The sequence below is a fragment of the Martes martes genome (assembly GCF_963455335.1).
Source record: "Martes martes genome assembly, chromosome: 8".
NCBI lineage: Eukaryota > Metazoa > Chordata > Mammalia > Carnivora > Mustelidae > Martes > Martes martes.
This window is the reverse complement of record NC_137895.1, coordinates 12,377,882-12,433,336: the sequence shown is the minus strand read 5'-3', so window position 1 is coordinate 12,433,336 and position 55,455 is coordinate 12,377,882. Positions and strand designations below refer to the sequence as shown.

At 56.2% G+C, this 55,455-nt stretch overlaps 1 protein-coding gene across 2 annotated transcripts; it reads left to right on the top strand.

Annotated features, from left to right (window-relative positions):
• The first annotated feature begins 2,954 nt into the window (after positions 1-2,954).
• TOM1 (target of myb1 membrane trafficking protein) lies at positions 2,955-46,229 on the top strand. Of its 2 annotated transcripts, XM_080810187.1 has the most exons (16): positions 2,955-3,223; positions 23,675-23,759; positions 26,897-26,975; positions 27,866-28,015; positions 28,315-28,449; positions 28,546-28,692; positions 31,527-31,643; positions 33,683-33,816; positions 35,447-35,480; positions 35,801-35,894; positions 36,771-36,891; positions 40,083-40,158; positions 42,624-42,677; positions 44,097-44,156; positions 45,200-45,239; positions 45,335-46,224. In XM_080810187.1, exons 1-16 carry the CDS (start codon positions 3,172-3,174, stop codon positions 45,490-45,492), a joined length of 1,536 nt encoding a protein of 511 aa, XP_080666313.1. In that variant the 5' UTR covers positions 2,955-3,171; the 3' UTR covers positions 45,493-46,224. The 2 variants fall into 2 exon arrangements, with proteins under 2 accessions (XP_080666313.1, XP_080666314.1); XM_080810188.1 differs by lacking the exon at positions 42,624-42,677 and having other exon boundaries at positions 45,335-46,229.
• The last annotated feature ends 9,226 nt before the right edge of the window (positions 46,230-55,455 follow it).

Genomic DNA, 55,455 nt, shown 5'->3' with positions numbered 1-55,455 from the left:
CTATGGAGAGGCTACAAGAAAGAGACCAAGACTGCTGAGTGACTAGGAAAGAGTGATTTGCATGTCTTCTCTCCCTTAATCCTCCCATGAGCCTTATGAGTGTTACCCCCCTTTACAAATGAGAGAGATGCAGAAAAGTGCACTCCTCGGGTCACACAACTAGTAAATGGCAAAGCCAGAAGCAGCACACTGGCACTGCTGACCCAGAGCCTAGGCTCTCTTCTGCCCCAAACCACTTTCACAGTTGATTCATGTACAGAATCCATCAGAATCCTCTTTCATCCACAGTCCTGAGCAAATGCGATTGTAGGAAGACTACCCAAGACGTTTCCATTGTTCAAATGTCTGCTTGTCCTGGCTGGCTTTCACTAGACAGGCCTCACTTTCCTTATCATGCTATTGCCTGTCAACTTTGGAGGCAGAGGATCTTGACTTTTGGACTTGAAAGGGGGTGCCTGGGTCGCTCAGTGGGTTAAGCCTCTGCCTTCGGCTCAGGTCATGATCTCAGGGTCCTGGGATCGAGCCCCGCATCGGGCTCCCTGCTCAGCAGGAGTCTGCCCTCCCCAGCTCATGCTCTGTGTCAAATAAATAAAATATATTTTAAAAAAATAGGCTTTATGCCCAACATGGAACTTGAATTCAGGACCCTGAGAACAAGAGTCACATGCTCTACCAACTGAGCCAGCTAGGTGCCCCTTAGCAATCACTTTTTTTTTTAAAGATTTTATTTATTTATTTGACAGAGACACAGTGAGAGAGGGAACACAAGCAGGGGGAGAGGGAGAAGCAGGCTTCCCACCAAGCTGGGAGCCCGATTCGGGGCTCAATCCCAGGATCCTGGGATCAGGACCCAAGCCAAAGGCAGACGCTTAACGACTGAGCCACCCAGGCGCCCCAGCAATCACTTTTAAAACATAGTTTTAATCAGTTTTGTAATCCACTTAATGTTTGCCATTTACATTCCTATCTGTTCTGTTGACAAATCCCCATATTTCTAATTTAAGAGCTGTATAGTATTCTGTTTTCATGGAGGTGATAGGATTCCACTCCCTGTTTGGGAGTATGTGGATTGTTTCTGCTTTTTCACCATGAAGGATACAACTTGTGGCTGTTTTATGCTTGCCAATAAAGCCAAGATCACTTGAAACCAAAGTGGTGCAAGGAGGCAGGCACCTCATTCAGGTAAATCACCACCAACAGGGGCGCCTGGGTGGCTCAGTGGGTTAAGCCTCTGCCTTCGGCTCAGGTCATGATCTCACGGTCCTGGGATCGAGCCCCGCATCGGGCTCTCTGCTCAGCAGGGAGCCTGCTTCCCCCTCTCTCTCTCTCTCTGCCTGCCTCTCCGCCTACTTGTGATTTCTGTCTGTCAAATAAATAAAATCTTAAAAAAAAAAAAATCACCACCAACATGAGCATGTTAACGTTTGCTAATGGAAGAATCCAAAAGAAGTTTATACCAAAATAACCTCCTTACAACTGAGCAATATGCTTAATGAAGAAATACATGGAAGGTCCCTGACATGGAAGTCATCTTAATGTACATTCCCTCCTTTATAATCCAAATACCATGATTTGGTAGATTCATTTAAGCACCTGAGTGGCTCAGTCAGTTAAGCATCTGACTTCGGCTTAGGTCATGATGTCAGGGTCCTAGGATCTAGCCCTTCCCAGCAGGGAGTTCTGCTTGTCCCTCTCCCTCTGCTTCTCCCCCGACTCATGTTCTGTCTCTCAGATAAATAAAATCTTTAAAAATAAATAAATTTCCATGTATTAGTCACCATGCTAGGCAACAGTGGCAAGCAAAGTAGACGGTATCCCAGCCCTCACGGGGTAGCCACACTAGTGGGGAGAAGGGCATTTATGAATAGGTCTCATCAGCCTTATTCAAACACTTCCCAGCGCAGGAGTACATGACTTCCATAAAGTTCTTATATTGTACAGTAAAGCTACCAGCCCCTGTGGCTGCTCAAACAAGTTAACATAAGGAAGTGATTAAGTTGTAATTTAGGTTCTCCATCATCCTAAATTTGTACAATCTACTAGCCTTTCCAATTAAAAAGTCACAATTGCCTGATCAATTAAATACCCTGCAGGAGCCCAGACTACCAAAGCAGCAGTTATTGTATCTTTTGGACAACATATGATCAAAAGAAAAAAACATAATAGGTCAGATCTGATCTAATATGTGGGTGTAATATCTAAAACCTGGTACATAGGAAGGTTGAAGAAGATCTTAAAATCCTAAAACTAGGAAAGGCCTTTGAGATTCTTGAAATTTTTAACTTGGGGTCTACTGCTGTACTTTGGGGACCCCAGAAAGTCCCCGAAGTTTAATTGTATCTCTGCCCTTTTTTCTTCAGAAAGGTTGGTGGTTTTCTTCAAGTTCTCAAAGGAGCCTGTGACCTAAAAAATAAGAAAGGTTATACAGTCCTTGATCTAATTCCAGCATCTGGAGAAAATGGAAGCTCGCCGCCCGAATCACACAGTAAATGGTAGAGATGGGTCCCAGGCCCCACTTGTAGCTACATCTGGGTGCTTTCTGCCACTCTGGGCTCTAGCCCATTCCTCGCTGCAGATCACTGGGTTGGTTCTGTGTCAAGGGCTAGCAGTCCCCTGGTGCTGGCCTCCAATTTGAGATAAGCGAATGTGGGGGACAAGCAACTTGCACTTGCCGCAGGGAGGCCTGGACATCAGATGGGAAGAGCTCTATCAGGGCAGGGAGACAACAAGCCAGACGATGCTGTCAGCCCCATTGTAGTCTGGTGAGGTCACTAGAGTGAGAACTGGTCTGAGCTTGCTACGTAACCTTATCCGAGTCATTTCCCTGCTCTGACACCCTGCTTGACACAAGCGCTCGAGTGGTAGGTCACGCCCTTAAAAAAACACCGGGGCGTGGCATCTACAAGCCACGCCCCCCCGATCCGCCCCAAGCCTACGCAGTGCGTAGAGTCCGCAGACGCCGAATGAGTGGCAGTGAGGTCATCGCCCTCCGCCTCCCGGCGCCCTACCCTCCACGTTAGGGGCGGGGCCTGTGGCCAGGCTCGACTCCCTTACGCCCCGCCTCCACGGACGCCTCCTCGCGGACCGTCCGGCACGTCACGTGACAGATCGGCGGCGCTGGCGGTTGCTGTCAGCTGATTCCCCCGGTTGGTGGCTGTGGCAGCCGCGGCGATGGACTTTCTCCTGGGGAACCCGTTCAGCTCTCCGGTGGGACAGCGCATCGGTGAGTCCCCGGAGGCCCGTCTAGCCCCGCCGCAGGGCCCCGCACCCGGCCTCGGTCCCCCGGGGCGCCTCCAGGTCCCAAGCCACCCTCCCGAGGGAGGTTGGAGGGGAACGAGGCTAGCGCGTCTCTCCCCGACTTGGCCCCGCCCAGCCTCCCGCCTACCTTGATTGACAAAAGCCGTGGTCCATTAAGAAGCCTCGACTTGTGATGGATGCCCACTCCAGCCAATAGCTAAAGAGGGAGGGCGGGTCCGGGCGGCCGCGGCTCAGCCAATGAGTGGCTGCTGGGGTTGTGAATCCAGGGAGAAAGTTTTGGGGGTGGAAGGGGCTGCTTGGTTTTACCGTTTGGGGGCCCCTGGCCTGTGTCCCTCGTCGCCTTCCCAGCCCGGGTCGTGGCGCCTGGGCTCTTGCCCACTCCCTCCTGGCTCGCCGGGCTCTCGGGACACGGATACCGGAGAAGGGCTCTAAGTCCGTTCTCTCGGGACCAGGAGACCAGGGCTTGGCGTCTGGGCCGGCGACTTGCGGGGACCCGGCTAGGCCACCCTGCTGCGCCCGGGGCCCGGCCAGACGCTGGCGAACCTGCCAGACCAGCAGCAGGTCGGCCGCACGGTCGCAGACTCCCCGAGCTGGAAGCGACCTCAAGAACCACCTGATTCCGCCTCCCTCGTTTCTCGGTGGCCGGGTGGGCCAAGCACCCTGGCCCGAGGCACAGGCTCACTTAGAGCCCAGATCCTGACTCTCCTGCCCCCTGCGGACGGGAGACTTACTAGCTCTGTGACGTTGCTTCTTCTCTGCTTCCTCACCTGTAATTAGGGGTATACTAATGGTCCCTGCTTTTGTGGGGTTGTTGTGAAGGTTCAACTCGTTAATAATTGTGAGGTACTTAGAACCGTGCCTGGCACAAGGCCTTGCTCTATAAAATAAAGTGGTAATACTCATCCTCTGTTACTGAGGTACCAAGTGAGGGTCGGGAATCTCTGGAAATAGCTGAGCGGTGGATGTCACAGGTTCTCCTTGCTGTGCACCAACAGAGGGAAGAACCACAGGCCCTGGCCCTAACTGCTCACACTTCCCCAAGGGCAGTCTGGACCGGCCGCTCGAATTAGGAAACTGTGGCCAGTACTGTGAAATTCTTCCTTCATCCTCTTGATGGCCGTTAGTGTTCAGTCCAGACTAGGAAAATTGGGACTTTTAGACATTCTTTCCATTCTTACTGTCTTGGAAGCCAAACCCACTTCACTGTCAACCCAGCTCTGCCATGTAATTGGCACCACAGCTATCTGTGGCTCTTCTGAGGTTTTATAATCAAATTTATCCAAGAGAGGGGTGGAAGTCCAGGATTTCTTTCCAGGCCAGAAAGCTCCTGGCCCAGAGAGGGGAAGCTGCCCTCTGAGGAACACCCTGCCGCTCCCGGCCACACACACCCGGCAATGAGTCATTGTTTTGGAGCTGAAAAGAGAAAAGGGCTCTCCCCTCATCTTTATTTCTCCAAAAACAGATACCACTGCTTTCATCACATGCCAACTTTGAGACTTCTTACTTAAAAAAAAAAAAAAAAGAAAGAAAGAAATCTGATCTTCAAAGTCAGCCACATTGTCTGAACCTTTCTAGAAAAGCTCACCTGGACTCTGGGCCTTAGCTTGTCAAAGAAAAGAGTTTCTCTTCTTATCCTGAGGGTTGCCTGCCTGTCACAAGAAATAGTCTGCCCAGAGAAAATACTACTGTTATGATAGCTTAGAGCCCAAACCAAATTTTACTACTGGAAGGGTCCTTACCCTGGGGGTCTTCTAACTCAGGGTTCTCCTCAGAATACTCTGGAAGACTTGTTAAAGGCAGAGTTTCTGATTCTGTAGGTCTGGAGGGAGCCCTACAATATGCATCACTAACAAATTGCCAGGCGATGCTAATGCCTCTGGATTGGAAACCCCGTGTTGAAAAGCTCCATTTTACCCCATCCCCTTCATTTTCCACAGGAGGAGACTCTGACTCCCTGGGCCCCCAGTGAATTGGTAGTGAAGCTGTGATGAACCCCCCAGAACCCATGATATTTGAACCAAAGCTGAAGAAGCTCTAAAAGTAGAACTAAATGAAGAATAGCTGCCATTTGAGTAAATGCCTTCGGTATTCCATATGTTTCTTTGAGAGAAAGAGAGGGAAGGACTGCAGATTGCCGGTGATGATTGGTGACCTGGTAGTTCTGTAAACCGGAGGAGGAAAAGAACCTCCAGGCTGCCACCTCCATCCCCTTGTTGCGAGTAGGGCCGTGTAGAGTTGACATCCCCGAGCACAGCGAGTCCCGGTGGTGCTTATCAGGGCTGAGTGTCACTCAACTCACAAAGGCCTCATCCTCCCACGCACCCAAGCACCGTGTTTGGTGCTCCCTCTGCCCCGGGGGGCCTGCTCCAGTGTGCCGCCTCCAGCGCTCAGCCATGGTCACCTCCTCCCTTAGGTCTCCCTGACCCCTTTCCTGACCGCTTCAGATCCAGCCATTGCTTTCGTGCCCTTGCATTTCCCCCGCTCCTTGGGCTTCCTCACTCTCTGCCTTTGGGCTCTGAGGCTCCACAGCCGCCTCTCCGGGTGGTGCTGAGAATGAAGCAGGCCACTCTCCCTTCCCCCAAGAGCGCCTGGCACATTGTGAGTGCGCGGGAAACATTAGCTCCTGCTGTCCTCATCCTTGTGTTTATCATTTCCACCATCGCACGCTAACAGAGCAGTGGCCCATGGTGTAGTATTTGTGTGTCTGTGTCTCCCCAGCTAGACTAGATTTCCTGAGAGCAGGGACTGGACCTCCACTGGTCAGGACCTATGGCACCTGGCATGGCCCCTGGCCCCATAGTAGGAGGGAAGAAAGGAGAAAAAGAATAAGATCTTGGGAGCAAATACCATGTGCCAGGGACCATGTCTGGTTATTAACATTCACGGTGAGGAGCGCCTGGGTGGCTCAGTTGGTTAAGCAGCTGTCTTCGGCTCAGGTCATGATCCTGGGGTCCTCGGTTCAAGTCCCACATCTGGCTCCCCCTGCTCTGTGGGGAGCCTGCTTCTCCTTCTCCCTTTGCCGGCCACTCCCCCTGCTTGGGGTCGCTCGCTCTCTCTGTGTCAAATAAACAAAATCTTTAAAAAAAAACAAAACATTCACGGTGATGCTGTAAGGTTTTGCTATTTTTTGCATTTCACAAAAGTAAGTGTGAGGGAACATAGCATTTCGCAGTTGCTTGGGGTCGGGATCCAGAGCCCCCATCCTCTCCTACCCCTCACCAGGCTGTATCTGGCCGATCAGTGCATATTCGGAATTCATATTAGTCCAGCCCTCCAAGTGCCACAGTTACTGCTCTACCCACAGATTAGCTTTGCTGATTAGGACATACGTGAGTCCGTGCGCATTGCCGGGTCACTCAACCTTATCATTCGGTAGGAGACCTTCCGGAGCAGAAGCCTGTGGCTGAAAGGATTCCAGATCATTAGTATGAGGTGGTGTTGACACAACTCTCTCCTTGCAAGGATTTCAAAACCCTTTCCGGTATCCCCAAAGGACAGATCCTAGGGGTTGTTTTATAGACAGAAGTCAGAAGGCAACCCAAGAAGCCCATTGCCCGTTTCTGACCGTCAGCTCTTCCCTGGCACTTTGAGTCAGAGACCCAGCTGACCCAGAAAGCACGCCGCATGCAGCAGACGCTGTCAGCGCTGGTAGTCCCCGAGGACCAGCCCCCAGTGCTTGGGCTGGAGGTGGTGGTTGCTGGACATGCCAGGGAGCTCCGAGCCTAAGCCGAGCCCCGGGACGGACAGGAGAGGGGAAGAAGGCAGGCAGTGCTGCCCTTGGATCCACAAAGGCCAAGCCAGGGGAGCTACAGGAAGGAGTCGTAGAGGGGAGACCGCAGGTGTTAGTAGAGAGAACACCTCGGGCCTTCTGGAGGGCCATTTTGGGAGAGAGGACCTGGAAGCCAGACTCGCTGCTCAAGCGATGTCGAGGGAACAGCAAGCTGGGAGGCAGGAGACCTGGGCCCCGCTCCAGTTCCGCTCCTGACTGTGGCACGTCCCGTCACCATTGCCCACAGCCTGTCTGCAACATGCTACCGTTCTCCCTCTGCGTCAGAGCACCGAGGAGGAACAGCCCAGGGGACGGATGAGGACAGGGAAGGGCAGGCCTTGGAGGGAAGAAAGGAACTAATGGCCTGGAGAGGAGTGGCAGGACCTGGAGAGGAGTGGCAGGACGGCTCTGTAGACTGGAGGGCAGAGAACGATGTCAGCGGAGTGGAACTCGGGGTCTGCACCTGCAGCCCTCGCCCCCTGCATTGCTGCTGCTCGCTCCCCGCTGCCGGAGGGCGAAGGTAGAGGCCGGAGGGAGGGAGGCTGTCAGGAGGATTCCCGCAGTGGCTTCCAGGAACAACTAGCCCAGGATTCACAAACTTCCTGGAAGGGGCTGGAAGGTAAATGTCTACAGTTCTGTGGGCCTGTGGACTCTGTTGTGACCACTGAGCTTTGCCATTGTAACAGAAAAGCAGCATAGACCGTGTGCAGGCGAATAGGCATGGCTGTGTTCCAGTCAGATCGTGGGCATTAAAATGTGAATTTCATATCATTTTCACATGTCATGAAGTAATACTCTTTGGATTTGTTTTCAGCCATTTAAAAATGTGAAAACCGTTCTTAGCTTGTGGGCCATACAAAAGCAGACTTAACTGGCCCACGCGTTCCTGGTTCGCTGACCTGGATCAGACCAGCTGGCCAGATGTAGGATGATGGAAGGCACCGTTCCCCAGAGTGGGGTCCCAGAGAACCCCACGTCATGGATGCCTAAGGATGTTCCTGTCCTCGGCCTCCCGAGTCTGAATCCCTCCTACTTCCCACAGTGTGCCCAGCGTTGGTGGGGGCGGGGGGGGTGCGGAGTGGGCCTCAGGTCTTAAAGCTCTGAGTCCCTGATCTCTAAGTGCTGGAGCCAACTTAGTCCACGTCTCTGTCTAGACGACAACAGGGAACAATGCCTGGAAAGGGCTTTGGGTCAACCAGCTGTGTGGTGCACGTGGTAAGGCATCCAGGATGAGCCCTTGAATCCCACCGGATGGTCTGAGTCCTGGCTCAGCCTCCACCAGCTTTGTTACCTGGGGTGAGTTACAGAACCTCCATGTGCTTCAGTTTCACAACTGTAAAATAAGAATGTTTTACACAATATCCCTCGGGATTGCCGTTTGGCCGTGTTGGGCGGCACGCAGCTCCATGCCTGCCAGACAGTAAGGGTCCATAGCTGTTAGCTGCTGCTATTTCTTTACTGGCGTTACCATCGTTGCTGGGGCATAGTGTAAATTCGTGGCAGAGTCAAGGTATCAACCCAGGGCTGTGGCTCTAGTGCAGCTCCTTTGTTGGCCGTGTTGTCCCTGGGCAATGAGCAGTCACTGGCTGATGGCAGCCACCTTCCTAGGTCGGGTTTCAGGCTGTGAGGTGGATCCCATTCTTCCTTGGGAATTAAGGCCTCTGCCTGACCCCGGGGATAGAACTGGTGAATAGGTTTTATTCCCTCACTGAGCTCAAAGAAATAAGAGTAAAGTGCCGGATTTCCGCTCTTCTGGTTTTAGAAAAAAACCCAAACAAACAAAACCTTCAGTGTCTTCTAATTAGCATGGGGCCACCCCCCCTCCCCTCCCATGAGAAACGGGGATGCAGGACAAGTTAACTCTTTACCACCTTACCAAGGAGGTCTATGTCTAGGCCAGCACTCTGCAGGCTTCTGTCCCTCATACAACACCTTTAGTGATTTATGTCTGCCCTGTGCCACCTTTCATTTTATTTTCATAGCGTTTTCCTTTTATTGTCTCGCCACTTTTAAGATTTTTTTTTTTATTTGACAGAGAGAGGGAGAGATCACAAGTAGGCAGAGCAGCAGACAGAGGGGAGGGGGGAAGCAGGCTCCCCGCTGAGCAGAGAGAGCCCGATGTGGGGCTCAATCCCAGGACCCCAAGACCACGACCCAAACTGAAGGCAGAGGCTTCAACGCACTGAGCCACCCAGGCACCCCAGGCTCACCGCTTTTAATATGACCTCATCCTGTGTAATTCTATCCATGAAATCATGAAGGAATTCGTATTTATTTTTCTCTTCCACATTAAAGTAACTGTGCACCTCTAAAAATGTCCACGTTTGCCCCTGAGCCCACCTAATAATGTATGCTGTGTAGCACTATTGGTCACTCTGATGACAGCAGTCTGGACAAGGTCAGAACTGGGATCCTGCCTTAGAAGATCTGGTGTCAGCACCAGCTCTGCCCTTTTCTGGCCCTTTCTGTGTGTCCCCCAGGCAAATGACAAAAGCTTTGAGAGACTCCTGCCTCCGCAAACATGGGGAAGCTCACTGAAAAGCACTATGGAGAGCCAAACTGTCTTGTAAGATCCATGGAGAGGATCTGGGCTTTGCTCCTGATGAAGGAGGTGGAGGAGGTGGAGGAGGGAAGGGAAGAGCCAGGGATGAGGGTGAGAGGAGGAGAGAACAGAATCCTCCAGACTGCATGAGGCTCAGACCCACAGAATCTAAGAAGTGACAGAGGAGTCCCCTGTTCAATGGCAACTTGTTTGCATTGATGTGGTATAAACTCTGGGGTGGTTAACTTTATATGTCAACTTGGCTGGGCCATGGTAGCCACAGATATTTGGTCAAATATTATTCTAGATGTTTCCGTGAAGGTATTTTTCAAATGAGATCAGTAGACTTTGAGTAAAGCAGATTATTCTCCATAGTGTGGGTGGGCCTCGTCTAACAAAGTGACGGTTGTAATAGAAGAAAGGCTGGCCTCCCCAGATGAGAGAATTCCCCCAGCAGACAGCCTTTGGACTCGAGCTGCCTTTGTTCCCTGGGTGTCCAGCCTGCTGGCCTGCCCTGCAGACTTTGAACTTGCCAAGCCTCCACACTCACAGGAGCCAATCCAGTAAAATAAATTTCTCTCAGTAGGTAAAGAGAGATGATGAGAGAAGGGACTGAGGGAGGGGAGAGGGTGTCGTCAGTAATGTCTCTTACACTCACAGAAGAAGGGAAAAGAATGTCACAGGCCCCTTGGCCAGCCATGTCAAACTTCTGCTTTCACGGCCTTGCTCCCTCTTACCCGGACAGTTTTACCGAACCGTCTTCCTCATAACCGAAGCTGTTCTTCAGTTAGCTGCTATAGTTAGCTACGTGAACTTCAAAATTGTGGGTTGCAGAAGTAATGCCCTCGGTAAGGTATTTTAGAGTTCCTCTTGTGGCCTGTGGTTACAGAATGGCAGGAGAGAGGGAGCCAGCGTTTTGAGGAAGGATGGCTCAGCAGCTTAGGAAACCGGTAGAACTTTCCATGCTGGGTCTGGAGAGACTTGTTCATTTGGGGCGTAGGCCTCGAGACAGTTTGCTGGCCGAGAAGAAATGGCTTCTCTATGTATGTGATTTAAAAATCTAATTTGTTTGGGGCGCCTGGGTGGCTCAGTCGGTTAAGCATCTGTCTCTTGATCTCAGCACCGGTCTTGCTCTCAGGGTCATGAGTTCAAGCCCCATGTTGGGCTCCATGCTGGATGTGGACCCTACTTTAAAAAAAAAAAAAAAAAAACTATTTTGTGGAGTGCTTGAAATGTTCAAACTTTTTTTATTGGTATTTTGGTAGTCGATAACATTTGTTTTCATGATCAATGTGCGTGAGGCAGGATACTCAGCACTTGAAATGCATTCTCTTATTTCCTCCTCTCATGGCCCCTGGAAGGTGAATGTTTACTTTATCCCCATTCTGCAGGGGACAAACTGAGGTACAGAGAGTTTAAGGAATTCAGTCAGGATGGGGGCGCCTGTCTGGCTCAGTCGGTAGTGCAGGCAACACTTGATCTTGGCATCATGAGTTCGAGCCCGCGTCAGGGGTAGAGTTTACTCATAAGTAAATAAATGAATAAATACTCTTTTAAAGAAAGGGGAATTCATTCAGGGTCCCACAGCCAGTGAGTCACAACTTAAAGTGGGATTTGTCTTTGTCCAGATCCCACTCTTCTAACTTTTTCACCTCATTGCTTCCCCTTAGAATTGAAAGGAGGGTGCTGGGTTTCCTTTTGAGTGACAATGTCTGGATCCATCTAGAATGATTTTGTTTGTAATGGCTCTTTCTGTAGTTCTCCCCCACCCACCCCCATTAGCATATTGGTTTATCCTCATGCTTGTCACTTGTCCCTGTGTGGCAGGAGACTGAGGTGAACGGGCCAGCCGCCCTGCCCCTCTTACCAGGGGAGCAGAACCTTGCCCAGGAGCTGGCTAGACCTGCGTCACCTGGCCATTTCTAGCTGCAGGGGAGACTAGAAAAGCTGAGTGCTGTGGCCGGTGGAGAGTGAGTGCCTTTCACAAGGACAAATTCTGTAGGAGTCAGCTCCACAGGGTGGAATTAATAAATATCTAACAAAGTCATAGAACGTTAATACAAATACAGTATCCAGTGTGGGCAGCTGAGTGAGTTCGCTTGCTGCATTTCCAGAAGGATTGCTGAGCTGGCCTGCACCCCAGCGGGATCGGTCAGAATGGCAGGGCTCTAGAGATCACGTCTAGGATGGCACGGACACAGGAACTGAGGACGTTAGAGTAGAGGACAGATTAAGGGGGGACATGGTACTTTTTAAAAATATTCAAAGGAGGGGCGCCTGGGTGGCTCAGTCGGTTAAGCCTCTGGCTGTTGATTTTGGCTCAGGTCATGATCTCAGGGTTGTGAGATCGAGCCCCATGTTGGGCTTCTCAGAGTTTGCTGGAGAGTCTCCCTCTTCTTCCCTCTGCCCCTCCCCCTGCTCAGGCACTGAGCTCACGCTCTAAAACAAATAAATCTTTTATTTTTTTTTTTAAATTTTATTTATTTATTTGACAGAGAGAGAGCACAAGCAGGCAGAGAAGCGTGCAGAGGGAGAGGGAGAAGCAGGCAGCCTGACACGGAACCTGATCCCAGGATCCTGGGATCATGACTTGAGCCGAAGGCAGTCACCTAACCAACTGAGCCACCTAGGCCCCCACAAATAAATCTTTTCAAAAAGTAGTCAAAAGGGCGCCTGGGTGGCTCAGTGGGTTAAAGCTCTACCTTCGGCTGAGGTCATGATCTCAGGATCCTGGGATCAAGCCCCGCATCATCGGGCTCTCTGCTCAGCAGGGAGCCTGCTTCCTCCTCTCTCTCTGCGTGCCTCTCTGCCTACTTGTGAATAAATAAATAAAATCTTAAAAAAAAAAAAAGTAGTCAAAGGACTGCCAATTGGGAGAAAGATTAGATTCTACACAATAGCTTCTAAGGGATCAATGGAGGCGGAAGGGTGGGAGTATTACATTTAAATTAAAGTGTGACAAAGGCTTATTATCCCGGTGTGTGTGACCTCATCCTTCATTCAGTTAGTTATTCAGAAACATGAACCACAGGTTTATCAGGGGCCGGGTCTCGTCTGATGTACCGAATTCCTGAGCGGTGATAATCTCCACCCTTGAGCTCACAAGCCTAATGGGAGAGACAGAAACAAAAGAAATCAATTCTGCAGTTCTTTCAACAGCCCCACCAAGCAGAATTTAACAGTTGGGGCCTGTGAAAATGCTGTTGGCCCCAGGAGGGAAGGAGCAGGCCCTCTAGGGGGTCCAGGCAGGCTCCACGTGGTGAGCTGACCTTGAGCTGGGCTCAGGAGCACGATTTAAGGTGGGGAGGCAGGCAGGAAACATTCCTGGGAGGTGGGCCCGCTCACAGCACAGAGCCCCAAAGGAGCAGGACCTCCGGGCGTGGACGGAAGGTCTGGGTTGGGTCTCCACCCTGAGTCCTGCCCGCCAAGCCCTGGGGCGGCCCAGCTTAGCTCAGGTCCCACAGCCGAGTTTGGTTTGAAGTTGCAGGGTTGGGGTGTTCAACAGTGTCTTTAAACATCCAAGGTGTTTGTCCTGAGCTTGTCACTACCTGGGCTCAAGCTGCAGGCACCACGTTTCCTTGCTATCCTCCCAGAAGAGAGGAAAGAAGGAGAAGGGGAGAAAAGGCTTTCTCCTCCCTGAGTTGTGCCTCTGTGTTCCAGAAGGGATGTGTCTCCCCACCACAGCCTAGAAGACAGCCCTCTTCCCCCCAGGGACCAGAACAGGGTTGCTCGCCCGCTTCTAGAGCAGGTGCTGCAAAGGGGAACAGTACTGACATCCTGAGTGGGGAAGGGAGGACGGCCGCTGGGTCGACTGCACAGTGTCTGCCACTGTGGGTCTTGGCACCGGTCCGTGCCTGCTTTGGGGATGGGCCATCCTGGGCCGCTGGCTTACTTCCCTCTATCTCAGCAGCCTCGCCTTTCTCCTCCGACTGCCTCCCTCTCCCTGGGATTTTCTCCGTCCCTCGGGTCACTTGTCCCCAGGTGCCTGAGACTGGCCTGCAAGCCCCTCTTCTCCTCTTCTTCCCAACCTCCTCCATGACCCGTCATCAATTCATTCATTCAGCAAGTGCCTTTGCTCTCCTGAGAACCTCCTTTCCCCCCTGCCCAGCCCGGCACCTTGTGCTCTGTGCTCAGCTCAGACCTTCCCTATTCCCTCTGCGGGCGTTCAGCCCCATCTCCTGGCTCTCCAGCACCCATGGCCTTAGTCATGTCACTTAGCTCTGAAAATGTTCGTCCGGCTGTCATCCGTGACCGCTTTAGGACCAGGGTTCTGTTCATCTTTGCCTCTCTAGCACCTGCCACAGAGGGACAAATAATACGGCTCCAAGAATGTCGTGGGAGGGCAAAGAGGTGGATGTGAGGGAGATGGGCAGGAAGAAGGTGAAGAGAGAGAGGGCAAGTAGAAGGGTGGGGGAGTGGGCTAAGGGGCACCAGGCAGGGGATGGAGGCAGATGCGGATGGGTAGGGAGTAGGGAAGTGAACAGAGGGCGGGTATTACTGACGGCAAATTCCAAACGTCCTATCATTTCACTCATAAATATTTCAGTGTATCTCTAAAAGCTAAGGAATAGGATTCTTATTTAAAAACAAACAGGGGCACCTGGGTGGCTCAGTGGGTTAAGCCTCTGCCTTTGATGTCAGGGTCCTGGGATCGAGCCCCGCATCGGGCTCTGTACTCCGCGGGGAGCCTGCTTCCCCCCACCTCTGCCTGCTGTTCTGCCTGCTTGTGATCTCTCTCTGTCAAATAAATAAGCAAAATCTTAAAAAAAAACAAAAATAAAAAATAGAAACAAACAAACAAGCCATAGTCACAGTACCAGTATATAAAAGTATATAAATGTGTTTTTTAAAACCCTGAAACAGTAAAGCCTGGAAGGAAGTCTGCAGAGGGATCACTGGTTCCTTCGAGTGGCATGAGCGGGTGGTGTTTCCAATGGAAAGATGGTTAGCCACTGGAGCCGACCCGCCACGTCATTGTTTTTTCACAGGCAGCTGACTCCGACTGCGTCTCTCCCCACCAGGTCTGGAGCCTGCCCCAGGCTGGGTCGTAGCCTAGGGTGAGGACAGGTCTGTGGTTGTCGTTGGCCTTTAAGGCCATCCCCCACTGCTTACAAACCACATTTCATTGAACCTAAGACACCACGGAGAATGAAAAGAAAAAAACCGCCCCAACTGAGCTGTCAGGCCATCGTTTGTCAGAGCCACCCCAATATGAGAGGGGTTCAAAGTGGAAAGGGGGAAGGGGGCTTACAGTCGCAGAAAGACAGTGTGCAATATCCGGGCAGGTGGGGCAGGGAGGGAGGGGGCCGGTACTCAGAGCTGAACCAAGCAACAAGGCAGTCTGAGGGCCATTGGCCTTCCACAGACGCCAAAGGAGCCTCTAGTCTCTGGCCCAGCAGAGGTAAGGCCTTGAAGGGCCCGAGCAGAGTGAGAGGCACAGGGGATCAGAGCCGCACGCTCCTCCCCTTCTGGGCAGGGGACCTCAGCTGCCCCCTCCGTGGTAGGGACTGTGGGGAGGTGACCCGAGAGGACGCCTACAGAGCAGCTTGCACAAGCTGACGTTCAGTGAATGCCAGTCATTTTGTCACTATTACTCCTGCTGTTACTGTCACCCTATGGGATGACGGTCCAGGTCACAGCGACACAGTCCACCCCGTTGGCAGATACACTGAGGAGCTGGCACTGGGGTTTGGGCCTTAAAAGATGAACCGGCTCATTTCCTTCTTTCTGTCGCATGTGAGATCTCACACCCTGTCTTAGCTCAGCGCCCTGTCTTTTCTGTCACATCCCTTGCACCTTTGCGATGGCGATTGTGACCTCCCACTAGACCGTGAATGTGCTGAGGGCAGGAGCTGCTTGGTTTTGCTCACCAGAATCTCCTGGGTGCCTGGATGACAGCAAACACTGAGTATGTTCTAGAGGCACAGAAGATAGTGGTTAAGAGTATGGATTTGGTAACCAGACCTCGCTGAGTCTGAATCTCTGCTCTGCAGTGTATAAGCTGTGTGACCATGGGCAAGTCAGTGACCTCTCTGTGCTCCTTAGTTTACTCATCCTCTTAAGGGCATGGTGAGGGGTTTGTGCCAAGTGCTGAGTCCCATACATGGTGCTTACGGAGTGTCCAGTCACTGGTGGTGATGGTTGTCATCGTCACCCGTGACACAGGTGCCTGACCAAATGGAAGAAAGGCATGCCGGGCACAAGCCCAGAGGCACACAGGAACAAGGCCCCAAAGGGAGGAGAAGACAGCCAGCTGTGGCTGAGGGCAGTCCCACACGTCCCTCTCTGCCCTGAAGAGTTCAGGTTTTTGACGCCCAGGCAGTTGAGGGCGTGAGGGGCTCCTGGACAGTTTTTAGATGGAAGAAAGTACTAGCTGGGTTTATATTTGAAGAAACGAGTGTGGCGGTGACATCCCGGCCTGGGGGAGGTGACGGGGCCTGACTGAGAGCTGCCACAGTGATGACAGAACTGGGGACGACTCAGAGATGCCTTGAGCAGCTGGAATTCCCAGACTTGGTGACAGTGACTGTTGGAACATGCAGGGTGGTGGGAGAAGGCTCTCGGCCGCTCCCCTCAAGGCTGACGCGGGAGCAAACGATCAGTGGGCTTTGAGTGCATGGCACGGAGCCCCCCCAGACGCGGACTTCTCTGAAACAGCGGAAGAAGCCGCGGAGGCCACAGTCTTCAGCTGCTCGGAACCCTCCCGGGAGTGAGCAGGCTGGGACCAGGGACCCGGAGCTGGCATGTCTCTGGGGCCACACTTGCCTGCTCTCGGCCCAGGTCACAGCCACGGTGCTTAACAGCTACGAGGGCCTGCTCTTTGCCTGACATCGTGCATGCGTTGTGTGGCTGAAAAGTCGCAGCGCCTAAAGGCAGGCGGTGGGTCTCCGAGGGGAGAAAACAGAGACTACGCAGGCCTGCAGGCCCCGAGTTAGGACCAATGGCTAGACTCATCCCACTCCAGAGCCGCACCAGGCCGCCTCTCTGGAGTCTTCCCGGGAAGGTGGTGTCTGCACCCAGCCTGACATGGAGAGGACAGGCAGACGGGGCCCCGTGATCCATGGCCACAGGGCTGCCGGCCCCAGACGGCAGCCCCGAAGCCTGAAGGGGGTTTGCAGGGCCTGGCGTCCTCGGGAGCTGGGGACAGGAGCCCCACAGCTGCCCGGGACGTGGACGGTCACCACCCACCGCCCAGAGGGCGGGAAGCCGGTTATCATTCTCCTGGAACTGGTCACCACTGCCAGTGTTTTTCTTCCTCCTTTCCAAAATAGCAAGCTGGGTTACTTTTGTGGTTGAAAACAAAAACAAAACGGATATCCCCAGATTCCTGTGGGTTTAAATTTCTGCTTTTGATGGAGTATGCCGACCCCGTGGAAATGTTCATTAAGGAAGTCTGAAAACTCTGCCCACACCTGCAGGGAGTTGGCTGCTCTGGACACACTGTTCTTCTGCTGAGATGGCCGGGGTGGGTCTTGTGTCCCCTCTGCCACTTCCTCCTCTACCTCTCCCTGTTTAGGCTGACAGGACCCCCCTCCCCCGCCCCATGCCCTAGCAGACTGTTCTGGGCATGGCTCTGCCCCCTGCTGGCAGCCGGGCCTGGAGAACTGTCAGCCCTGTCAGGCCCGGGCTCAGACCTGGTGCTCCGGGTTCACCCACCCCTGCCCGACTCCCTGCCATGGCCTTCCTCTGCCTCGTACATAGCCCAGCTGCCCCTCACCAGCATGCCTGCCGTTCCAGAATGACCCGAATCCCTTCTAAAACCACTCTGATCCTGCCCCAGGAGAAGAGAGGTGCCCCTCATCTTCAGAGGTCGCCGGGAGGGTCTAGTTGAGGAACGAGACCTGCCGGTGGAGCCAGGGATCCGGGAGGAGGGGCCAGGAGGACGCTCCTGGGACGGCAGAGCTCCCTTCCCCCGCCGACCACTGCGGGACCTCACTGCATCTCCGTTCCCTCGTCAGCTAGATGAGGGCCGCGATGCACACCGCGTGGGGCTGGGAGGATTCAGCCGTGTTCGTGTATCAGCAGCCAGCTGGGCAGTTAAAGCACCGTTGCTGAGGAAGGGCGTGTGGGCCGGGCCTGGGGTTCGGGAGCCTTCGGAGGACTGGGGGCATGGGAGGAACAGGGTCACTTCCAGGTCTCAGGAAGGTCCGTCCTGGATAGCAGGGGCCATGGAGGGGAAGGAGCAAGGCAGGAGGGACGGAGGCAGTGGCCTCTGGGGAAGAGGCCAAGGAGGAGACCGGTGGCTGGCCAGGCAGACAGATGGCAAGGCGAGAAGGGATCAGGTAGGATAGAGTCAGGAGCCGGAGTGGGCAGAGCATGGTGGCCAGAGGCCAGGGATGACCGTCCTCTGGCCCACATGACTGGGGGTCGCGGAGGTGTGGTTTCTGAAGGAGCAGCACGTTCCACATACTTGATAAGCCACTATCCCCCGGACTCTCCAGAGGGGAGCCTGGCTCCCTCTGCCCAGAGAGGCACTTGTCCCGCTCTCTTCAGTTCTTCCCACATGGCTCAGTAAGTGTGTGAGTCCCCAAGGGTGGGGAGTGTGACTCAAAGAAGCCACACTCAGGACATCATTGTGGCATTACGGCGCCCACCTTTCAGCCCTTTTAAAGGAATCCTTCTTCATCCCCTCCCCCAGCCATAGTCTAGGGAGAAGAGCACCCCGTCCTGCCACGGGGTCCCTCCCTGGATGCCCCAGGGGCCTGGCTTGTGCCCTGAGCACCCCCACCAGCATCCGTCTGTCCGCAGGACCTAAGGTGGAACCGAGGTCAGGCCAGTTTCAAAACTGACATCACAGAAGCCACAGCTTTAGGGAGCTGACTGCCAGCCCAGCCCCGATGTTGTCCTGCAGGATGGGCCTGCCTGCCTGGTCACAGGGCCTGGGCTCAGAGGACGCCTCAGCCCCTCAGGGCAGCATAGGGAGGGGACCGCATGTGTCTGGTCCACCGTTGCCTCCGTCCCCGGTGCCTGGAGCAGGCTTGATGCAGGGGGAGCTGTACAGCAAGTAAGGGGTCCCTTCGCACCCCCCCCCCGAACCTCAGCTCTCAGTGTGAACAGAGCCAGAGGGCCTCCCGTGCAGGACGGCTGTACAGTCACGCGGGACAGCAAGCCTCACGTGCCTGCTCCCTCGGGTGCTGTTGGTAGATGGGTGACGGCACCGTGCTGGCGGGGCACTGCCTGCAGGGCCAGGTGTGGGAGGCAGCGGAGAGGGCTGTGACGGAGGGGGGACTTGGAGAGCGCCCAGCGTCAGGACACCAAGGGTTTTACTCCCTGAACCTTAAAACATTCACCCGGGATTCTGGGATCAAGTCCCACATCGGGCTCCCTGCCCCACGGGGAGCCGGCTTCTCCCTCTGCCTCTGCCTCCGCTCCCCCTGCTTGTACACACTCACTCTCTTTGTCTCTCTCTCTCTGTGTCAAATAAAAAATCTTAAAACACACACACACGTAAAACACAAACACACACCACACACACAACACACACACACACATACACACACATTGACCAGCCCTGTCTTGTCCCAGAGTCCTAACTAGGGTACAGTGTGTGCCAGCCAGGCGTGATTTGTGTGGTAGAATATTGGCCCCAAAAAGCAGGAGACCAGACTGTCTGTGCTGTGGTGGAGCTTATTTAATGGGGCGCCTGGGGGGCTCAGTCAGTCAAGCTTCTGACTCCTAATCTCAGCCCAGGTCTGATCTCAGGGTTGTGAGTTCAGGCCCCACATTGGGCTCCACACTGGGTGTGAAACCTACTTAAAAACAAACAGGGTTGCCTGAGGGTGGATTCTAGAAGAGCTCAGAGGGGAGTGACCCTGGTCTTGAGAGCTCAAGAATGTTGGAGCTGACTGGCCCGGACATCTTTTTTTTTTTTTTTAATATAAAAGAATTTTTTTAAAAATTTTTATTAACAATACAATGTATTATTTGCCCCAGGGATACAGGTCTGTGAATCGTCAGGCTTACACATTTCACAGCACTCCCCATAGCATATACCCTCCCCAATGTCCATGACCCCACCACCCTCTCCCTACCTACCCAGCCCCCAGCAACCCTCAGTTTGTTTCGTGAGATTAAGAGTCTCTTATGGTTTACGTCTCCCTCCCAATCCCACCTTGTTTCATTTTTTCCCTCCCTACCTCCTACGACCCCCCCAGCCCTGCCATAAAAGAATTTTAAATGCTCTTGTGTAACTCCTTTGTCACTTATCTCAGAAGCAGAAAAAGCTCCTGAGGTATAAAGAAAAGCTTAGAGAGTTTTCTGATTACCACCATAATTTAGAACAGAAGCTTCCAAAATGGGCTGATTTCATCATAGAAAAGACAAAAAGACCCATTAGGGGACAGAAAGGAAATGTTGAACCGAGAAAGAAAAAAAGAAAAATGAAGGTTTATAACTACACATAACATAATCGTTTTAGGTGTACCACATAGCGGTTAAATATTTGTGTCTATTGTGAAATGATCACCGCAGTAGGTCTACTTAACATCCATTGTCATATATAATTATGAAATTTTTTTTGCTATGATGAAAACTTTTAAGATTTATTCTCTTAGGAACTTTCAAATTTGCAATACAGTATTTTTTTTTATTAACATATAATGTATTATTAGCCGCAGGGGTACAGGTCTTTGAATCGCCAGATTTACACACTTCACGGCACTCACCATAGCACATACTTTCCCCAGTGTCCATAACCCAGCCACCCTATCCCTCCCCCCCCCCCACAACCCTCTGTTTGTTTTGTGAGATTAAGAGTCTCTTATGGTTTGTCTCCCTCCTGATCCCATCTTGTTTCCTTTATTCCTTTCCTACCCCCCAAACCCCCAATGTTGCCTCTCAACTTCCTCATATCAGGGAGATCATATGATAATTGCCTTTCTCTGATTGACTTATTTTGCTAAGCATAATACCCTCTAGTTCTATCCACGTTGTTGCAAATGGCAAGATTTCATTTCTTTTGATGGCTGCATAGTATTCCATTGTATATATATACCACTTCTTCTTTATCCATTCATCTGTTGATGGACATCTAGGTTCTTTCCATAGTTTGGCTATTGTGGACATTGCTGCTATAAACATTTGGGTGCACATGCCCCTTCGGATCACATTTGTATCTTTAGGGTAAATATCCAGTAGTGTTTGCTGGGTCGTAGGTAGCTCTATTTTCAACTTTTTGAGGAACCTCCATGCTGTTTTCCAGAGTGGCTACACCAGCTTGCATTCCCACCAACAGTGTAGGAGGGTTCCCCTTTCTCCGCATCCTCGCCAGCATCTGTCATTTCCTGACTTGTTAATTTTAGCCATTCTTTTTTTTTTTTAAGATTTTATTTATTTATTTGACAGAAAGAGAGATCACAAGTAGATAGAGAGGCAGGCAGAGAGAGGGAGGGAAGCACGCTCCCCGCTGAGCAGAGAGCCTAATGTGGGGCTCGATCCCAGGACCCTGGGATCATGACCTGAGCCAAAGGCAGAGGCTTTAACCCACTGAGCCACCCAGGTGCCCCTAATTTTAGCCATTCTGGCTGGTGTCAGGTGGTATCTCATTGTGGTTTTGATTTGTATTTCCCTGATGCCGAGTGATGTGGAGCACTTCTTCATGTGTCTGTTAGCCATCTGGATATCTTCTTTGCAGAAGTGTCTGTTCATGTCTTCTGCCCATTTCTTGTTTGGATTATTTGTTCTTTGGGTGTTGAGTTTGCTAAGTTCTTTATAGATTTTGGATACTAGCCCTTTATCTGATTATGTTGTTTGCAGATATCTTCTCCCATTCCATCAGTTGTCTTTCGGTTTTGTTAACTGTTTCCTTTGCTGTGCAAAAGCTTTTGATCTTGATGAAGTCCCAATAGTTCACTTTTGCCCTTGCTTCCCTTGCCTTTGGTGATGTTTCTAGGAAGAAGTTGCTGTGCCTGAGGTCGAAGAGGTTGCTGCCTGTGTTCTCATCAAGGATTTTGATGGATTCCTTTCTCACATTGAGGTCCTTCATCCATTTTGAGTCTATTTTCATGTGTGGTATAAGGAAATGGTCCAGTTTCATTCTTCTGCATGTGGCTGTCCAATTTTCCCAACACCATTTGTTGAAGAGACTGTCTTTTTTCCATTGGACAGTCTTTCCTGCTTTGTCGACGATTAGTTGACCCTAGAGTTGAGGGTCTATTTCTGGGCTCTCTATTCTGTTCCATTGATCTATGTGTCTGTTTTTGTGCCAGTACCATACTGTCTTGATGATGACAGCTTTGTAATAGAGCTTGAAGTCCGAAATTGTGATGCCACCAACTTTGGCTTTCTTTTTCAACATTCTCCTGGCTATTCAAGGTCTTTTCTGGTTCCATATAAATTTTAGGATTATTTGTTCCATTTCTTTGAAAAAAATGGATGGGATTTTGATAGGGATTGCATTAAATGTGTAGATTGCTTTAGGTAGCATAGACATTTTCACAATATTTGTTCTTCCAATCCAGGATCATGGAACCTTTTTCCATTTCTTTCTGTCTTCCTAAATTTCTTTCATGAGTACTTTATAGTTGTCTGAGTACAGATTCTTTGCCTCTTTGGTTAGGTTTATTCCTAGGTATCTTATCATTTTGGTGCAATTGTAAATGAGATTGACTCTTTAATTTCTCTTTCTTCTGTCTTGCTGTTGGTGTATAGAAATGCAACTGATTTCTGTGCATTGATTTTATATCCTGACACTTTACTGAATTCCTATATGAATTCTAGCAGATTTGGAGTGGAGTCTTTTGTGGCCCGGACATCTTACCCTGGCTTCCGCCCAGTCTGAACTAGGCAGAGGTCACGACTGCACAGCAATGTGAGAGCACTAAGTGCCGCTGGATTGTGCATTTTAAAATGGCCAATTTTATGGGACGCAACCTTCACCCGTATGTAAAAGAAAAGAGCTGCCACACTTATGGCACACCTGTTTCATGGCAAGAGCCACGCAGATATCTCGCTGGCATCACTGTGCTCTCTGGGGGCAGCTCTGTGGGGCGATGGGTATCCATCCGGTCTTCAGACAGAAGCCAGCACAGAGGGGAAGGCCAGGCCGGCTGCTGGTAAGGGAGTCAAGCTTTCAGCTACACTGGGCCCTTCGCTTCGTAGGTAATGTCTCGGGAGGCTCGAGAGGAAGCTGGTCCCGCTGGGCCCCTAGGATGTGGGCCTGGAGCAGAGCAGGCAGATGGATTTAGTCTCCATTGTGTGCCACTTTGGAACCTTTTACATTTTGAACCATGTGAGTGATTGCCAAAAGTTGATAGAGAATCAAGAACGAACGTTTGATTTACAAAAATGGAACAAAACACCATCTCCACAGCGTCATGTCAGAAACTAGCACCCTAAGGCTGGGTTTGCTGGATTCCTGGCCCCACTCATTGGGTGGGTGAACTGAGCTGAGGCCGCCTCAGTGGTCAGAGGACAGTGGCTCTCCCGGCTCCGTGAGAATTAAGTGACAGGTACTGTACGAGTCCATGTAATGAGGTATCTGGGGAGTCAGAATTGCAAAGACAGTGTAATGGAGGGATGCCTGGGTGGCTTAGTCATTAAACATCTGCCTTCGGCTCAGGTCATGATCCCAGGGTGCTGGGATCGAGCCCCACATCGGGCTCTCTGCTTAGCGGGGAGTCTGCTTCTCTCTCTCCCTCTTCCCCTCCCTCGTGCTCATGCTCGCTCGCTGTCTTCTAATAAATAAATAAAATCTTTTAAAAAAAAAGAAAGAAAGAAAGACGGTGGTGTGGTGGTACCAGGGCTGCGGGAGAGGAGAATGGGGCATTAGAGCTGTAGATTTAGAAGATGAAATCGGCGGGGATGATGGCCCGACACTTGAGTGTATTCAACGCCACTGAACCGTACACTAAAAGATGGTTAAGATGGTTAATATCTGGTGCATTTTCACATAATTTTTAAAAAGTAAAAATAACACAGAGATAAAGTGTAGCCAGAAAACACATTAAATGACAAAACAGGAAGGTAGGTAGCCATTTGCACCCTCACGGCCCTTCTTGGGTGCCCAGAAACCATCCGTCATCCTCCTCCTCCCTGGTTCTTCCCGCCCTGGCCCGGCACACAGCTGAGTTTGTCTGTCTGGGTGACTTGGGGTTTCTCTTCCACAGAGAAGGCGACAGATGGCTCCCTGCAGAGCGAGGACTGGGCCCTCAACATGGAGATCTGCGACATCATCAACGAGACGGAGGAAGGGTGAGGCCCGCACGGGAGACCGGGGTGGGGCATGCGCACGGCCGGCAGCAACCCAGCCTGCCCCTGCTGTGGCACACAAGTAGACCCCGCTGGTGGCCCTTGGTGCCAGGAGGGCGACAAATGTCATCTGAGTCCCACCCTAGGCAGCAGTGTGGTGTCATAGGCATTTGGGAACCAAGATCTGCCCCCAGCCCTGTCATGAGTTTGATGAGAGAGAGAGAGAGATGCCCCTGGGGACTTCCAGCCCACGTGTATGTCTCAGTGGCAGCCTGACCAACTGGACCTTTTAGAATGTCACCTGAGCCACATCCTCCTGGGATAAGGCCAGCTGGCAGCCCAGGCACTGGGACATGGCCCCAAGCACCTTTCTGCATTCTGTGGCCTGGAAAGGGCAGGGGAACTCCCAGCTTTCTCTGTGAGCAAGAACAGACTTTCGTTTCCTTAAGATTTGGGTCAGGGCACACTGAAAAGGCAGTGACAGGAAAGCAGAATTGAGAGCCCATCGGCGTTAGCCTTTGCTGAACATTTCCGGTACGCAGGTCACCCAGGGCACGTGCCATGGAGGGGGCATCGTGGCCCTGGGCGCTTGGTCTCTGACTAGCTGTCACTGACCAGCTGTGGGACCTTGGGCAAATCGCTGTTCCTCCCTAGGTCTTTACTGTCAGAGGTAAAGCTCTTTCAGATTCTTCCAGCAATAAGCCCAAGGTCCTGTGGGGAGCAGAGAAGGAAAGCAGGGTCACTGTCCTTCTTAGGAAAACCCAGGAAGGGCAGAATGTGGTGTGAAGACCACAGTGATTGGGAAGGACTGCCTGACAAGGCCTTTGTTCAGGAAAATCAGAATCAACACCCAGAGCAGACCTCTCACTTGCGTCTGCATTTCTCACTGGGATGATCCGCTTGGCCTGCGAGGTCCCTCTCAGCCCGGCAGTGCTCTGTGGGGAGAGGGTTTGGCTGGAGGCAGGCAACTTCCAGCATCCACTGTGGTGCTCGGTGGACTTGCCAAGCCACTGGTAGGGAACACTGGGACCGCTCCTGGCCGCCTGTAAGTAAGCTAGAGAGTGGTGGGCAGATGATGGTGGCAGGATCACCACAATGAAAGTAGGAGGGCTGAAATGCCCACAGGGGGCGCCTGGGTGGCTCAGTGGGTTAGGCCTCTGCCTTTGGCTCAGGTCATGGTCTCAGGGTCCTGGCATTGAGCCCCGAGTCGGGCTCTCTGCTCGGCAGGGAGCCTGCTTCCTCCTCTCTCTCTCTGCCTGCCTCTCTGCCTATTTGTGATCTCTGTCTGTCAAATAAATAAGTAAAGCCTTTAAAAAAAAAAAAAGAAAGAAAGAAAAAAAAAAAAGAAATGCCCACAGATCCCCAAAGAAGGCCTCAGGGCTTCATGGGCGTCCTCAGGGAAGCAAGTCCCTGTTCCCTTGTAAATGTTGGAGGAACTGGGACTCGTGCACGTCTGGGTTCAAGTGCCTGCTGTTGATTTGAGCACTTCTGTGTTCCAGGCACTGCATGAGGCACTAGGGACCCAGCAGTGAGCAAAGTGGATGTGACCCTTGGCCTCCCCAAGCTTGTCATCTAAACTTGAGTCTTTGGTCTACCCACCCCCCCTCAATGGGCTGTGGCCTCCTTGTCATCTGCTCTGTGATTCTAGCTGGTTACTAAACACAAGGGGCCCACAGCAAAGGCACCTAAGCCGGGACCTCTGATTCCGGAGGCCATGCCTTTTCTCTGGGCCACTCTGTGAGGAGCGGAGACAAGTCCCTTTAGAGAGCTGAAGTGGCCACAGGTGAGAAGTCCTGAGGGTGAAGAGGGGCCCCAGGGTTGAAAACTGCTCTTACACTTCCGTACAGGAGCCCACCGTGTCAGGGACCATGGTGCATGTCCCCTTGGTCACAGCCTTGATAGGCCTCCGTGGCACCTCCCCACCTTGCCTGCCGCCTTCACTCATGCTGGGGGACCCATGTCAGGGTTCCTGCCTTCCCTGACCTGCCCTTGACGGACTCAACACCGAACAGGCAGATGCCTGGCAGACAGCAGGACAGGCCCCCGAGGGCCACTCAGTGGCCTAGGAAATGTTGCTCACGTCCTGTAGCGAGCTGGGCTCTGGGGAGGCAGAGTGTCAAAAGGGGACCCCATTCCCACCCCGCCCCCGCCGGAGTTGGCCTCTTTAGCCCGGCAGCCCCGGGTGGGTGCTGTGTGGCAGTGCACACGGAGATGGGGGACTGGGAAAGAGTCCTGGTCAAGGCAGATTTTAGCTGTGCCTTCACCAGGTGGACATGGATGTTGGGGGCCAAAAGGCTTTTAGGCCAGAGCAGTCAGGGCAACGTGGATTTCACCTGTACAGGTCCGAAGGGCGGGATGCAGGGGTGAGTCAGTATGGGCAACAGATGGGGCAAGGGGAGCAGGCAGCTGCCAAGGCTTTCCGGGCTCCCCCTGCACTTAGGTGTATCCACCCTCCAAACCTCTCCCTCTGCCTCCCCACAGGGCCTCCATTTGGTTCCTCCCTCCCTCCCTCCGCTTGAACCACTTCCCTGCCCTGCCCCCCTACAGCTGGCTCCATCTGGTCCTTCACACCCAGCTGTGATGCCACCTCCTCAGAGAGGACTCCCCTGAGCCCCCCTCCCCGACACCCACCCACTCGGACTGTAGGCTCTTCTCTCCCACGTTGGTGTGGGTCTCCCTGGAGCACGTGGCCTAGCACTGTGCCAGCACGTGTGGCTGCTTAGCCAAGGAGAAGGGTGGGTGGAGGGAGGAGGTGGCCAGGATGGGGTACTGGGACTCTGTGCCGGCAGCTGACTGGTTCTTAGACCTCAGTATGTATGGGGGCCCCTGGAGGCCTCCCTGAGAGCTTGGTCCAGGCAGGGGTCTGGGGTGGGAGCACACAGTTTTGCATTTTTTTCATATTGTCACACCGGTGCTGTGGGTCCAGGGTCGACACACAGAATCTCTGCCAAGTATTTAGGATCTAAGGAGGACTTTGGTGGGACGGGCAGTTTCTGTTGTGATTAGAACCCATGTGTTCAACAGGAAGCAAGACCCAGGGAAGACATAAATAAAAACCATCCCCGTGTCCCAGTGTCTTCTGATCTTAGGTGGGCAGCCCAGTGAGTTTGATACATCCTTCCTTTTGTCCCTCTGCCCAGTCCCAAAGATGCCTTCCGAGCAGTGAAGAAGAGAATCGTAGGGAATAAGAACTTCCATGAGGTGATGCTGGCTCTCACGGTGAGTGCCCCATCCGTCCATCTGTCCATTTGTGGTAGAACCACATGTCCCCCAGGCCCAGGAGGACTCCAGCCTCCCTGCGACTCCTCTCCCAAGGGCTGGGAAGGAAAGGTCTGTGGGCAGAGAGAGCACTGTACTGTCTATAGTGCCAGCAGACGCAGAGTGGCAAGAGGGGCGGTTTAGAAAAGTTCCCTCCAGCCTGTGGGCACGGGGAGCAGACGCACTGAGGCCCACATCCCTCTAGAACCAGACATGGAAAGCTTGCACCAGACCTGCCAGGTGACACAGAAGTTTAGTGAAGCCAGACATTGGCGGGGCAGAAAGCCTGGCAGGCCACCAGGTGCTGCTGACTGGCACTTGGGACCTTGAAAAATGAACATAAAGCAAATGCCAGTGGCTGAGGACAAGCCAGGTGGGAGTGGGCATCCTGGCTGTCGGAGGGGTTGGGCTGGGATGGAGACGAGAGCAGGGCTTACATCCGGGAATCCAGCTCCCCGGAAGAACAAGGCACCTCCTGCTGATGAGTGGGAGCAGGAACAGGGAGGGAAGCCCGGCTCCTTTCTTTCTGGGGCTGCAGGGTCACCATAGGATTACAGAAGTTCACTTTGGTTTCCACTTGGAGAGCTACCTTCCCTCTGGGCCGTGGTCCTCTTGGAAATAGCATCAGAGCAGGCTAGGCACTGAGGCCACTCCGCAGGGGGCCGCTAGCCAGCACCCCAGCCCCCAAATTGGGGCACTGTCCCCTCTTCTCCGTGTTCCAGGGTCTCCCTTGAGGGAGCCCCACTTGGACTCAGCCTGTCCTCTGGGATGGAGGCAGAGTGCGAGGGTGGGGGTCCTGGACAACCCCCTGGTGCACGGAGGAGCGCTCACGGGCACCTCCCGGCCTCCAGGTCTTAGAAACCTGCGTCAAGAACTGCGGGCATCGCTTCCACCTGCTGGTGGCCAGCCAGGACTTCGTGGAGGGCGTGCTGGTGAGGACCATCCTGCCCAAGAACAACCCGCCCACCATCGTGCACGACAAGGTTCTCAACCTCATCCAGGTGAGTGCGGCCAGGCACGCTGGGCCGAGCTCCGGGCCCTGCCCGGGGAGAAAGGTGCCCCCGCTGTTGCTGCTCTGTGTCCCCTTGCTTCTGTGTGCTTGTCCTGCGGGGTGTCTTGGTCATCCGCTGACTGGAGGTTCTGAGTGTGGGGAGGCCTGGCTTGGTGGGGGCTGTCCGGGCACCGAAGTCCAAGGACCAGCAAGTCAGCAAGGGAATGTCTGCTCTGCAGGCGGGTGGGCAGGCCCGCAGGGGAGATGGTGAGCAGAGGTTACTGGCCGTGTCCCCTTGTCCCCTCTCAGTCCTGGGCTGACGCGTTCCGCAGCTCGCCCGACTTGACAGGTGTGGTGGCCGTCTATGAGGACCTGCGAAGGAAGGGTCTGGAGTTCCCGATGACAGACTTGGACATGCTGTCACCCATCCACACACCTCAGAGGGTGAGGAGACACAGCTGGTGGGAGCGGTGGGAAGGGGAGTCGGGGGGGCTCCCTCCTCCCTTACCGGCCTCACTGATCCCCTTTTCTGTCTTCTAGACCGTGTTCAGCTCAGAGGCGCCATCAGGGCAGAACTCTGTGGCCACAGACGCCAGCCACGGAGGGGACCCCACCCAGCACACCACCCCTCTGCCCATCCCGGCCGCACTCCCCAGCGACACCCCCATCACTCCAACCCCTGAGCAGGTAAACAAGCCTGAGTCAGAGCCACGTGGGTCAGGGAGGGCCCCTCTCAGTCTGAAAATTACTGTCTGCACGGCAGTCCCATGGGGTAGGTATCATTCTTCCTGTTTCACAGAGGAGGCTTAGATAAGCTCACTTGCCCAGAGCCACACACGGCTCATCGGAGATGGTGGTGGGACGCAAGTTCGGGTGTGCCTGACTCCCAGCAGGCTCCGTCCTGCACCTTGACCAGCCGTTCTCCAAACTGTCGTCCATGGAGCCCTTCAGGCAGCACCCCGGAGCGGGTGGGGGAGGGGAGTCCCCAGCAGGCAGCCTCTTCAACCACAGCATCTCCATTTTCCTTGTGGGGTTCCTTTATGGGCTCAAATAGGATTCCATCTGAACAGAGGCTCTGGTTAAAAACAGTTTTAAACCATGTGCACATAAAACAATTTTTTAAACCCTTTCCACCACAATGCTTCCCACCAAGCCCCAAGAAGAAGGTTTGAGGTATAGTGTGAGATTCCAGGGGCCGGGGTCTGGAGCAGGTTTTCCCAGGGCTTTCTGAGTAGCTTTACAGGCTCGCTCACCAGAAACTCACGGCCACTGACTTAGCTTCTGTCTCGGTTTCTTCTGCCAGGAACGGGGGGGGGGGGGGGGGGGGCCAAGGCCACCTGCTGAGACTGCCCGCCCCAACAAGGGGTGTCTAATGCCATGGCCAGTGTCCGCTGGGTGCGGCCTTGTTTTATTTGTTTGTTTAAGTAATCTCTACACCCAGCGTGGGGCTTGAAACTCTCAACCCCGAGATCAAGAGTTGCACGCTCTTGCAACTGAGCCCGCCAGGCACCCCAGTGCGCTCTCATTTTAGCCCCCAAGCTGTCAGATGGGGGTCCAGGCCTTGCGTGGTTGGGGTGCCCACTTTTAAGGCGTGTAAGAACTTCAGAGCTATCCTTGCATCTGAGTCTAAAAGCTTAGCTGCTACAGGGACTGGTGAGAGAGACACACAGGGGTGTGTGATGGAAACAAAGTGAAACTTGACCTTCCAAAGTGCACCTGCTGATCTCCTGTATAGTCCCATTTGGATTTATGAACAAACCTGCCAGCAGCCTTTCCCACCCCAGCCTCTCTGAAGAGAGGCTTCTGTATTTGATACCTTATAGCAAGTTATGAAATCACCACCCAGACTTACAGGTATTACTAGAAAAATTTTCCTGACTGGACAGATAATTAAAGGCATATGCATGTGCGCCTGGATGGCTCAGTGGGTTGGGCCTCTGCCTTCGGCTCAGGTCATGATCTCAGGGTCCTGGGATCGAGTGCCGCATCGGGCTCTCTGCTTGGCAGGGAGCCTGCTTCTTCATCTCTCTCTGCCTGCCTCTCTGCCTACTTGTGATATCTCTCTGTCAAATAAATAAATAAAATCTTAAAAAAAAAAAAAGGCATATGCAAACTGTAAACTCACCCTGTGATCCAAATTTTATGTAACCAGGTTATGATTTTAACCAGTTTGCCTGAAGTCTAGCATCTGCGTGGATTAAGACTGGTTATATCCAGTGCCAGAAGACTCTTGCAAAACCAAACTCAGTAGGAGTTAATTTCCAGCTCCCCTCTCGTCTCCTGGGGAGTGTTAAAGCTTTCAGGCATGCAGTGACATCACTCCCAGACTCCATTGTAATTAGGTCCCATCTGACCCGGATGCACGGGGCCTGTGGTCAGTAGCTTTTCCACTCATTTATACCGGGAGCGTTCCTTAGACAGGCCGAAGACAGCAGACATTTTGCAGGGTTTGGAAGGTTTCCATGAGCTGCGGGGGATGTGTACCACCTGTGTCTGTATCCCCGTTTCTTCTCCTGTAGAGGCTGTGATAACGATATATGCCTCATAAGACTGGTAGTTTAATGAGCAATAAAAGTGAAATGCTTGGCGCTTAGTAGGTGGTCAGTAAATGGCAGCTACTCTCATAGGCATGGGGAATTTACATGGTGACACTCCTGGAATCAGTGAGGTCACATGCATTTCTCGGAACGTAGGCTGCCTAGTCCTAGACCCATGCAATACTCCATGGCCAAGGGCTCTCTGTCCAGATTAATTTGAGAACCACCATACTGATGGCTTCCTGGACATCAGTATCCGTAGTGCTCCTGAGAAGACCAAGCACCCCACAGAGCCCCTTCATCCCCTCCCCCGCGTGGGGACTCTGCTGCTTCACCTACACTAATTCCCCAAGCTAAGACCTTGGAACCCTTTGATCACTGAACACCAGCTACCGTCTTTTGAACCAGTGCTAAATCTCCCTGTCATCCTCAAGGTGGGGGTGGGGGGAGGTGGCGACACTGGGACTCATGCTTGGAAGAGCCCGGGAGAAGCAGGCCAGGAGCAAGACAGAATCCCGTCCTCACAGGACAGGATGGGGGTGTAAACTCCTGCCGTCCTAGGAGACAGTGAGATACTGTCACCCCAGGGAGGGAGGAGGGCCTGCTGACTTCCCCCTTCTCCCCGTGATGGGGAGCTGCCCTCCAGGGCCTTGTTAGCTACTGCCTGGGACCCAGGAGATGCTGGCGCCCTCCAGCCCTACTCTGTGGTGCATTTACTCTCACTCCGCTGCTTTGGGCCTTCCCTGAACCAGGCTCCCCAGTTTGGAGATGGTAACGGTTGGTAGCACCTCTTTGGGATGGAGGGGTTGGTGGGAGGGCAGCCCACCACAGGCCTCTTAGCACAGGGCTGTGGCTCAGGAGCCTAGAGGGTGCTGGCAGGTCGGCTCCTCTGGGTGCCCCGGCTCACGGCGCCGGCTTCTTCTTGCTAGTGACGGTGGCGCTGGACCCCTGGCTCAGCTCACCAGGGCCGCCGGTGTGTTTCAGATCGCCAAGCTGCGCAGCGAGCTCGAGATGGTGAGCGGGAACGTGAGGGTGATGTCAGAGATGCTGACGGAGCTGGTGCCCACCCAGGCAGAGCCGGCAGACCTGGAGCTGCTGCAGGTGAGCAGGCAGCCGGCCGCCCCCAGGTTTTCCTGGGGGAAACCAGGAAATCCGCCCATGTGCATTTCTCCCCCAGCTCCACTGCAGTTTTCACAGCTTATGGGAACTCCGTGGTCACAGTGCGAGAGGTTGAAACCAGGGACTTTGGACTCCCTCACACTGGAACTCAGGGTGCTAGCATTTTCTGGTTTGAACAGAATAGCTCCTCTTGCCTCAGTTTCCTCATCTATAAGATTGCTCTCATTTCCCCCTTTCAGAGTACAGAGCTTAGCAGGCCGGCGGGGGAGCAGCGCCGGCTTTGGGAGGAGAAGGCAGCTGGTCTCAGGCCCCGGGGCCGGTGGGACCTGTGGGTTTTCACTCCATGTGTCCCACGATATTCCCACAGCCCCATTCCCCAGCTGGGGACCACCAAAGGCCCTACCCTACCTGTGGAGGTCAGTTCCTAGAAGTACCAAGAAAGGTTCGGGACCCCAAGGCCCTGGAGTCACCAGGTGGTAGTGATTTGGTTTTCATGGTGACAGCGCACAAGTAGTGAGCCCTTCGGTGCGCCGGGCTCTGATGTGGACACTTGCCATACATCCCCACACCCCACAAGAGGCAGATACTGTCGTTATCCCCGTTTTCTTGATCAGCAGACTGAGGCGAAGAGAGGGCGTGTAATGTGCCCAGAGTCCCATGGCTGGTAAGCAGCAGAGCTGGAATTTGAATCCAGGAGCCTGGCTCCAGCTGCTGCTCGTCTGCTTTTCAGGGGGGTTGTGGGGGGAGTAAGGAAGTGGGGACAAAGCCACAAGCGTGCTCAGTGGCAGGAGGAAGAGAAGGGAGGCCCACAGGGTGTTGAAAGTCACTCGGGCCCGCCCTGCCCCATGATAAAGGCAGATGAGGAAATTCTAGGAGGGGGTGGGTAGCAGGGTCCAAAAGAGAACCAGAGTCAGTGTCTGGTGTTCACGGTGCCCACCAGGAGAAGAGTTGACAACTGTTTGCCCCTTGAGACCGTGACTCAGACGCCTGCCCACGTAGTGACTGGTACCTGAAGAAAGAGTCCGTCTTACAAATGAAAAACTTACACTGCTGTGGCTTTTAGTATTTTTCTCTTTCCCAAAGGAGTTTAAATATATGATTTACTGACTAAAAGTCAGTCAGTGACATGGCAACTAAGTGCAGTGTGGGATCCTGGAGCAGAAGGACATTAGCGGGCGAACAGCGAGACTGAAGAAAGTCTGGAGTTTAGTTCGTAGCATTGGGTCTGTGTTAACGTCTTCGCCTTGACAGATGCCACATGGAGGAGAAGCTGAGTGAAGGGTTTACCAGAACGCTACCATCTTGGCAACTTTCCTGCAAATCTAAAACTATTCCAAAGTAAAAAGTATTTAAAAAGAAATTAGGGAAGGGGCACCTGGGTGGCTCAGTCAGTGAAGCGTCTGCCTCCGGCTCGGGTTGTGATCTCAGGGTCCTGCGATCGAGCCGCATTTAGGGCTCCAAGCTTCTCGGGGAACCTGCTTCTCCCTCTTCCCCTCGGCCCCTCCCCATAGCTCGTGCTCTGGCTCCGGCACGCTCATACTTTCGTGTTCTCGCTCTCTCTAGCTCTATCTCCAATAAATACAATCTTTTTTAAAAATGAGGGGAAATATCAAAATCAGGGTTTGCAGTTAACAGCTGGAGAGGCCTGGTTCAGTTTTTTCTATGTTTTGGTTACGAAAAGATCCCAGTCACCCGGAGAAGTTGCGGCGTGTTCCGCAGACCACTGGCTCTGTTGACTTTCACCTGAGCAAAGGCATCGTGGGAAGGCCTGCGTGCAGCCAAGTTAAACCAGCTGCATGGTCTCATGAGTGGCTTGTCTCCCATGCGCTCAGTGTTGGCGTAGGACCTTGAAGGTAGGATCCAGAGGGTGTCTGTGGAACCCCGACGGCTGTCCATCCTGCGGAGCTTGGAGTCCGGTTTGGAAGCCCCTCCGTCATCTGAGGTGGCACAGAGGCTGGAGCCTGGCCCCAGGCTCCCTCTGAGCCCGGGGGCTGTGGCCATCTTTCCTCCTCCCTCCGCAGGAGCTCAACCGGACGTGCCGAGCCATGCAGCAGCGGGTCCTGGAGCTCATCCCCCGAATCGCTAACGAGCAGCTCACCGAGGAGCTGCTCATCGTCAACGACAACCTCAACAACGTGTTCCTGCGCCACGAACGGTAGCCCGCCACCTCCCCCTGCCTCTGGCCGGCTGCCCCAGCCCACTCCCTCCCCTGGCTTCCCGTCCACACGGTCTGACCTCCTCCCCTCCTCCCTGGTGGGCCTGAGAATCATACAGCCTGCCGGCCACCTGTCCTCTCCTCACCGCAGCGTGCCCTGCCACCACGTCCCTGCATGTGGGCTGCTCTGTCCCAGCTCGCTCAGCCGCTGCCTGGCTCTGGGGCCATGGGCCGGTGACTTAACTGTGGCTCTTGGGCTCTTCGCACACTACACAAATGTACTTAAGTGGGAAGAGAGTTTAGGAGGACAATATCCTTTATGGACAAGAGAGCTTGCAGAATCCAGAGAAGAGTCAGACAGCGAGTCCTACCCTCAGAGCAGGAAAGAGAGATCCCAGGGTGGCTCGGAGGTCTCGGGGCAGAAACTCCCGGACCATGTCCCCAGGGTGTGGCCATCAGGAAATGGGCCCCAGATGCTTGCCCACTTTCTGTCATTCTGTTCAAGAGTCAGCTCTCCAGGAGAAACGGATTTGATTCACTTTGTTGTACCTGCCAGTTGGCAAAGGAAAGAGGGCCCCTTGCGGGCAATTGCACCCAGACCCCAGGAAATGGGAGAAGAGCAGCTCCCCAGAGGGCATTCGGGTGCTCTTACCAAAGAAGGGAGAAGGGGTGCCAGGCTGTCTGTATCTGCCCCGTGGGGTGACTGAGAGTCCGCGCGGTGATACCTGTAAGCACTTAGCAAACAGGGGTGTCTTTCTGGGTCAAGACACAGTGATCGGCCTGCTCCAGCCTTTGTTTTTTTCCCGTCTTTCTGCAGCAGCAGATACCGAGTGATTCTGAGTCCGTTGAGAGTAGGGGAAGGGGGACTGGCTGCTCTGGGCCACGTCTGCCTGGCCCTTCCTGCTCCCTGGCCCAGTGGAATAGAAGAGTCACTTTCTGCCATTTTGGGGTGTAGGGCCCAATCTGGGGATGACTAGGACCCCTTGACAGCCACGGGCCTGACGCACGCCTGCTGCCTCCTAGTTCACTGTGCTGCTCGCAGTCAGGGTCTTCGCGGGTCCTCCCATCTGGAGACAGGTTCCGCTGTCACTGCCTGGTAATAGACAAGGAGACTGAGGTTCAGAAGTGACTCAGTAAGTGACACGGCCAGGCCTTAGCAGACCACAGCCTTCTCCAGCACCTCAGCAGCTCAGGGGCTAGTCGAAGGGCAGTCCCAATGGCTCCAGGAGGCCACATACAAGGTGCGTGCCTTCTGACAGCACTTCGGAGAGCCACTGACAGGTGCACACAAGTGTGGAAGCAAATCGCCCAACACAACTGATAAAACAGCACTTAGCTTTGCCTCGTGCTGTGCGTCCCCGCTTTCCGCTCTGTTCTAGCCTATTCCTATCCGTTCTTTTACTGCTGGTCATGACAAGTGGCCAGATAATTGATCATTCAAATTGGGACAGCCTGGCAAGTGAACAAGGGCTACTGTTAACAGTTCCCCAGGGACAGCAGGCATAAATTAGATCTGTCGCCCTAATCGTGGCTCACTGCCATGGCTTTGGAGGCCGGTAGCGTGAAGAGCTCTGCCTGGGCTGTGCCAAGGGGCCCGTCTCCCTGACCCGGCTTGTTTCTGTCTTTGTAGGTTTGAACGGTTCCGAACAGGCCAGACCGGCAAGGTAAAGGCGCTTTTCTGGGACCGGATCACACCCATGTTGATGGGAAGGAGGAGGGGGGCTGTGCTCACCTCTGTCCCCAGACATCCTGCATGGGCTGTGCCTTCTTAGCCAGGCCCCCAGAGAAGTCCCCTTCTCCCTTTTTGTGTCACTGTTCCTTTAAGGTAGCTAAGACTCTGCTGATGCCCTAGGGTCTTCCCAACCTCCCAGGGGCTGCAGCCTGGCTTGAGGCAGAGTGGGGCTGACTCCCTGAGTCCCAGTCATAGCTGCTGGGGCCCTCATGGCACATCCTCGAGCAACGGTGGCCTCTCCCTTCTCCCCAGGCCCCACGAGAGGCCGAGGCGGCGGCTGACCTGATCGACATGGGCCCTGACCAGGTGGCCACTGGCAGCCTCTCATCCCAGCTGGCGGGAATGAGTAAGTGCCATGTGGGGGTGCTGGCTGAGGGCACATTATGGTGCTGGGTGCACCCCTGTAGTTTGGGGGTGTCCTCCCGTTAGACCGTTGGAGCTGGAGTGCCAGCAGCAGAACGTCAGCCCAGACCTCACCTCGCTTGGCTGAACCCCACTGCGAGGTTGGGTACCCAGGAACGATCACGTGGGGCTCTCACTCACAGCCCCCAGCTCCTAAGCGCCCGTGGACCTCAGAAGCCCAGTGCTCCAATGTCGCCCTTCAACACCTGAATTCTCTGTGACCAGAGCCATCCAGGCGAGCTTAGGCTAGTTGCCTGAACATCCCATCCCCCCTCCGCTCCTGTGTAACGGGCAGGAGTGGGCCCTTCCTCACAGGTCACCTTGAGGACTGGGTAATAAGCGAATGCGTGACGGGGGCCCAGACCAGTGCCAGGCCCAGGGTGCCCGCCCCCAAGACACCAGCAGCGATTAGTCTCCCTGCTGCTGGCTGCCTGCTTGTGCGAGGCCCGAGGAAGGGATCAAGAGCCCCCTCTGAACCACGGCTGCTAGGCTGTGTGAAAACTCAGCAACACGTCTGATCGCTCGCCCCCCTGCTCAGCCACGTCCTGCACCAGACGCGACGGGCAGCGTTTGCCTGCTCTCTGCCCAGCCGCCCTGGGCGGGGGCCTGTGTCTCCACCTGCGGGAGAGGAAGTCACATGCCCACAGTCCTTCAGCCAACTGCTGGCCTGCCTCCTCCTCCGCCCGCACTGTCCCCACCGCCCTCCCACCTCCCGACCCCCACTGCTTCTCCGGAATCCTCCCTGGGCCCGGCAGCTCGGCCACTGCTCAGTGCGCGGGAACAGGTGGCGGGCCCTTCATGTGCCTTTCTGTCCCCGCAGGCCTGGGCTCCAGCAGCGTGAGGGCCGGCCTGCAGTCTCTGGAGGCCTCTGGCCAACTGGAAGGCGAGTTTGACATGTTTGCGCTGACCCGGGGCAGCTCTCTGGCTGACCAACGGAAAGAGTGAGTGACCCGGCCCTCCCCTGTCCCCGGCGGTTCGGGCTGCCCCCTCTCTGGGCCCCTGCACCCCGTTGTTTGGCATGCCACGTGGAAGGGCACACAGCCTCCTGCCTATACCCCCTCAGCATGGCAGAGTTCCTCTCCCCTAGATCAGTCCTTCGTGGCCCCAGATAGCCTAGTGCCGGACTTCATGCCCCACAGGCAGGCCTGGGTGGGGGAAGGGCCCCCTGTGGTTTGATGAACGGCTGTGTGCCAGAATCTTACCTAATCTGATCAGAGGAGGAAGCCAGAGCACTAAGGGGCTGCGTCATTTGCCCCAGGTCAGCCTGTTGATATGCGACGACCTCCTGTGGACCCAGGGCCTCTGGTTCCCAAACCGTCTCTAACCCGACCCCCCTCCCCACTACGCTGTAGGCCACACCCCAAGCCCTCCAGAGCAAGCAGGGAGGATCCCCAGTAAAACCTCAGGGCCTTGTCTCCTCCTTTCTCATGACCCTTAGCCACCCTTGACTTTCCCCCGGAGTCCCTGTTGCTCCACTTGGGTCGGACCCCTCTGCACCAGAGCTGGAGTTCTGTCCTTTCCTGGCAGCAGTGTTTGCAGGGAGGTGCTTTCAGCAGCCACGGCCAGCCCCTTGCCTCCACGGCTGCAGCCTGGCCCCATACAGTCTTGTCAGGGGAAGCTGTTGGCTTGGTATTCTCAGTCCTTGGCTCAGGACCCAGGACTGAGCTGTGGATTTACAGCCAGGACTTACAACCAAGAAAAGCTCTGGATTAAGGGATCCCCTCAGCCGTTGCCCCTGGCTCCCCAGTGGTCATTCTGGTCATTTGAATGGCCTCTGGCCTCCCCACTGTGCCCTGTCTTTGGGAACTGTCAGTGAGCCTCCGAGGGCCCAGGGATGCCCGACCCACACCACGTCCAGGTCCTATCTGACAGGCTGCAGCCAGCCTGGCTCCATAGGGTGGCTCAGCCCGGCCCGAGCTCTGAGCTGCGTCTTCAGTCTAGGTGGTCTGCACACCCAGGCTCTGGTGCTTAGGGACCAGCGGCTCACGGTTGCCATGGAGCTTGGGGCACCATGAGGCCTCTGTACATGTGGAAGCTAATGAGTCCAGTGGGACTTGCACCCAGGAGGGTGGCCCGCCCGCTAGGCCCCAGCAGGCAGCACACGGGCCGTGCCAAAGAGCCCCTGGCACTTGGCCTGGCTGAGGCTCACTGTTGCACCATTGCTCCTTTGGGGAGCAGAGCCCTGGGGGGCAGAGGAAATCACACCCAGCGCCTGCTGCCCAGAGCCCGCCATCTCACGGGGAGTAAGGTGCACAGAGCACTGCCGTGCCATGCTAACCGCTATCCTGTAGGGGTGTGCCAGGGGCTATGGACGCACGCGTGGTTGCTCGCGGCCCTACGGAGGGTGCTCAGGGCTGGACCTCGGGGATGAGAGGCTGGAAGTCTGTTTCAGGCTATAGGAACAGTGTGTGCAAAGGCTCTGAGGTGCGGAGAGCATGAGATGCTGAGGGGAGGGCATATCCAGTACCTTCTCGGTCATGGTTCAGGGACTGGTTTCCATCACAGCAGAAGGCAGCACATGGGGAGGAGAGTGCACTAGCATCGGGTTCCTCTTTCTTTTGTTTTGCTTGGGAGGCCCTCCCTTCGGCCCCCGCTGGATCTTCTAGCCCTGACTGGCCTCTGGACTCCGCTTCTCACCCTGTCACCAGGGGCTCTTGAATCCTCTAAGGCTTTTTCTGCCCACCTGGTGTCTGGCCCACACTTCTGCCTACCTAGCTCCTCTTGCCTTTTTTTTCTTTCTTTTTTTTTTAAGATTCTATAAGCAGGGGGAGGGGCAGAGTGAGAAGTAGGCTCCCCGCTGAGCAGGGGGCCCAACGCAGGGCTTGATCCCAGGACCCTGAGATCATGACCTGAGCCGAAGGCAGACGCTTTACCAGCTGAGCCACGCAGGCGTCCCCTAACTCCTCCTTCCCTCTAACCTGTGCCTGGCCCCAGGGACAGCCAGGCTTCATCCACAGGGCCGGGTAGGCTGGAGAGACACAGAAACACAGAGGTAAGGGACATAATTAGGAAAGAACATCTAGTTCTTTTGAGTGAAGAAAAGGACCGATTTCTTTATGTTCCTAGGGCTGGACTTGCCTCATTCTGGCTTTTTCCACAGTGTGGCACCAGCTGTGTTTTAGAGGGAAAGAGACAGGGCTACTTGGACATACAACCCCGTCTCAGCCATCACTTCCTCCTCACTGGCTCTCACTGCCCACGTTTAGCCAAGAATGGCCTGAGCGCACCCCCCGCCACCCCGGCTTTCTGGTCGGCTCCCGCTCAGCCCTGCAGATCGCCCCCATCCCCCCGGTGGACGGGAGCCACATCATTGGGGGATGTGCCCACTAACGACGACACTCTCCTGGCTAACTCCAGATCCTGCAGGAGGGAGTGGACGGCAGTGCCATCAAATGGCTGCCTGGGAACTGGGGGGTCTTATTCAAGAGGCCCGGTCCCAGGAAGGCCATTTGGCATTGCAAGGGTTTCATTCGATGGGGTTCCAGTTCCTGAAGCCTCAACCTGGCCCACCCCTAAATGCAGGGCTTTTCCCTTGTGACAGTGATTGTGCTGGGCACTTCTTTCCTCCAAACCAGACCGGGCCGGTGCCGAGGCCTCCCCTCCTTTGGCGGATACTTCAGAGGGAGAACCACTCTTCCCCAGAGTCAGAGCTGAGTCCCCCTCTGGCTCCGCCTGAGACAGACACAGCAGACAGCTTCTGGGTGCCTTCTGTGCCCACCTGGCTGGCTGGCGTCCCCCAGGCAGGGCCAGGCCAGGAAGCCATGAGGGCTGTCGCCCCACCCAGCCGTCTGCACGGCTGTTTCAGCAGCAGAAGGGAACTCCCCATCCAAGGCAGCCTTATACAGAACCACAATTTATTACACTGCAAAGTGGAAGCTGCTCCAAGAACGATCTGGAGGTAGGAATTCTCCATGGGCATGGGGGCACAGGCGCTACTTCTATCTGAGCCCAGGTCTACCCTCCCTAGGCGGGCCTGCAGAGTCGGAGCCCTCCGTGGGGTCTGAGCCGCTCTCTACCTGGCTGTGACTCACTCCAGGATGTGAGTCCAGCTCATCCCCACCTGCCCCTGCATCCCACCGTGCCTGGTGCAGCAAGGGCAGCATTCATGGCGGTGGTGACCTCTGTGTTTCAGGGTGAAATACGAAGCCCCCCAAGCAACAGATGGCCTGGCGGGAGCCCTGGATGCCCGGCAGCAGAACACTGGAGCGGTAAGCAGAGTGTCCTGTTGCCACCTTGTCCGGAAGGAAGGCCAGGGAACGCTTGCCCACCAGTCCCCGCCGTGTGCTGGGCTGTTTGCCACTCAGGTGGTAATTCCCATCTCAGCTGAGGCAGTGCTCCCGAGAGGTCAAGTCATCTGCCCAAGTTCACCCAGCAAGGACTCGGACAGACCTGAGTCTGAGACGGGAACCTGGACTCCCCCAGCCTGGGTTCCCATCGCAGCACCACGGCTTCCTGGCTGTGTGTCCCAAGGCACACGGCTAACCTGCATGGCGGGAGATGTATGACCGGGAGCGTGTAAGGGTGCTTGGCAGCGTCGTAGCTCCGTCAGCATCCTGCCTCGCCGCCGCCTCTCTAGAGAGAACAGAACCTAAAACTGCAGGACCCCAGGGGCGCCATTTTTCCAGCACAGGGATTGGCCGTGCACGGAGTGATAGCCACTTGCCAGGGACGGAGCGCGCACCCTGGGTGACCCCGCCTGCTAGGCAGGAACTCAAAGTCCAGTTCTCGTCCCTTTGAAATTGTCTCTGGATGCCTTTGGGGCGGCGAGAGTTCCTCTTCCAATTAGTGGACAGAGTAGCTTCCTTGGGAGGCAGCTAGAAACAGCAGGGCCCAGGGGTCGGAGGGGCAGGGGCAGCGAAGTGTTGGCGGAGGAGAGGGCCCGGGATGGCACAGGCCTCTGGCAGCCAGGAGCACTGTGTGAGGTGGAGGCTGTGGTCAGGCTTGAGCAGAGGGGAAGGTTTATCTGTCCGTTTTAGAAGGATCCAGCATGGAAGCTGGGAGAGCAGCTAAGAGGCAGAAGCTGCCGCGTATGCCAGTGGATGGCGTGTCGCGGAGACTCCCCAGAGGCATTCCCAGCATCCCAGGAGTCCTTCCCAGGTCAGAGCAGAGCGAGATGTGGCGTGCTGTGGAGGCGGGAGCAGCTAGAGCGTGCCACGTCTCGCTCATGCCTCCCGTGCCCACTGTGCGGTCGGGCGCCAAGCAGAGCGTGTTCACACCCACGTCTCAGAGCCTCCCATGGTTTTCCTTTGTGAGCAGTCGTCTGTCTGATCTGTGCCTTGTGCCAGAGCCTGTAGGTCCCCCTATCTGAGTCCTTACACAGACCCTTAGGGCATGTTGTTATCCCCTTTGACAGGTGAGGAAATGGATACCCAGAGACAGGCCAAGGGAGGCAGCAGGTGTAACATTTCTAGCGTGGCGCCTGGCGCATAGGTGTTTGGTCTTGCCGGCACTGCTGGGTGGTTACCTCCACCTACAGATGAGAAAACCAAGGCTTAGCATGGCGAAATCTCACAGCCGTTGGTCTTTCTGGCTCCATAGCAGGTGCTGGTAGTCAGGGCCCCAGATGGCCTGCAGAGTCCCAAGGAACAGAGGTGAACGCTCCAGCAAATCTGGCTCCCAGCATCCAGATGCACCCAAACACTCGGGAGGCCTGGAGGAAGCTCTTCCCTCTCGGGCCACCTGGCCTCTCACGCGCAGAGGCTAGCTCCATAGCTAGCTCCTTCCTGTTCCAGCGGAAGGAGCTGCTGCCCAGAGACAGGTGTCACTCGCCCAGGGGCACACGTGTCAGGGGCATGAAGAGGACTGGAGTCCGGATCTCCTGGCTCCTGTGCCGCCTGCGGCTAGCCACAAGGAGGAAACCTACACCCACCTCTACTTGCAGGAGAGCAGAAGTTGCTAAATGATTGCTTATTCCTCTCTGATCGCTCAAGAGATTTGAGCAGCTTCTATCAGATCAGGGTGCGATGTTGCTGAAAGTGTCCATAGACACCTGCTCCCGAGCCGGGTACGTCTGGCTGGGTGGGGGTAGGCCTCCTCCCACTGAACTGTCTGGCCATTACTCCAAGCAGCAGAGCACAGAGGGGAGCCCAGTGCCAGCTCTGGGGGGGCAGCCAGGGTTTGCCACTGGGCTTCACCAGTCCCACCACCAGGGGTGCTGGGCGGGTCTGTCCCGGCTCAGAGGGGCGGGACTCCAGCCTCTCTCTGCTGCCAGTCCCCTCTGGGGTCCTCGGGAGTCCTGTTTGCCCATCGATAAACACAAGGGCACTGGGTAAGCCAGCATTCTGATCTGGGGCACCCATCGGCATCTCCGCCCAGCTAGCAGACTGGCTTCAGTGCCCACTCTGCCATTCTGGGCTTGCTCAGGCCCACCCCCAAGATCATTCTGGAAAGGAAGGAGAAGGGTCCCAGGGCCGCTGTGTTTCACCCCATGGTGAGACACCCTCTGCTGCTTCCTGTCCTTGCTCCCACCGGGCGCCACGGCACTGGTACCTGCACAAGTGTGCATTCACGTGTGCGTGCGCACACCCGTACACACACACACAGCCTCCGAAGGCAGTCACCGGCCTGCCGACCTCAGAGAGGCCTCCACGCTAGAGAGGGCTGCCGGCACACCGGGGGCCCTGGCCCTGCCCTGCCCTTCCCTCCACCCTCAGCCTGACCTTTTCTCATCCAGATAGGAGGCAGCGGTGAGAAGAGCCTCAGTGACTGGATGGTGAGACAAGGCATGGTGAGGAGAGGCCAGGCCGGCGACACAGAGAGCGGAGGCTGCCACTGGCAGGGGTCCCACCTAGTGGTGCTGTCGGAGGGGGTGGCGCCATTAGACCCAGAGAAGAACAAGGGGAGCTGTGGGTGCCCCCCACCCAGCATCAGCACGGTCCCGCCCCCTCTGCTCCTGCTTCCACGGCCCCTCGGTGCCTACTTGCGGCTCCTGACTCAGAAGCCAGGCCCAGGTGGCCAGTCTGGCACCTGCGAGGTGACTGGTGCTTGCTGGTTGTGGGCCGTGTGCCCGCAGAGAGCTGAGTGGGCGAGGGAGCTGGTGTGGGCAGCCCAGAGCACGTGCCGCTGCCGCCACTGGGAATTGGACTCCTGCTCCGCGCTGGGCTCTCCTGCTGCCCCTGGGGTCCTCGGGTGCTGGTGACAGAGCTTGGGGACAGAACTGGCTTGGCTGGAGAAAGACTGTCACTCCCTGTCTTTGCTGAAGTAGCTAAATAGTAATTAGCACTTCTCGAGCACCTTGTCTGTGCCAGAGTCCTCCTCTCCATCCCCTCGTTTCGTCCCCACAGCAGCCTGGACGGTAGGTACCGCGTCGCCTTCTCTACTGAGGAGGGAGGCCAGGTCAGGGAAGTAACCTGGCCAAGCCACACCATAGTAAGAGCCGAGCCACACTGTGGTCTCGGACACTGTCCCCAGACCTCCCACCGGGTCATCACACCGTAGAAGGAAGCCCCAGCCCCTGTGCAGGAGCCTTTGGGCAGAACCCACTTGTTTGCGGCACAGAGCCACCGGCCCCGTGGGTAGCCTGTGAGCCCCCGAGTGCACCGGCCTGGCTGGCTCAGCACCCCGCTGTGCTCTGGCACTTCCACGCCCCGGCCAGCATGAGCTCTGCGTCTGCAGAGAGGGCCCTGGGAGCCGGAGGCTGGCTGCCCCTGGCCTGCAAACATTCCCTACCCCAGCCCTGACGGCCGGCCCCTCCCTGGGCTTCAAATACCCTTCCGTCAGACGCTCCTGAGCCTCTAAGGCCGTGCTCTGACGGCAGCCCGCCCTCCAGCCCGGCGCTGCCGAGGCACCCTTGGCGTGTGGCCGCAGGTGATCTGTCCCCTGCTCACGCCCGGGTGCCGGCTGTTCAAAGCCCCCGCTCCCCACCTAGCCCAGTGTCCCTGTGTCCCCCTTGCCCGCAGCCCGGCACCGTGGGCAGAACTGTGGGTCCCGGGCAGCTGGGCAGGAGCCACGTTGGAGGGGAGACGAGGCTCTCGGCCTCCCCAGGAGGGTGTGGGCCGTGTGTGGCCCATCTCGTAAGTGAGGAGGCCTGAAGGTAGGGGTAACAGTTCTAGGCCAGCCAGCCGGGGGGGCCCAAGCTGCCAGGGCCTTCCATCGTGGCAGCCAGGGCTCTGCTCCTCACTGCCTCACCTTGTCCCCTTCCTTCCAGATCCCCGTCACCCAGGCCTGCCTCATGGAGGACATCGAGCAGTGGCTGTCCACTGACGTGGTAAGCCGGGGTCCACCCAGCCCAGAAACAAAGGTCAGGCGCCTTCCTCACGCCCCTGACAGTGGGCTCCCTTTTTTTCTTGTGGGGAGGTGACTGTCATGGGTGCAGGGTGAACAGCTGGTGAGGAGGGAGCACCAGTGTGGGATGCCTCCCACCACCCTCTTCGTGGGCACTCCGTTCAGAGGAGGGCCTGGGCCCGGCACCTTGCGGCTGCTGGAGCAGACCCTCTCATGAGCTTGTCGCCACAATGGGTCCCTGGGAGCCTCAGCCAGTTGGAGGGCAGGTGGGACAGGCCATGGGTGACCGTGACCACACTGAGCCCTGCGCCTGCCCCAGCCCGGGGAGCCCCCAGCACCTGTCCGAGAGAAACCACCGGCTGCCCCGTCTTCCAGACGCGGGGGCTGAAGAGCAGCCATGAGGGGTGCTGAGCCCAGGAAGTAGCAGGGGCCCAGGCTGTCTGCAGAGCCCTACAGCCCCCAGAGACCGGAAGGAGCAGCCAGCCTTGGCTCTCCCGTCCAGGGCTCCTTCCCCCGCCTCTACCACCCCACCTTTGGGCACCAGAGACCGAGGGCCTGGGCACTCCCAGGCCCAGAGGCTGCCTTCTGCCAGCGGCCAAGACCGTGTTTCTGCCTGAGGTCAGGCAAGGGTCCCTGTCGGTTGGTGGCAGAAGGCACCCCTACCCCCAGCTTTAGCCTGCGTGGTCTCCGTCTCTGGGTCCCTTCCCACCACAAGGGCAAGTCTGTCCACTCTCTACACACCGGAAAGAAAGGACCCGGTGCTCATCTAGGACCCCCGGGGCCCCACACCCTGGGCTCGGCGCTCCGTGCAACATTCCACTACAGCCAGTTTTGCCGTGCAGGAAACTGAGGCACAGAGCAGTCAGGGTAGAACCTAAGGCTGCAGCTCAGGATGGGGTGGGACTGGGGTTCCGGTCCTGGGCCCAGCTGGAGCCTGAGTCTGGCCCGCTCAGGTTCAGCAGCCTGTGCCTGCCCAGCCCTGCCAGGACCACTGTGGCTAACCTCCACCTCCTTCTGCTTTCTCAGGGGAATGACGCAGAGGAGCCCAAAGGTGTCACCAGCGAAGGTAGTAGGCCCCGTCCCCCGCCCTGCCCCTTCTCCCACCCCCCAACCCCCCGCACCCTGCAGAACCCACCCCCAGCCCCTCTCTTGTTCCTCTAGAATTTGACAAGTTCCTGGAAGAACGGGCCAAAGCAGCCGATCGGTTGCCCAACCTCTCCAGCCCCTCGGCCGAGGGGCCCCCGGGGCCCCCTCGTGGCACTGCCCCCCGAAAGAAGACCCAGGAGAAGAAAGACGAGGACACGCTATTTGCCTTATGAGCGTGGGGCCTGGTGCCCGCAGCTCGAGCCCCTGCTGCCCCCACACCCCTCGGCTGGGGCTTCTTTCCTTCCTTCGGTGTTAAGGCTGCTCTGAGGCTGGCTTGTTACCCTTCTACTCTCCTCGAGGCCGGGCTGACCCAGCTGTGGCTAGGCCTCGCTACCCGGGCTATGGAGAGGCCGCTGGATGAATCGGGGTAACAGGTCAGTTCCACGCTGGGATCTCAGCCGGCTCCTGCCTCCTTCCCTTCCCCGACCGACCACTACTTGGCTGAGAATCAGGGAGCCCTGTGATAGGCCGGCTGTTTGGTCGCCCTGCTGTGGCTCCTTGCCCTGGGTGATCCCCTCCCTGGACCCATCCCCAGAGGCGCCCACACTGCCATTCGAGGCCTTGGCTGGGGCTGGAGGCAGCAGAAGCTTCTGTCACAGCCCCTGGGCCATTCCCCGGCACCCGCCTTGTGGAGCCCAAAGGCTCTGGCCAGCTGCTGAGGGGGTGCCGAGCTGCGCCGGCCAGGTACGAAGCTGCACATGGTAGGGGTGAGACCTCCCCAGGCCGCAAAGGGGAGGCTTCCAGGGCCACCTGGAGCACCCTTGACCCCCACGACTCCACTGCCTTTTCCTCCCGGGCGGGGCTCCACCGGGCCCGGGGTCCGCCCACCTGTGGATCTATCTTCTTGTACTGGGAGAGGTGCCTTTTGTATCCCCAATTAAAGGTAGGAAAGCACCCTGCTAACAATGCTGTTTGGTCTCTGGCAGGGAAGTGGCTTACGGGGAGTGCTTTGGCTGGGCTGGGGGCCATCCAGAAGACGGGCACCTGCAGAGGGTATGGGAGGAGCAGCAGGACCCAGTGCTACCGCTGGGCACCCAGCGCCACCCTCAGCGGGGACGGGCAGGTGCAGCGCTGCTCTCTGGCATCCCTCCACCCGAAGGGCACCTCCACCCTGCCATCCCCCCGCAGGCCAGCTCCTGCCCAGCAGCAGGAAGCACACGGGAGTGGGTGTAGACAGTGTGGGCATCCTGTCCGAGGCCCAGGTGCCAGGCACATGGCGTTGTCCCAAGACACTGGCGGAAGTTAGCATCTCCTCTTACAGAAGCCAAATCTGTGATTCACAGGGTGACGTGAGCTGCCTCCACCCAGAGAACATGGCATAGATGCAGTCGTTGCTCACATGCTGGGCATTTCCTTGTGCGTCAGTGCATTGTCCCCATTTTTCAGATGGCAGCACTGAGGCCCAGTTGGGGTGACTTAGCACACAGCCTGGGGAGCTGAGCCACAGGCCGGGCGTAGGGTGTCCGTTCTTGGAGAACCTCCTTTTCCAGTCTGGAATCTCCACACCAGGCTCCCCAAGAGTCCCTGCTTTAAGGCATGCTAGAACATCATGGCCCAGACCTCAGTGGCGGAAGGGACGGGGGCTGCGGTGCCGTGGGAACGAGTGGCCAGCCTGGAAGGTCAGCCTGTGGAACAGAGCAGAAGTCAGAATGCCTGGGTCCAGGGACACCTGGAGTGTGGCCCGGGTCTGTCTCTGAGCAGCCACGGCTCCTGACAAGCAGACAGCACCTATGATGTGAGGGGTGGCCTGGAGCTGAGCACGCAGGAGAAGGGCCCTGCCAGCCCTCCAGGTGGACGTGGGGCAGGTAACTCCGGCAACACCCCTAGGCCTGTCCATCCCCCCAGCAGGGCAGGGGGACGGGGGTCTCCTTGTCTGAGCCAGGCTTCAGAGCTTACCGAGGAGCCGAGCCTGGAGGCAGGTGGCAGCCACACCTCCCATCTGAGCTCTTCAACCTAAACCACCTCTTTTGGGGGCAAGGAGGGAGCGGCTATGCCACCGTCCTGGGCATAGAGCCGTCAGCCTGGTCTGATGGCTTCGGGGAGCTGGAGGCTGCCTGGGCCCTCGCCGTCTACACCTCCCGGGCTCAGCTGGTCCAGATGTGAGCTTGCCTCCTGCCTCCCGCGTATATGAGCTGTGCGTGCGTGAGCCCAGGCAACGGGAAGGCTCTGGTTTCAACAAGGTGTTAAGTGGCTCCTGGACATAGGCTAGTCCTTGGGCAGGTAACCCCCATGCCAAGGGGTGGAGCCCTGCCAGCCCTGCCCCGGCTGCTGTGACTCAAAGCCGGGAGGGAGTCCGAGTTCATGCACCACACTGTGGCTCAGCCACTTTGGATCCCTGCGTCCCCCTCAGGCATGAGGGGACCGGCTGTTGGCGACTTTGGCCTCCTCTGAATGGCCCCTGGCAGCTTTATGTTGCTAGCCCTGCTGCCTCCTTGGGTCTGCGCTCGGGCCAGCACCTCGGTTCGTCCTTGCTGGTCCCAGCAACAGCGCAGCAGCGCTTCGGGGTCCGGCGCAGGGAGCTGAGGTCTGGGTGAGCTTCATCTCTGGCGTCTTATGAACCTTCCGCTGGTCCCTGTGTGCCTGAGGTCGGCGGCATCCGAGGATCAGACAAGAGTACTGTGGCAACAATAGATGACTCGCATCCCCACTGCTGGCTTGGCTGGACGGCTGATGGCCACACACGCTGACACAGATACATGCCTGCTCATGGCTGCGGGTGGGGGGTGCGGGGTAGGCACACGATCCTGGTGAGCTCTGGCACGTGTATCCCCTGCTCACAGATGTCTGTCCCCGGGCCTGACCTGGGAACCTAGGGGTCGTCTCACAGGACAGGGAAGAGACGGGCTCCCTCCCTCTCCCCTGCAGCTCCCACAGCCCTCCCCACCTCATTCGGAAGGGCCTGGGCCTTTCCACCGGCAGGACAGCCCCACGTGTGGCCGACAGTTTTGATCGCTGCTTACAGGTGGGGAAACTGAGGCTCAGGGAAGCAAGGCTCTGCCTAGTCACCCACAAAGTAATGGAAGAGTGGGACCGGGTCCTCTACCCCGCTGCCTCTCCTTCCCCACTCGACACCTTCCTGCCTCGCTCATCTGTCCCCCAAGAGAGTGACAGCACTGTTTCAGGGGTCCCCTGTGGGGAATTGTGATTTTATGAAGTTCCAAGCCCCCGAAGCCCAGGGAACCTTCTGTGGCTGGCTCCAGGGGCTCGTGGCCCTGTTGGTGGCTAGACGGCCAAGTCGTTGATGCTTTCCTGTGTGTGGAGTCCCCTGAGCCCCAGCTGCACATTCTAAGCGCTGAGGGTACGAGGCGAATGTGGCCCTGTGCCAGTCTGGTGACTTACTCGGCAGGGAAGGGGCAACAAAGACAGAAATATGAAGAGCTCAGGATGAAGGAAGGAGGCTGATGGGGGACAGCGACGGGGCTGGGAGGTCGAGGAGGGCCTCTGACCGGCCCAAGATCATGAGACTAAAGAGGTTAGCTGGGGTGGGTGGCAGGGCCAGCGGGAAGGTCTCCGGGCTTCCCCTGCTGGGGGGTGGGGGGACAGCACTGGGGACCCTCCCTCCCCCTCCTAAGGGCCCCTCCTCCCAAGAGACAGCTACTGCCACTGTGTGTGTGTGTGTCTGAGGCCGGAGGCCCAGGCTCCAGGCTGTCACTCGGCAGCAGCAGGAAGTCATGCCGCCCCACATGAAAGAGGGCCAGCTGCTGGTGGGGGTGGTGGGGGCGGTGGGCCAGGATTAATGAGGCACCAGCAGCTCCTGCTGGGCCCAGCTGCCTTGGAAGGTGGCATCAGGCCAGGGACGCAGGGAAGTTGAATGGAGCCCAGCCCACGAGCAAGGGAAGAGGCTCCTAGGAGGCAGCCCCTGGGGGCTGAGGGAAGCACACATCAGAGCCGCCATGCAGAACCTCCACCCACCGCCCTCCCTACCAGCTTCCCTGAGCCTCCAGGTCCCCACCCTGAGCTTAGACACTGACCTCCCGACCTACCCCTTGCCCCAGGGTCAGCATCCAACCTCTCCAACTGTCCTAACAGCAAATCCAGGCTTGACCACTTCAGAGCTCTGTGACCTTAGGCAAATTGCTAACCTCTCTGTGCCTCTGTTTTTTCACTTATAAACTGGGCTATAGCGGTTGCTCCCTCTTGCAGTTGTGGTAAGGACTAATGGAGATGGCAAGTTGCACAGCACCTGTCAGGAAAGTACTCCCTACTATTGCCATGGATGGTACCCCTTCCATGCAGAGCAGCCTCTGCTCCAGGCAGCCCACCAGGGGCACCACCCCTCAGACTCCTGAGTAGTTTCAGGGACCCCAGCCCTCCAGGGTGCTTGCTGCCTCCAGGACGAGCCCAGTTCCTGCGACAGTGCCTTTGTGCCACTCTGCCAGGCCTGGGCTGCTGCCCCAAGTGGTCGTGCGGGCTCAGCTGACCAAGGATGGTTTGCAGAGCCCTCCCCTCGTGCCCCCCACCTCTGTAGTGGCAGGGGCTCAGGGCAATGCCCCAGAGTGACCACAAGATGGCAGCAGCGCTGCATGCACTGGGCCTGCAGCAGCAAGTAGGGCTGGGGTCCACCAGCGCTGCGGTGGCCCCCCCTCTCCCCGGGCGCTGACCCCAGAAGGGGCGAGGTGGCTGCCAGGAGGGCAGGGGCCCCACTACCAAGGTTCCTTGTCTCCACAATCAAATCACGCAGACTCCCTTTCCATCTGCCTCCTGCCCCAACTGGTGCAGGGCTGGGAGTGGGGGCGGAGGCAGCAAATCAGAAGCTGCCAGTGCATCCTACAAAGCACAGGGCACTCTGACCCTGCACTTCCCCGTGGACAGGGCGTGCAGATCAGATCGCCTGTACCTGGTTCTGCCTGTGCAAGCAGCAAAGCACGCGTTCACACCAGCCTCTCCGATTACAACCCAGCCACTTGGGATTCCTCCTGGTGTTCCCTATCTGTTGCTCCCTTCGGCAGAGCAGAACCCAGCCCCACCCCTGCTGCCCCCACGGCCCTGCCCCTCAGATGTGCTCCTCACCATGCATGGACCCCCAGAGCCCCTGCTCAGACCCCTCTCACCCCGCAGTCTCCAGCACCCCACTCCGGGCTGCGGCAGCGCACCCTGCACCCCCAGGCAGCTGCCTGCCTTGCCGGGCCCTGCCCCCAGCTACTGGCTTTCAAGCCACTGTTGGGTCAGGAGCAGAAGGAGCATGAGGAGGTTTGCTTCTAAGAAGGTTGGTCTGAGTATGCCTCTTGAGTGACGTCCACGTCCCCACTGTCCCCACAAACCATCCAAACGTTTGTGCAGCTCTGAAATTTACACCCGCACACGGCAGCTGCCTGCCTCCTGCATCAGAAAGCACCCAGAAGCCCTGTGTTGTCGTCGGTGTGCTGAGTGGGGTCACCACCACCAAGGACCACAGACCAAGGGGCTTCAACCACAGAAAGGTGCGGGTGTCCACCCAGGGGCCGTCTTCTCCCTGCAATCTCACACCGTCCCTGGGTGTTGTGTGTTGCAGTGTCCTAAGGCCCAGCCAGGTTTTGATCAGGGCCCAGCCTAATGACCTCAGTTAACTGTAATCCCCTCCCTCAAGGCCCTTCTCCAAATACAGTCCCATTCTGAGGTCCCCAGGTCTAGGACTTCAGATTAAATCAGGGGAGGGGCACACTCAGCCCAGCACTGTCAGATACACGGAAGCCCTCTGAGCCCCCTGCCCATTCTGCCAGGCCTACCTGTTTGGGTGTAGGGACACGGGCTCTGCAGAACGGTGACCCCATAGAACACCCACCTCCACTCCCCTGCCCGGCCACTCCTGGGAGAGGTGCAAGGGTGGCTCAAAGATCCATCTTTGGGCCAAACTGGCCTTGAGGGCCCGGAAAGGAGCAGCCACTGGGGCCAAGGGCAGACAGGGTTGGGAGAGTAGAGGAAAGGTCACAGGGGCCTGGATAGAGCCTGGGCTATGGGCTCTCCTCGTCGCCACACCACCTGGTGTGTCTTAGAGCAGACCCAAGCCCGTGAGTTTGTGGGGTTTGCTTCTGCCTACCCCAGGGCAGGGCCACACTTGGCGAAGCATCCTCTCCCCTCTCCTCTGACTCAGGGATGTGGCCCCGCCCTGCCCCTGCCCTAAGCCACTCCCCACTTCTCTCTCCCCTACTGCCCAGTCTGGCTCCATGCTGAGGCTGCACCCCTAGACTTGGCCAACACAGGGGAGAAGTCCACACCTACCCAGGCCGAGAATCCCCAATGATAAATGTCACAGGCAAGGGGACCACTGCGATATCGCAGACAGGGAAACAGGGAGGGGCCTCCCTCAACACTGGGCCACTTTCCCACCCAGTGCAAGGTGGCTGGAGGCTACCTTGTTCCAGCCTGGCCTGGGGCTCCTGGGTCCGGCTGAGGAGCTTGGCCCGCTCTCTTCAAGGCAGGAGGGAAGTGAAACCCAAGCTGGGAACACCCTTGCACCCAGCCCGTGGCCCCACCCCAAGCTAACCCCCAGAAAGGGGAAGCAGCTGATCCACTGAGGAGGAGGGCTAGGGGGCTGTCGATGCTCCTTGCCCTTGGGATGCCCTTGAGGGGGTGGGACCCTGCCCTTGCCGCTCCTGAGATGGATAGAGAAGGACTCTTCATTTTAAAGAGGAGAAAAGTGAGGCTCAGGAGGGTCAGGGGACTAGTCCGAGGTCACACAGCTAGGAAGCAGACGGGCCTTGTCGAGTGCCCTTTTCTGGGGAGAAAGGGTCCTTGTGGGAGAATAGGTAAGGCTGGGACTGCTTGGGAGCCAGCAAAGCGACAGTGTGTGTGAGTGCCTGTGTGTGCACCGGGCAAATGCGGGCGGGGCCCTACGCTTGTGGGTGGGACCACGACACTGAGTCTGGAGAAGCTTCCTGACCACCTGCAGGGAGGGGGCCCACCCGGGAGGGGGGACTACAACAGCAGACCTTCCCCTGGACCGCCCTAGCAGGAAACAGTGTAAGGGGGATAAGGGCCCTGGAAGTCGCCGTCCAGAAACCCTTCCGGGCACCCTCCCTCTGCTCCAAGCTCCCCCAGAATGTTACACCCCAGAGACGAACCCACGGAGTGGGGTGTAAAGCTCTCCACCAAGGACCCTGGCTTTAGGTTTTCTGGTCTGTTTTTGGTTTGTTGTCTGTAAAACATTTTCTAGTGCATGGAGGAATTAAATTTTTTTTTTCCTGTATGCATTGTCCTCGGACTGTGGACTGTGTGTCCCATGTGGCTCACCGGGCAGTTTCTCCTTCCAGCTGGAGCCCTCCAGGCAGCCTTGTCCCTGGGAACTAATCACTTGCCTGTTTGTCCATCCACTGTGTGGGGCAGAACCCCGACCTGCACTGACAGGAGCTGAGGACAGCGGGGCTTACCCTGGCCGGGACCCCACATTGCCACCCTCCTTGGCCACACACGTCATCACCACCTGTCCGGACCAGCCTGGCCTCGGCACTGGTCCCTGCACGCCGCAAACCTGGCCCCAGGGTGGGCACCTTGACTCTCTGAGAAGCTACTGGTTCTCTCCCCGTGGCCTCGCCTCCCTGGCACTTGGGGATCTTGGCTTTTAGCCTCCCAACTTCCAGCAAGAAGCCTCCTTCTCTCCCCCCCAGTTATTGTCACCAGCTGTTCCACCTGTGGCCGTGGCCGTGGCTGTGGCCGTGGCTGCCCAGCTGAGGGTCAAGAGCAGAGGCGTTGGGCTTTCTCTCGATGCAGCAGCAGAGCTCAGAACTTGTGGGCCAGGAGCAGGTAGTCGACCCCTAGGCTGAGCCGGCCGGAGCCCCGGCTCCCTCCCTCCTTCATCCTCGCCCTGCCCTCCATTCACCCCTGGTCCAGGCGCCTTCGGCCTTCCATTCAGCCAGCACGGATGTCGATCAAGCCATCCCTTCTTCAACCCACCCCCACCCCCCACCCCTGTGCATCCAGAGCCTGCATAGACACCTGCCACATCGAGGACATCAAGGCCCCACAGGAGAGAGCAGTGTCACGCAGCAAAAACCGCTGGATGCCCCTCCGGCTCCCTCCTCCCTGCCACAGCCCACCAGACAAGAAAGGGACCGGGAGGACAGAGCCAAGGGGGCAAAGGAGCAGGCACTCTACCCACCCCACCCCCGCCACGTCCCTCCAGCAGGGCCCAAAATACGGAGGGGCAGGTAGGCAGGCGATGGCAAACCACAGGAGGACAAGCTTGGGAAGAGACTTTGTCACTTGTGAAAGTGACCAGAAAGTTCCACAAAACTCCCTGAGGCGTCACAAAGGCTGCGGATGGGAGGCTGGGCCTGGTTGAAGGCTGCGGTTGGAGAAGATGAACCGACGTCACCCTCAGGTTTGTGAACGGTGACTTCAGATGTGTAAGCTTGGTGGGGGGGGGGGCTGGGGAGACTGGAACCACTCTGTGTGTGACAGGAAATCCCCCGTTTCCCGAAGCCTCTGGCAAGAGGGCGGGGGAGCCCCTGGGCGGCCAGGGGAGGGTGCAGGGAAGACCCAGGGAGACTAGGAAAAGGTGTGGAAGAACAAACTTATTGCTGTTGCCACACGGACGTGTCTCTGTCACCGCAGGGTCTTTAGTAAACCCTCTGCTCACAAGTATTTGCCAAGAGTAGGATTTTGTAAATGGAGAAGGGGCGGAGTTTCCCCATCTGAGTCAGCAGGGGACCAGCAGAGTCGCTGAGGAAGAAGCAGGAGCCATGGGGACAGAGGAAGTGGCAAAAACATCAGCATCCAGGATCTGAGAGAGCTTCAGAGGGCTTTGGACTTGGACTTGGCGTGAAGAGAGGAGACTGGAGCACCAACACCACCCTCCCCGCAGCGCCTTCCTCACACGCAGCCAGAATAAATGTCAAAAGACTAATCTGACTGGGTTTCACAACACCCACACACACCAAACCCCAACACACACACTTAAAACCCTTCACTTGAGACCCACTTCCTGGCCTGGCCTCTCAGGCCCTGGGGTGGGAGTGGGGCAGTGTCTGTGCCCTGCCACATTCCAGATCTCTGCACTCTACGCACACACAGGCCGGCTTTCCCACCACAGATGTTTCACACCCTGACCACAGGCCCCTTGCACATGCTGTTCCCTCTAGAACTGCCCTACCTACCCCAGGTAACTAACTTACCCTTCAGGATTCAGCTCAGGACAAGTCACCTCAAACCTCCTGACCGTGTCCTTCCTTCATCTCGGAATTCACCTCTGTGACTGTACTGGCAAAGAGGAATGACATAACTGCAAAATAGCTCAGCGTCCACACCTTAGACCAGTCCTGACTCATGCCCTGACCCTGGGCCTGCCTTCCCTGAGCACGTTTTTATCTGAATCCTGAACAACTTGGGTGTCTGTCATCAAAGGGAAGGCGGGAGGCGACGACTACATTACCCCCCCAGATTACCGTACACTACATACCCTCCTACCTGTTGCAGAAGTGAAGGGGGCTGTTCGACATTTCTGGAAGGCGAGGCATGGGCAGGAGCATGAATGAACTTGCCACATCTGGGGGCTGGACCCAGACTGGCCCGACGAGACTGGGAGATGTGTGAGATGTAATGGAGCCTCATTATTGGGCAGCATGTTTTTAACACAGGTAAACTGCCAGTCAAATCACGTCCCCTGGGACACACACACACACACACACACACACACACACACACACAAAACCCCACATGGCAAAACTTCTCACCCCAGCAACAAGTAAGCCTTTTCGTCTCACCCTCCAGGAGAAACCTGGTAAGGACGAGTGCACCATTCTAGACTGGTAGTGCCATCCTGCTAGTCAAGTCTGTCTTGGCTTGCATCCTTCCAGTGACGGGACACTCACCACCTCTCATGGGAACCCGTTTCACCAACGCCAACCCACCAATTAAGCCATTAACCCTAACTTGGTTCAGTTTGTACTGGGTCTCCAATTGGGATGATGGGAAAAGTACAGGAGCCTGATGGTGTTGCAGGTCACACGATAGTACGAACCTCCTTAACGCCACTGAACATGCTTTAAAATGGTGAAAATGGTTAATTTCATGTTATGTGTATTTTACCACAATGAATTTAAAAAAAAAAAAAAAAGCACCGCTTCTGGGCTTCACAACCTACAAGCTGTGTGGCTTTGATTACTTTTTAAGTAACCTTTTTAAAGGTCGCTTAAAAAAAAAATCGAACTGGTGGTTAAGGC

Excerpts from the sequence above, each read along its gene's own strand:
- TOM1 (XM_080810187.1), top strand. The coding sequence starts at position 3,172 with ATGGACTTTCTCCTGGGGAACCCGTTCAGCTCTCCGGTGGGACAGCGC. Across the intron at positions 28,016-28,314 it reads AGGTTCTCAACCTCATCCAG|TCCTGGGCTGACGCGTTCCG; the intron begins GTGAGTGCGGCC and ends GTCCCCTCTCAG. Across the intron at positions 33,817-35,446 it reads GTGTTCCTGCGCCACGAACG|GTTTGAACGGTTCCGAACAG; the intron begins GTAGCCCGCCAC and ends CTGTCTTTGTAG.